This window comes from Balaenoptera musculus, chromosome 2 (genome assembly GCF_009873245.2).
Source record: "Balaenoptera musculus isolate JJ_BM4_2016_0621 chromosome 2, mBalMus1.pri.v3, whole genome shotgun sequence".
NCBI classification, from domain to species: Eukaryota; Metazoa; Chordata; class Mammalia; order Artiodactyla; family Balaenopteridae; genus Balaenoptera; species Balaenoptera musculus.
Window position 1 is genome coordinate 140,194,929 of NC_045786.1, and position 72,089 is coordinate 140,267,017.

The following is a 72,089-nucleotide window of genomic DNA, read 5'->3' on the forward strand; positions in this document are numbered from 1 at the left end:
TCTGCAGAATCCTGGTGGCTAGAGTGGGGAGTCCCAGCCCCGCTTCCACTCGCTGCCGGAGAGCAGCAGGGACCCATCCCATGAGGCAGCAGGGCCCTTCCTCCAGTGCTAATCAAACATGCCTTTGCTGCCAAATATACATCCAAGCCAGAAGCCCGGGGGAAGGAATATCTTTAAAACACATGAAGGACAATACGTGATTGAGATGCTGTCCCCATTCCAGGGGCAGCCTGGGCCTCTCTGGCAGGTTCACCAGCCTCCAAGAGGGGATTTACTCACAGCCTCCAGGCCAGCCCTGCTTGGAGGAAGCGGAGAAGTCAGCTGCACTCCTCCGTAATCAGCCCAAGGGACCCCCTCAGCTCCGCCCTCCTTTTCCCTTTTCTCACAAGAGTTTCCCCAAACTGGGATCTCAAGCCCCAAGAAAGCACTCTCCCGACCTCCCGCACTAAGGAGTCCTACTGTTTGCAGTAGCAGATAAAGGCCATTTGCTTCTGCCACATCCTCAAGGTCTGGGTTTTGACCTTGATGTATGAACTCAGGTTATCCAAACAAGGATTTCTAAAGACTGTAGGGGTGGAGTGGTTCTTCTGAGTGCGATGTTCCTGCTCCTGCCTCGGACTATTTATGAAGATGGCACATATATACAATGGAATATTACTCAGCCATAAAAAGAAACGAAATTGAGCTATTTGTAGTGAGGTGGATGGAGTTAGAGTCTGTCATACAGAGTGAAGTAAGTCAGAAAGAGAAAAACAAATACCATATGCTAACACATATATATGGAATCTAAGGAGAAAAAAAAAAAAAAAGGTCATGAAGAACCTAGTGGCAAGACGGGAATAAAGACACAGACCTACTAGAGAATGGACTTGAGGATATGGGGAGGGGGAAGGGTAAGCTGGGACAAAGTGAGAGAGTGGCATGGACATATATACACCACCAAACGTAAAATAGATAGCTAGTGGGAAGCAACCGCATAGCACAGGGAGATCAGCTCGGTGCTTTGTGACGACCTAGAGGGGTGGGATAGGGAGGGTGGGAGGGAGGGAGATGCAAGAGGAAAGAGATATGGGAACATATGTATATGTATAACTGATTCACTTTGTTATAAAGCAGAAACTAACACGCCATTGTAAAGCAATTATACTCCAATAAAGATGTTAAAAAAAAAAAAAAGTCCCAGCTCCGGTTTCTGATGGCTCCCAACCTGCCGGTGGGTGTGGCAGTTTATTCTGTACCTCCTATTTACCTGTCTTTGCAGCTGCAGGAGACTAACATTTTATCTTCCCACAGACAGGCTACTGAGGCTTGGGAGCACAAAAAGGGTTGTTTTAGCCAGAGCTGTTAAACTAGAGGAATCTTTGCCCAGAAAAGAGGAAATAAATCAATGTTTGCTTAAAGAATAAAGACCAAACTTCTCCAGAAAAACAAAATGTGATTTTGAAATTATCAAAGCTGGCTTTAGTAATCACAGAAGGAACAAAACTCTTTGAAGCTTTTAACTGGATGCCTTGCTAGGTTAAATCCCCGGCCCCGGTTAATTACTGATGTCTGCATTCCTCTCTTCCCCTTGGCTACATCCTCTTCCCATCTGACCCCAGCCACTTGCCTCCATCCTCATCTCCATCGTTTCCTGGCAGTTGCATCTGCCACTATATTATTATGATCTATATGCAGATAAGGCGGAGAGAATGGGAGGAAACAATGAAGCTTTGTTTTCAACACATATATTATTTCTTGCTTGAACCTAACCTACCTCCCTGGCTCCTAACCTACCTCTCTGGCTCTACTTCTGTCCCTCTTCACCTCCACACAGCTACTGGTCCAGATACCTGTCTAAGATGTAAATTTGACAGTGCCTGGTGCTGGCAGCTCTTATGCAGCATCCCATGCAAGGCCTCCGGGATTTAACCCTGCCTCTCGCTCCTATGATTCAATCTACCACCAAAGAGTGCAGGGTGACCCTGTCTTCCTCCATGGACCCAGGTTCCTAACACCATGCCAGTCTGGAAAATTGCCTCTCACCGGGTCTCCCTAAAGAGCTAAAATCTAAGTTGAAAAGTAAATAAAGGAGAAGGAGAAAGAGACAACCTACCAAGAAAGGCTGTGCAATGGGACATAACAGAGGGAGAGAACATTTTTCTGCACTACGTTGGATGACAGCAGCCGCAGAAGAAGCAGAATTAGGAATGCTGGTGAAGTGTGCTCCTTTTTTCCTTTAGTTTTTTCTCCTTTGGCTTAAACATGCTTTTATGGAAATATAAAAGATATTCAGAATCATGCATAAATCATAAGTGTACAGCTCACAGAATGTTCACAAACTGAACACGCTCATGTCAGTGGCACCCAGAAGGAGAAACAGAACCTGACCAGCGCCCCCGGAGCCCTCTTCACAGGTACTACCCTTGCCAGGCCGACCAGACTGGCCACGAACACTCTAGAGCACTTTTGCCCATTTTCGAAATTTATGTAAATGTAAGCCTCCAGAATGCACCCTTTGGTGGCCAGCTTTGTTTGCTAAACACTGTGTTGGTAAGATTCAACCATGTCCTTGCAGTCGGTTCTTTCTCCTTGCTGTATAATATTCAATTATGCAAATACACCGTTCTTCCTCTGGCCCACTGCTGATGGGTATTTGGGTAATTTCCAGCTTGGGGTTATTATAAAAATGCTGTTATGAGCATTCTGGGTCACGTCTTTTGGTGAACACACATGTATGACATTCTGCTGATTAGCATCTACCCTGGGCCATGGGAGCTGGATATGTTCAGCTCTAGTAGGTGCTGTAAAATGGTTTTCCAACGTGCATGAATTAAACCAGTTAATAGAGTGTGAGACTCCTGGTGACCCCACATGCTCTGGTGTGGTCAGTCCCCTTCATGTTAGCCACTCCAATAGGCCTGTGGTGGCAGCTCAGGGGGTTTTAATTAGCATTTCCCTGATACTACCATGTTGAGCGCCTATTCATAGACTTACTGGTCATTTAGATATTCGTTTTGTGAAGTGCCTGTTCAGTTATTTTGCCTGTTTTCCATGACTTGTCTGTCTGTTCCTTATGGGTTTGTAGGAGAAGCTGTGTCTTTCTGAGTAAGTGCATTCCCCGCTTTGTCCCTTTTAAATCCATTCAGAGGAATTCAATTTCGCTGTAATGTGTGCCGTCAGTATGACTATGTCAGGTGCAGGGGATACACAGAAGAGTGAGGTCCAAGCTCACTCTTTGCCCTCGAGAGTGAATCCTTGTCTTGGAGGATCTTGGAATCTAGACCTCAGGGCCCTGTGCCGGCCAGAATTCTTAGCCGGGCCTTGGTCTCTTCCTCTTTCTCCCATCCTGTCTACACCAAAGCTTGGCCCTGTGAGGCTTGAGTCAGGTTGACTTTCTGAAGCTCACTGGTTAACTCTTCTGCAGGTTTCCATAAAAGAAACAGGGAGGGGGCTTCCTTGGTGGAGCAGTGGTTAAGAATCCATCTGCCAATGCAGGGGACACGGGTTCGAGCCCTGGTCCAGGAAGATCCCACGCGCCGTGGAGCAACTAAGCCTGTGTGCCACAATACTGAAGCCCGCGAGCCACAACTACTGAAGCCCGCGCACCTAGAGCCCGTGCTCCACAACAAGAGAAGCCACCGCAATGAGAAGCCCGCGCACCGCAACGAAGAGTAGCCCCCGCTCGCCGCAACTAGAGAAAGCCCGCGCGCAGCAACGAAGACCCAACGCAGTCAAAAATAAATGAAATAAATAAATAAATTTATTTTAAAAAAGAAAAAGAAACAGGGAGACAGGAGCAAATGATTAGAAGCAAGTGAGGCATTATTGACTCCGTGCCACTTCACAAGCAACGAGGGAGCCGCACTGCGGAGCAGACTGGCGTCTCAGGAATGGACGGCAACAGTCAGGAGCAACAAATTGATATTGATGCTGCCTTACTTCATGCCTTCCAGGAATAGTCATCTGATGTGAACTTTCCATATGACACCTATTTTAGAATTCTATTGCCATGTCTTAACTGATGGCTTCTATTTCTGCAGACTCCTAACGTTGCAGGACACAGACGTGCGTCAGCCACAGGAGTCTGCTAACTGTTGGATGGAAAACTTTTTATGGATTCACTGAGGCTTTGTATAGATCTCATTTTGCAGCCTGATATTGTTCTGAAGGACACTGTCCTACAGTGATCAATGAACCATACTCAGGAGACCTGGGTCCTGACCACCACCTGGCCTGGTTACTGTGTGATCTTAGGCAAGTTGCTTAATTTCTCTGAGCCTTTCTCCCCCCTGTTCATCTGCCAGATGGGAATATTAGTCCCTGCCATGCCTACCTTGCCAGGTTTCTGGAAAATTCAAATAAGGTGATATATATGAAAAAACATTTTGAAAAATGTCAAGTGCTAAATAAAGGTAAAGTCCTACCACACACCGAATTTTGTTCCAATATAGCAATCGGAGCCCAGGTCTTCTTTTAATCATCCATTTCCATTTTACTTGTATTAGCTGGTGCTCAGCCCTGTTAGTGACCCTTGGCTTGGAATTCTTTGATGTAAAGGGTACTTCTTTGGTCTAGATAAACTCTTGTACGTTGGCATTTCACCACATGGCTACTTCCTCTGTGACATTTTCCTTCCTTTCTTTCTTTCCAGGGTCTAGCAGACCTTTTGTCACCTGGGCAGGATCCACGCAGGCAGCCTCCAAGCCACATCAAGGGATTTTAATTTCCTCATGACTTTGTTAGCATTTCACATTGTTACAGGTCAAAACATAAGGTTATTAACTAGGAATGAGAAATGTCACTAATATGAACTGTGGAAACCCCATGGTTTCCCTGCAGGGATTCTGAACAATGCACAGCGCCCCTCACCCTGGTGACTTAGCACAGACACTGACTTACCCAGTCTCCCGGGCCCAGTGTGTTTGACCAAGGTCTGATGGGTGGACAACCACCCCAGGCTGGGAAATGCCATCGCACGTTGGATTTGTTCAGAGAGCCTCTTCCTTCACTGGTTGCCATTGCGTTAAGGAAAATTCTGGCAGGTTCAAAATCTATTTCCTAATCATAAGGGAGGGGGATGACAATATTTCTTCACTCATTTAAAGTCACCCATTCATCTTTTTACTCACTCCTTCAATGGTGAGCACCTACTGTGCAAATACCAATGGGAGTGACTGTATATAGTTGTTTATGTATGTGTTTCATCTACTTCATCTTTCTATCATCATAAATGTAGCAAAAAGATGAAGTAAGAGAGGACATGATAAGGAGGGGGCCCCACAAGTGCTAAAGGAGAAACGATGCTTTTGGTAATTGTCAGAAAGAGAACTTTTTGTAACTTCCCTTCGTTTGGCTTCTATGGCCTCACCCTCTTTTTGTTTCTCTCCTTTGCTGTCTATCTTCCTCCAAACATTGAAGTGCCTCAGAGATCTGTCCCAGGCCCCTTTCTCTTTTTACCAAGAATGTCCCAGCTATTCTCTTGGCTATAAATTCCTTCCACGGGCCGCCGACCAACCCCTTCCATTTCTAGCCTGACCTCTCTTCTGAGCTGCAGACAAGTATATCTACCTTCTCACTTGATTTGTCCACCTGGAAGGATCAAAAGCATCCCTGACTTTGTATGCCAACGATAGTGATGTCCATCTTCTTCCCACTCCTGCATCTCCTCCACTTTTCCTCATCTCGGCAAAACCAGAAACCCAGGAGGAGACGGTCTTGACATTCCCCTCTCTCCTCCCTTCCCCATCCACCACCTTCTCAAAGCTGTGCAGTTCTCACCATCCTCTTTCCAGAACCACTGCAGCCCCAAGCTAAGCCTCCCCGATCTTCCTCTTTCCCTCATCCTCTCTGCAGGAAGAAACAGCAAGAGTGAGCTTAAAACGAAACAGCAAGAGTGAAAGCCTGTGGGGGCTTCCTGCTACACTGTAAGTAAATGCAAGCTGCTCGTAGGGCCCTGGCAGCAAAGCCTGCTCCCTCCGGCCCCACCCCTCCCACTCTCCTCACCTCACTCCTCTGGCCTCACTCAGGTACCAGCTCAGGGTTTCCACTCCGGCACCCCACTTCTCCCCCTTTATATCTCAGACCCAACGTCACTCCTCAGATGGGCCCTGCTTTGCCTCCCAATTTATTTATCTCCCTTGTTATCCTCATTTCCATAGCCCTTCCGATTTGTAATTATCCATTTATTTATATGTGAATTGGTATGATGTCTGCTTCCTGTATAAGCCCCATGAAGGCAGGGATTAGGCTTTCCCTCAGTGCCTAGCATAGAGCAGGAACTCAATAAATACTTGTTTAAAACTTAAATGTCCATATATACACTACCAAATGTAAAATAGATAGCTAGTGGGAAGCAGCCGCATAGCACAGGGAGATCAGCACGGTGCTTTGTGACCGCCTGGGGGGGTGGGATGGGGAGGGTGGGAGGGAGGGAGATGTGGGAGGGAGGAGATATGGGAACGTGTGTATATCTGTAGCTGATTCACTTTGTTATAAAGCAGAAACTAACACACCATTGTGAAGCAATTATACTTCAATAAAGATGTTTAAAAAAAAAAAAACTTAAATGTCCAAACTATACAAAATCAGCTATTTAAATTGCAAAATATACACATTCTATCTATTCTTTGAGAGCGTAAAAATTGTCACTTAAGAAACCAGTACTTCCCACCCAGGAAAGAGTGGCCTGAGACCTGTGCTTTAGAGGCTACAGTCTGGCCCCCCTCTAGCTGTGGCCCTCCCTGTGGGGTAAGGAGTCCCTGGGCCCAATGCGACAGTCCTGCCCAGAGCTCCTGTCCCAGCTAGGGTGGCCAGATTTAGCAAATAAAAATATATGATTCACAGTTAAATTTGAATTTCAGATAAACATCTATTCATTTTTTTAGTATAAATATGTCCCATGCAATATTTGGGACATGCACTAAAAAAAATTACTCGTTGTTTATCTGGAATTCATGTTTGACTGGATGTCCTGTGTTTTTTTGTTTTTTTTTTTAACATCTTTATTGGAGTATAATTGCTTTTCAATGGTGTGTTAGTTTCTGCTGTATCGTAAAGTGAATCAACTATACATATACATATATCCCCATATCCCCTCCCTCTTGCGTCTCCCTCCCACTCTCCCTATCCCACCCCTCTAGGTGGTCACAAAGCACTGAGCTGATCTCCCTGTGCTATGCGGCTGCTTCCCACTAGTTATCTATTTTACGTTTGGTAGTGTATATATGTCCATGCCACTCTCTCACTTTGTCCCAGCTTACCCTTCCCCCTCCCCGTGTCCTCAAGTCCATTCTCCACATCTGCGTCTTTATTTCTGTCCTGCCCCTAGGTTCTTCAGAACCTTTTTTTTTTTTTTTAGATTCCATATATATGTGTTAGCATACAATATTTGTTTTTCTCTTTCTGACTTACTTCACTCTGTATGACAGTCTCTAGGTCCGTCTACCTCATTACAAATAACTCAGTTTCGTTTCTTTTTATGGCTGAGTAATATTCCATTGTATGTATGTGCCACATCTTCTTTATCCATTCATCTGTCGATGGACACTTAGGTTGCTTCCATGTCCTGGCGATTGTAAACAGAGCTGCAATGAACATTGTGGTACATGATGTCCTGTGTTTTATTTGGCCACCCCAGCCCCAGCTTCTAGACCAGGGGTCTTTAACCTATGCCTTGTGGACAAATTCAACTTGCTACCTATTTTTGTCAATTAAGTTTTATTGGCACAGAACCGCACCCATTCATTTTTGCATTGTCTACACCTGCTTTTGTGATACAGTGGCAAAGTTGAACAGTTGTGACAGAGACTGTATGGCCCACAAAGCCTAAAATATTTACTAAGTGACCCTATACGGGCAAGTCAGCTGACCTCTGTTCCAGACAGGCTGTGAGTCCCCAGGGCCTCGTAAGTGTCTTCCCAACAATTCTGAGCTTCTTTCCAGAGCTGGCAGAGGCCTCTCCTCCGGTCTGGCCTCCGAGGGTGGGGGGCACAGGGGTGTGGATGAGTGTGCAGGGTCTTCAAGTGCAGGATGGAGCTGAGGGAGGGAGCCTGGATGCCCACCTTCCCTGAACCATATGCTGTTTCTCCCCAGAACGTGGAGGATCTCAGAATTCTAAATTTGCACTTGGCCTTCCATTTCATTGGGAAGATATGTTTTTAAAAACAGGAAACATTTTATTTACTTTGGGTATTACATTGATTTAACTTTTAAATAATTAAAACATGTGGCATGCAGGCCTCCTCTATGCTCTTGACCTGGGCCCCTCAAATGTCAGGTCTGTATTAATTAAGGCCAAGAACTGTCATCAATAGTGCCATCTTGTGGTGAGATCTACTATTACCACTTGCAAGCTGTCCTGAGCGTCTTCTGTGCTCAGGGGTTTAGGAATTCTGCCTATGACTATAACAAGCAAAATTCAAAATTATATCACTGAACCATCGAGAGGTTCTAAAATGTTTTATGAGACATTAAAGAGATATTAAATGATATTCAGTATAATTTTCTTCAAAATTGGTTATTTACAGGTGGCCCATTATAATAATTTCTCATATTTGTAGTGTTTTACAGTTTACAGATCGTGTTCACATATGACTTCATAGCTGAACCTCACAACCATGCTGTGGGTTCCACTGAAAGTGTGGACTCTTTTTTTTTTTTTTAAGTGAAAGAAGTTTTGTTCAGGGAGAAACACGCTCCACAGACAGAGTGTGGGTCATCTTGGAAGGCGAGAGGCACCAGGGTACGGGGTTGTACAGGGTTGTCAGTTTTTATAGGGGAAGGTTATTCCAACTAGAAAATCAGTGAGAGGCTAATGAGTGGGAGGATTATTCCAACTAGAAAATGAAGACTCAATGTCCATGACTTGCCCCAGCCTGTTCAGCAGGTCAAGAGCTCTTATCATCATATTAGAGGCATCTTGCTATTAATCGGAATGGGGTTTGAGCAGAAAATCAATTTCCTTAACCTTGAAGGGAATAGAGAGGTTACATTTCAGCACACTGTAACCTCGATAATGACTTTCTCTTAGGGTTCCCAGGCCAAGATAAGAGAGAGAAGTTTTCTGAAAGACTATTATCATCCTTCAATACCAGAGCTTTGAGACGGTTTCTTATTATCCACAACAAAGAGCATTTAGCAAGAGTTGATGCTGCTCTGCCATTTCCATTATTCCTCAAACAACAGGCAGCAGCCCACAGGAGATGCCCCAAGCCTTGGCCTTGAGTCAGGGCTTGGGGTGAACCTTCATCATGCCTCTACTCCAGCCAACCCAGGGAGGTCTGAGCTGCTTGGACAACCTTTAATTCCAATCTGTCAGAGATTAACATCTTGTCCAGAGAGAACTGTGAAGACAGCTTTCTCCAGCCAACCCAGTGGTGAGCTAGGGAGTTACAATCACTGGGGCTGAGCACACAGTTGAGTTTCACATCACAGCTGGAAATACGTGGAGGGAATTCAGGGAACGAGACAAGGAGCTGGAAGCAGCATTTTTCTTAAAGTTATACTTTTCTTAAAGATCAATAGATGCTTCAAAGCAGTCCACCAAGCGGGTGCTTGTGTGGCTCTGATGAAAACAGTTGTGCTTCTTGCCTCTGGGAGAACCCCTATGAACCACCCGAGAGATGCTTTTCCAACTTTTTGATTGTGCATGATGCGATTTGTGGGAAAATATGTTTATTTTGCTTTTCATTGTGGACTTCTGGGTTCTGCAATGAGCTGGAGAACCAACTTTATCAGATCCAGGCTTGCCAGCCGAACTCCAGATTCATTCGTTTATTCAAGCATGTACTCAATAAAGTGTATTGAGTCCCATCTGTGCCTCAGACACTCTGCTCAGTATCAAATTAATGAGACTTGACTATGCCCATATGACATTCACAGGCTCGTGCTGCTGGGGACTCACGTTGCAGGGGCCAGGAAAGGCTTTCCAGGGCAGACACTTGAGTCGGGTATTGAAGGATCAGTGCCAGTTGGCCAGACAGATGGGGACAAAGGAAGGGAATGCAGGTTGGCTGACGCCAAAGCCCACACTCCAAGCTGCAGGCTATATGGCCTCCAGAGACCTGTATTGACAGGGAACACCTCAAGAGGGGACTCACCAAGAGAAGCTCTGTTCCTAGAGCCCCCATCCTCTTGAACAGTACTAAGACTGCTCTTACGCAAATGGCCAGGGGAGGGGGTGGCAGGGAAAACAGACACAGCTACTAGTGGAGAAACCAAAGCAACCCCAGGAAAGCCTGGCATGCCCTGCTGATGCTGGCCACCAGGGGGCAGTGCGGGGCTCTTTGAGGCATTGTTAGACTGTACCCTTCCTGTGGGAAGGTCCCTAAAGGTAAAGTGAGCCAAGCCCCCTTCCTAGGAAGGTTACACCCCTTTTTTTTTATTGTCTTCACAGTGCTTATTACTTTCTGAAATGTCATTGTTCATTTGTTTACATTCTCATTTATTATCTTTCTCTCCCTCTCTAGGACATAAGCTCCATGAGCAAAAGCCTTGCTTGTCTTCTCTGCTGTATTCCTAGTGTCTGCATTAGTGCCTGACATGTGCTGATTTCTCATTAATATTTTAAAAAATAAGTTAATGAGTGTGTGAATCTATGTGACATTGAGAGATGGGCACAGTAGGAAAACTCGGACCTATGTGTTGCCTTTTGCTCCTGAAAGTGTATCTTGACATATGGTCTCATTCCACATTTGTAAGATGGGCAGCCGGGAGCGTGGGAGCCACAGGAGAGCCTCTCTGTTGGCAAAGCAGTCACCCTGTGTGTGCTCTGGGCTGAGTGTTGCTGGGCCAAGGGAAGCTGTCAGCGCCTGGCCAGAAGGCCAACATCAAGGACCAGTGGGTAGGAGGGATGGCAACGTCTGAGCCGAGTCCTGCAGCAGCAGAGGGTGGAAGGAGCTGTGGTAATGTGAGATGCCTGGTCCAAGCAGGCCATGCCGAGACCAGCTGCAGGGCAGTCTGAGGTCTGCAACACAGCAGAGCAAGGAACGAGAAGATGTGGAAGCCAGACCTGGGCTGTGGGAAGTGTGGGCCAACTTCCTGGGGATGTGGCTGTCTGTTCCTGAGGAACCTTTGAAGGCCAGACCCTCCCTTTGCAGGCATGTGGGTCTGACTCGAGGGGAAGCATTCTGATTCCAACTCCTACCATTATTTTGGGACTTGCTTTTAGCTTTAGCCTTATAGCCTCTCTCACTTAGGGGTACCCCTTTGTCAACTAGATTTTTTATGAAAATCTAAGTAAAGAATGAAAAAGCCGGGTAGATATGCCATAAAAAATACTGGTCCAACCAGTCGGCAATATATATTGGCCACCCAATATGTACTTGGAGTGTGCTGGGAGCTTGATGTGTTGAGAACAAAATGGTTTTTGCTTTTTGTTTTTTTTTTTAATTAAAAAAATTTTTTTGGCCATGCCACATAGCATATGGGATCTTAATTCCCCAACCAGGGATCAAACCCACGCCTCCTGCACTGGAAAGGTGGAGCCTTAACCATTGGACCACCAGGGAAGTCCTGAGAATAAAATGTCGATGGCCTTTTAATGGGACTTCAGAGAAGTAGGAAGAGTGACATTCACCACAGATGCTGCCCTTCAAGATTGAGAAGTCTGGTCACACCCATGGCATGCTGTGGGATCTGCCTCCTGGGACTGCAGCTGCAGAGTCAAAGTGGCAGTTTTCACATTTTAAATCTACTTGGCCCCAAAGTGATACCAGAGTTCATTTCAGGCTCTTCCCCCACCTGCTCTACATAATTAAAGTCCATGTTATATCTGCTGAGGGTGACCAACCATCCTGGTTTTCCCAGGAATGAGGTTGTTCCCAGGATATGAGACTTTTAGTTTTAAAACTGGGAAAGTGCCAGGCAAACCAGGATGAGTTAGTCACCCAGTTACCTACACTGCCAGTGGCAGTTTGTCTTTCCTTCACTCCCTTGGTGATATTAATGATCTTTATTTATTCCCTGATCCTTCAGTCTCCTTTTCTCCTTCCCTTGCTTTCAGACCTCTGTTCATGGGACTGCCCGGTCTCTCCAGGTATTTCAGGCACCATAGTTTGACACCCTCTGTTGGCTGCTTTGCTATTGCTGAGGATCTTGCCCCTAAATTAGTTTGGGGACTGTCAACACCATTGTCAGCTCAGATGTGGCAAGAAAAGGCTATTTCATAACCCTCTTCCCTACTGTGTGAGGTGAGGCAGGGGCAGGGAATGGAGACTTTAAGTGTTTGTGTGGTGCTTAAGTCCAAACCATCATTCACATGTCAGGGTTCTGGAAAAGCAGGTTGTTAACTGCTGCATAAGCAGGGCCAGGCAAATGGAGGCTCCACAGAGACGCTCAAATTCTGCCAGATGTAACCGATGGGTTTGTGCTACCCATGTGCTGACTAAGCAAATTAATGAAGTGACAGCTGTCACGTCTGTCTGGGTAAATCTTTCTCATTGAGATAAGCAAGCATTTAGAAAAGTCATTCAAGGTGCAAGTTGCCAGAAAACATTGCTAGCCTTGTGCCGCAAATTTTATACCCTAGAGGGGATGAAATCTATTTTACTCTCCCCACCCTGGATGACAGACTCTCTTCTAGTAAAGCCTTTGACCTTGCCCTTCAGGTCAAGGGGAGTAATGGGTGATCTTCTACTTACATGTCACAGATAAGAGGGAGGGAAGTGTATGGAGAAGAAGTTGGGCAGATCCAGCTGTGACTGTGAGTTTGTTCTGGCAAGTTCAGGTTGAAGGTGGTACTTCCGTCAATGAATCTGCTATGACCTCTTAATGACAATAGAAAAGCTACAAAATGGAATTCAGCCAGGTGTGAGTGGAGGGAGGGATTTTGAAATCCACTTTAGGTCTTTATTTAACAAATGACTCATGCTCAGAATACCCCATAGTTCTAAAAGTATCTGAATGCCACAAGCCACATTTTTGGGCCATTTAAGGGTCCCTTCCTCCAAATTTCTGACTCAATTTCATGAATGAAAAGGAGTTGAGGATTTTCATAAATTATAGTCTTGCTATAAATCTTGGTTGAATATATGTGTCTCCATTCCTAGCTTTCAAGAAACTCCTAATTTAATGGCTTCTAAATCAAAGCCATCATGTTCAGTTGATCAAGTTCTGCAGATGGAAATAGTAGTTTAAAATGATATAGGTTCTTTTCTTTAGTAATAGAAACTTAATTGTTTATAGAAAATTGTATAAGAAGAGAAATAATGTAGGGGACATCTGCTCTTTGTGTCTGTCCTGTGTCTCCATAAGATTCTGGAAAGACTATGTGTCAGTCACATGGCCCTGCCTGCCCGCCTCAGGAGTGGTCTGAATCTCCCATTGTCTTAACGTGATTGGTCCAGGGTTGAGCACCTGATCCAAGAGGAGCCAATCAAATGCTGGGGGTGGGTGGAGACGTCTCCCTTTTTCTGGGGTTATTGGGGTTTCCTCCAGTTATATTGCTACTGCTTGGGAGCCTGAATGCAAATGAAGAAAACAATCAAATGGAGCTAAGAGATAGTGCTGGTTGAATAGTAAAATTCATGTCCACCTGGAACAGTCTTATTTGGAAATAGAGTCACTGTAGACGTAATTAGTTAAGACAGGGTCACGCTTGATCAGAGTGGGTCCCAGTGACTGGTGTTCCTTTTTCTTTTTCAAAGATAAGAAGATGCCATGTGACAATAGAAAAAGAGATAGAAGTGATGCATCTACAAGGCAAGGAAGGCCAGGGACTGCTGGCACCCACCACAAGCTGGAAGAGGCAAGGTAGGATCCTCCCCTAAATCCTTCAGACAGAGCATGGCTCTGCTGGCAACTCGATTTTTGTTGTTGTTGTTGTTTGTTTGTTTGTTTGTTTTTAACCATCTGCTTCCCGCTGGGACCCTGAGTGATACTGAGGCCCCAGTCACGCTGTCAAGTTTTGCAGACTTCCCCTTTCCTATCACTTAGGGAGCTCTCCTTGTGTCCTGGTCATTTCAATTCATCATGACTTAGTCCAGTCTGGTTAGAGATTTAATCTCATCTCTCTCTGACTTAATTCTCATCTCTTCTCTTCCCCTCAAAGGTAGCGACCTGAGGAGGAAGGCATGGTATACTCATTCCCTTCCTGCTCCCTCTATCAAGCACCTCCTGTGTGCTGGTGGTACCTTGATTTTGAACTTCTAGCCTCTAGAACTGTGACAGCATAAATCTCTGAGTTTTAAAATTTTGTTTGTTTTTAACTGTGGTAAAGTATGCATAACACAAAATTTGTTATTCTAACCATTTAGAAATAACATTAAGTACATTCACATTGTTGTGCAAAGATTTCTGTTGTTTTAAGCCACCAAGTTTGTGGTACTTTATTAGAGCAGCCCTCAGAAACTAATACAGAGATATACATAGAGAGAGAAAGAGTCCTGATGATATTGTTTAAATACCTGGATCCAGCCATGCCTGAATTCCCTTGGACTCACTGATATGAGGCAATAAATGTTATTTATCTGCTTCAATTATTTTTTGAGTGAGTTTCTGTCACTTCAGTTAAAGAACTCCTGACTAATACAGATGGGACAGGTTGCTGGCAAGTGTTTTTATCATTCTAACAATGAAGGTGCAAGAAGAACAGCCTCGTTCAGAGTCATTCCACTCCTTTACTCCTCCACTTCTCTCATGATTCCAATTCTCTCACTATGTTAGTACCTGTGCCCGGTTGGGTATCAGCAAATAATGAAATATTTTGGAATAAGAGCCAACTCCAAAGACAGAAATTAAGGAACAGCTTGCAAAACTACAGCTCGATTAGAAGAAACCTCATTAAAATGCTAGGTAGGGGGATGTAGAAGTGAGATGAGAATTAGGGAGTAAGGGGAGAGAACGTGGTGTGTCTCAGAGAACTACCCAGAAAACTTCTCCACCCACGCACACAGCTGTTCCAAGGCAGCTCTAGGTCTTACTCCTAGGGGATGAAATTGATGATGCATAGCAAACAGTGAATTTCTGTTAAATACCAGCTAGTTAATAAAAAATATTTTCAAGTCCAGGACAATCCCAGGAAGAATGTACTTATAAATGGAACTGCTATTTAGCTAACCAACCATGTCCATTGCAACATTTGAATTTAATGGGACTGGTTGCTTTATATTAATTAATTGAAGATTGCTTGCTACCTATATTTGTTGAGATTCATACAGGTGATTATTGAATAATAGGAGAGTTATTAAAACTCGTGCCATGATTTCTTGAAGAGCTACATGATTTTACACAGAAAATGAACAGCTATTCTAAAGAACAGTCGAATAGAGTAAAGAAAATGAGGTTTGGATATGTGGAGAGGCACGATGAGGTTACCACCTGCAGTTGTCACAGCCTTGGTGGATGGTGAGTGGCCAAAATGGGTTATATTGTGTCTTCATGGACGCTGTGGGCTCTCAGATCTGGATGGGACAGAAATAGGGTAATGGCTAATTAATGGGCCACCACTCAATAAGGCTGTCACTCAGCCTGGGAACCAAGAGGAATAAGTAGTTCCAGCTTTCCACACAGATTGAAAGGAACATGGTGAGGATTCAGCCAAAGTCATAGACTCAAGATGGGATATGAAGGAAGGGGTAGGTCCAAGACCAGGCTCCATAGCTGAAAGTCTGGGTGACCTTGGGCAAGCCTCTCACCTTCATTATCCCCCAGCTGTAAAGTAGGGGCTAATAATGGGTTTTCATAAGGCTGGGATACTACAGTATATATGAAATGCTTTGTGAATTCTAAAGCCCTAAGCCCTCGAAGACTGTTCAGTCCTAAGGGCTGTGTGGGATTGCTCTGAGCCCGTGCCTCCTGCAGGGCTGAGAGCTGCTCACTGCCTTTAAGACACCATTAGAGGGAAAGTTCCTGCAGCTGGTCAACAGCAATTTGTGAGATTTGTCAAAGCTCTTCTAGCCTGAAGTCCCCTGTGTGATCAGGCCCCTGCTCATTACCAACTTGGCTTCGTTCATACAGTTTGGTTCTGTCCTTCTCTGGCTCCAAGCCAGGCCCTTCTGGTATCTGATCTACTCTGCCCCAGACTTCGGGTTTCTGGCTCTCTCCTCAGAATGGCTGACACACAGCCCAGCTCAACTCTGTCCCTTGGATGAGGACCAAGTCCAGTGTCCAATGTCCCCCTGATAACCCAGAATGGCCCTGGACTCTTGTTTCTGCCAAGTCCCATCCCATAGATGGATAGACCAGAGCATGTGGAAAGCTTGGCCTGAATTCCTCCCTGCTGCTGGAGAAGTAGCTCCACGTTCATCTCCTGCTGATAATCAGCAGCTCCATCTTCTGACGTATTTGCCAAAGCATCCCACACATTTAATAATGATCCCAAAAGACACCAAAGGGGAGGCGATGGGAACCAGTGGTGGTAGGAAAGGGGGCTGCAACATGGCAGGGGGTGGGGGCACAAGTGGGAGACCCCCAAATCCTGGAGAGCCACACGACCACTTTGCACCTCCAGATCTGAGTTACCAGCAGGACTGCAAATGTGGGAGGATAATCCACATTTCTTGACCCGGATTCTGTAACCAAGAGTGTCTGTTCACTTCGCCAATTACAGCCTCAGAAAATGACATCCATCTTCCTGCAGTGGCAGGTGCATCTCTGAGCCCCTCGTCCAACTCCTCACCTTCCCGATTCTGGTCCCGTTGCCTGTGTCCTCGTCTCCTCCTCCAACCCCGGGGAAATGTGAATTTTCATCAGACAGGAAGGCTTGAATCGTCAACTGTGAAATTGCTCCCTAAACACCTCCAATGCCTAGTCATACGTAGTATTTCATTTACTTTTATTTTTTATTTTTATTTTTTAACATCTTTATTGGAGTATAATTGCTTTACAATGGTATGTTAGTTTTTGCTTTATAACCAATTTACTTTTAATATTACGGATTTTTTAAGTGCCACAAAGCTAAAGCTCGGCTAAAGATGAGTTTATGTCAACACTTGTTTAGAATGGATTTTTGAAAAATTACCTTGAGCAGTTCCTCTCTAGACAGCTGCAGGCTCCCTTGTTTGATGCTGAGCAGTTTGCTATAAATTAATGCAGCATTCTACTCTGCTGTTAGGTGGTTCTCTAGTTATTTGATGTTTGTATTTGCATGTGGATTTTAAGATCCCTGCAAGGAAGAGGAAGCGAACTCACCTTCTGAACACCCGTGAGCTGGGTGAGGCCCTTCATTAATCCTAATCACAACCCACAGGGGGTGTTCTACTGTCCCCATTTTACGGAGAAGTAACTGAGGCTCAAAAAGATTAAGCAACTTACCCCTGGTTACAAAGGGGGACCTAGAATCAATCCAGGGTTGTTTGACTCTTTATTTATTCGTTCATTCATTCATTCATTAGCCACGCGGAATGCGGGATCTCAGTTCCCCAACCAGGATGGAACCTGTGCCCCCTTCAGTGGAAGCGTGGAGTCTTAACCACTGAACCTCCGGGGAAGTCCCCATTATTTCTTTGATTTGCACCTTCGTGCCTAAAACGCATTGTTGGTCAATAAATGTTGGTTAAATGAATAACTGCAAGATTTACCAGTTTACTGCAGATGTACTGGTTCATTCCAACACCCAGTACACACCCGCATCACCCAGTACACACCCCCATCACAGAGGTTTCAGTTGCAGGATTCTCTAGGGGGGGCAGCTATGCCACACCCTCCCACAAAACAATGAAAACTGGATTCTTAATGGGGGCCCTGGGGTGGGCAGGATCCCAAAGTGCTTCCTAAATCCTCAAAGAGTCAATGATTTTCAGTTCGACTTGCCATCTTTGAAATCTCTGGCGATTATGAATCCCGTGTAGTATATTAGGGAATTCTCTTCTCACTGAATTTAAAAACGGAAAAACACTGTGGTCATTAGCCATGTGTGATCAGTGAACTTGACAGTTGCCTTTTTGTTACTCTGAAGGTTCACGGAGCTGTTACTCGGGTAGAGGGGAGCCAGAAGCCTACTCTGAATCTTAAAGAAATTAACTAAGCCCACTCTGGGCAGCAGGATTGTATCAGGGCCAAGGTGAGGCTCAGGCCCCAGTCTAGGCTGTACTCTGTGTCCTGTTTTCATGCCATGTCATCTGTTAGACTAGAATTGTTAATACTGTGTAGTTTTAATTAATGTTTGTGTTTATACAACATGTCAGCAGTGAGCTTGACACTGATCCTCCCCACAAAAGTGTATATTCTAGGCAAAATATATGGATTAATCAACGCATCTGAATTCATGAATCCTCATTGGTTTGGACACATGCAGAGCACTGTGCTAGGGTGGGAGAGTGGTACAGAGACGCATAAGATGCAGCATTTACCCTCAAGTGGCTAAGAGTGTTAGCAGGAGATAAGACACACTGGAAGGGTCTCCACTAATAAACGGCAGACTTGCAAATGTCTGTGTCTACACCCCAATATGGACACCCTCACATCACTGGACCCCATGGTCCACTGTCCCTTCTTTTGGAAAATATGGAAGCACAGAAGTGGAGGAAAAGGCAATTGAAGTAAACAGAAAAACTCAGAGAAGCTGGGGCTGTCTCGTGTCCAATCTTCTCTGTTCCTCACCTGGGCTATGCAACGGCCTTCTGCCTGGCCCTCGCCTCTGTGAAGCCTTCATGCCTACCACCAGAGTAAGTACGGCCGTATTTGCCACACTGTGCTATCATCATTAATTTGTTGTCTTGGACCATAAGCTTCTTGAAGACAAAGCCTACTCTCTGTTTTTTCAGTGCCTATCCCAGAGCCCTGCCCAGAGCAAGTGTTCAATAAATGTTTGCTGAGTTGAATTTGATGGTTCAAAAATAGGATTTGTGGACTAGCTTATGCAGTGACATTTATAATATTTTTTCTGTGAACAGAGAATATTCCAATGAATTTTTAGAACTCATTTAAAAGTTGTAAAAATGAAAAAATACATAAATAGGACAGATCATGCCCTGAGACTTCAGAGAAAAGACAAACTGCCATGACCTAAGGTTCTCAGAAATGGCTTTGTAAGACAATGGGACAGAATTCACTTATCATTTTATTGAGTGCCTATTGTGTACCATATTTTACGCCAGGTGTTTTGTATAAAAGATGATTCCTAAAGAAGACTCCACAGTCTTGTGCAGGAAGGTGGCAAGGAAACAGGTAATTAAAATGCAATGTGATAAGTGCTCTAATAGTCAATATTTATGTTTGGAGAGCTGACATAAAATGTGGAAAAACCATTGGAATTGAGGAGTTGTAATGTACTTCTTGCTTAGGACAAATTCAACCTACTTGGGTTAAAATTTCTTTCCTTTGGTTCTTTAGGATCAGTGGTCATTTCAATCCCTGGATGACATTCATTAACTGGGGTCACATGATTGCTTGTAACTGATATGTAGGCTCCGTGTCATTTTGATATTCATCTGATCTGTGAGTGCTGACATGAAAGAGAATCTGGCCAGCCTCAGCACTGGGACATCTAGTACAGCTCAGGTCCCTGCAGGCTCTCAGGGGCAGGTGCATAAGCTCAGAGGATGCCAAGAGCTCACCAGGAGAGGACAGAACAAGAAAGAAGGTCACTGAGCCCATCTGTCTCATTTGGTGTTGTTTCTTCCCCAACCACTCCCTGCAACAAACCTGTGCAATGAAGCCACTCCCCCACCCCCGCCTTCCTTATCTACTCGCGAATTTGTACTTAAGTTTCAAGATCCAGGGTTAAAGAATTCAAACTTTACCTTGTCAGTGTGGAAAGTTCCAGAAAGTTTTTGAGTAGGGATGCGACTTGATAAAAGTGGTTTTCTGGAAAGGGGAATCTGCTATTTGTGCAGAGTTGGGAGACCCTTATAAGAGTCTAGGCACAAAGTGGTGAGAAACTAGACTACAGCAATGGCAGCAGGGGTAGAAATGGTACCCATTTTTGGTCCTTATTAAATCCCTGATTAGTAACCCATGGACTGCCTTTTGAACATTATTAATTAGGCTGAGCTCTCTTTAAGTTATATCGTCTCTCCTCCTATTACAATTGCTCATTTATTTGTCTCTACCATTAGAATGTAAGTCTAGGTGCTCAGTACATATTTCTTGATGGACCACTGACTACACAGCGATGTTAAGAGACTCCTGGAAAATGTCTCATTTGGAAATCATATCTAAACTGAAAGAGAGACCTCATTTTAGAGATGCTCTAAGCCCATCATGCCCCCATCCTCATCAGCGAACTTCAAGCCAGGCTTTCATTAAACCAAAGTAAAGGCTGAGTTGGAAAAATTTGGCTTTTGCTGTTTTAATTTTCTCTTCAGTGATTTTAGCCTCTTGGTCATTTGTAGATCACAAAGTTTGATAATTTGTATCCCTGCCTATTTTGGATGTTAATTATATCTTTGTTTCTAATGACTTTACAATTCCCATGGGAGCATTGGCAGGGTCTGGCAAAGGGTCCAAGGAGCAGGCTGGCAATCAGTGTGATCACCATAATTTATTTCCTGCTCAGACTCTCAGAAAGTTCACCAGTTTCCCGAATATACAAAGTCTCCTTACTAGAAAAAATGAAAGGGGGAAGAAAAAAAAAGAAACCATTTGACCCACATTGATGTCATAGCCAAGTCCTTTCAGAAATCTAAGAAACCAGCAATTTCTAATGCTAGCTTCATCAATTAATATTTATTAAGACTCCACACAAGACTTGTTATTCTGAGGCTCAGGAAGCAAATGTCAGAGGAATCATGTACTGCATGATAATCACAGCCAACATTTACGGGTTCCTTATTATGTGCCTGCTGATTTGCAAACATCAACCCATTTCATCATCAAAACAACACTAGGAGTTAGGTACTACTATTACCCCCATTTCACAGTTGAGGAAACTGAGGCTTGAAAAGGTGAAGTAATTTGCCTACAGTGTCGCAGCTTGTAAGAGGTGACTCTAGGATTTGAATTTAGGTAGATGACGCCACAAAACCCCTCCCTCTCTTATATTTGGGAGTCTCACCAGGACCACATATTAACTGGACAAAATGTGCAGACTTCCCTGGCTGAGGTTCACTCCCACCTAATTAACTGCTGGAAACCTCCACGCTAAGAAAAACTCTCATGTGTTATAAACATAGGCAGTAAGGGCTCTCTCACATATCTCCTGACTAGGGCTGCTTGCATCCTCTAAAATGACCCTGGTGGGAGGTTGAAGCCTCTACTCTACAACAGTAAGTGCCCCAAAGGGTAGGCTCATGGGTGTGGGCCTCAATTATACCACCACGTACTTAGAAACTAAGATTTTAGCTGTTAAGGCCCAGCTTCAATCTGCTAGGCACTCTGCTTTATCCCGTGTATTTGACCGGTCACTTGCCCTTCACAAAGCCCTACTGCCTATGAAAATGCCCATATTCTTTTTTTCTAATGCCATAGAACACACACACTAGAAATTCATGAGACACTTGCTCAGGTTATAAAATAATTACAAAGCAACCATCTGTGTCAATCACCATCACTATCACCCACATGGGGCCGTTGTGTCTAGGTGACGATTGTTAGCATCTGCTGACATCACAGAAAGAGCTCATCAGGCTTTATGACCCTCCTGATGGAAGTGCCCAACCTCATTTAAAAAGAATTCTTGCCAAAAACATTGAACCCAAGTCAGGTGAAGCTCTAGATTGAACTGCCAATTTATACAACGTACAGGGGGCAGAAGAACATTAAATGTTCTAGAAATGCAATCAGCAAAATCCAGACTTTGGGAAATTCTGTAGGACAAATGATCTAGCTTCTTCCACAACAACACCCAATTGCAAGAAAAAAAGAGAGAACACTTAAGAGACCTATCAAACTAGCATGTATCCTGATTTGAACAAACCAACTGTAAAAATCTTTATGAGACAATTGGGTACTGATTGAATATTTGATGATATTAAGGAAATTGTTTTGAATATAATAACTGTATTGGGCTTGTGTTAAAATAAAGAGTCTTTATTGATGTACATTCCTATGAAATAACACGCTTTCTGGGATCTGAATGGAAATGATCCAGTGGGAGTTGTCCTGGGAAGTGGGTGGGGTCTTCCGTGAAAGCATGTTCGCGGTTTGAGGCAGGGTGATGTGCCCATGGGAATCCATTATACTTTTCTCTCTGCTTTCGTGTATGTTTGAAAACATCTATAATAAAAAAAGAAGTTCTGCTTTAAGGTGCAATTTAAATGCCACCTCAGTCGAATCAAAGCCAACCTTCTCCTGTTACCGCGCAGCTTTCTTTGTTCTGGACTCACAACAGAGTCCTTCTTCTTTGTGTTTCTCTGTGCTCTTACCTTCCACTCCCTCCTTCCCCACAATCTGTCAGTGCCTTGGGGTGAAACTTTGTCTTTGGGTTCCCCCTGGTGCCTTGCAAAGTGCCTGGCTGGTGGTCAGTAAACATTTACTGAATTAAAGGGAAAGAGACGCCAGAAGACGTCAAAAATATCTTTCACAAAAGCCACCAGCGGCCCACACGCCCAACCACCCACGGAGGAGAAACTTGTGGGGCAGGGACAGTCTTCTCCTTTTCACACGTGGGGAGACTAAGGCCTGGAGAGGGGCCCGGGCGGGCTGAGTCTTGGGTGTGGGCTTCCTTGACTGCCACAGTTAACGCACTCAGGTCCACCCCGCATAAAGCCAGCCACGAGCCCTGGAAGCCCTTTCAGGGGCAGCTCCCGCTGCAGAGGTCTCCTTCTCGTGGACAGCAGAGCCCTCAGTGAGGTTTCCACCCACTCTCATCCTCTCTGGCTTTTCTCTCTGCATCTGAGACCAGCAAGAAAGTCCTAAGTGTTTGAATAAGATCAGAATGTGTTAAGGCTTAACAATAAGCATTAACGCCCCAGGAGATTAGAGATAATTGTGACCAAACAAATTGTCACAGGACGATGCTGAGTGCTGGAAATTGCCTAAAACCATCTAAAGCTTCGTGGGACTAGAGCATTCAGGCTGAGGGGCTGCTCTGCAGGCATTCGGGCATCCCAGGAATCCCACTCACTGCCACCAACGCTAGGTCATCTTCATTCCTTTTTCATTTTCATTATGATCACCCCGATCATTGTTGTCTGCTCTTTCTCAGCATCATTAGATATGATGATGTGTGCTGTATTGTATGGTACTCAGCCCATATGTAAATGAGCTGAGCACCATACAGTAAAAACAGGCATTTCTGGGGAGAATCGCAATGAGCAGCAACTGAATTAAGTTAGAAATTGTTGTTACTTAAAAGCAAACATGCAGTTTGGGGGCAGGGTAACAGAAAACACACCTATGTCTATGGGAGGGGCCACTACCTTGAATCTTGGATCACTGCATTTTGAAAAGAAGGTGCAGCAATTGAAAATGGTGCAGAAGAGACATGAAAAATAGGAGAACAGCTTCTCTAACCCTAAAGTTATAAGGGTGTTTTCTCCTGGAGAAAGAGGAGACCCCATTAGGAAGGCTGGTTTCTAACCATGGGCAGGACTTTGCCGTCAACTCTGAAGATTAAAGAAGAAGAAATGGGCCTCGTTGAGTAAGATTTCAATTAGAAGAAAACTGTGCCCATGATCAAAAGCCAGAACAGGCTCTCAAAAGAGGTCACTGAGCCTCTACTGGCTCATATCTTTGAAAACAGGATGATTCCCAGTCTCCCCTACGTGATCTAAGAACAGGTGAGCTTAGGGACATTGGGCTAAAATGGGCGACTTCCGGCTCTAACTCCCACCACTCTTAAATGCTGTCCCTTGTCCAGAGCTTACAGGTCGTGCACTGGGGCACCCTCAGCCCCCTCCCCCTCCCCACAGAAATGCCCATTGGGTTATTTGTACCCAAGCAGGTGTGATATAGCAGCAACTTGCTCGGGTTGCAGACATCAGCCCAAACCTGAGGTTTATGGCTGCGGCTCTGGCCATGGGGCAGAGGAATTGACTCACAGGGTCCGGGGCTTGTGGCATTATTCTTTCACCATCTAATCCATCATGAACAACTTCACTTTTCACAGTGAGTGCCACTAAACCCAGGGTTCCTTGAGGCAGGTCCACTGCCTCTCTCCTCTCCCATTTTTCATAAAGAACTTTGGGTTGAAAATGGCCTGACAAATCTTTGAGTCTGACCCTTTCATTGTGGAGATAAACAAACGGGCTTGGGGAACCGACCTGCCCAAGGCCAAGATGCTGGCAGTTTCCTGCTGCTGCCTAAGCTACTCCCTGCCTCCTATTTCAATAGCTAAGGCAAGTCTTAGGCAGAATGGAAATCAGCTTGACTCCAACCACAGGCAAAAGATGAAAGAGTTTTGCAGATGGGCAGGGTTATTCTTTTTTTCCATATTTCTCCCTGGCTTGAAAGAGTAAAAGGGATAGAATGCCTCTATTGGAGCAAAGGACAGAGGTCTGAACTTCTGGAAAAACCCAAGGCAAATTTCTCCTTCCTCGCCATGGAGATGGACTAAATTGGCAAAGGAGTTGGTGCAAATCTACATCCCTGCCTTATTAATTCTTTCATTTAACATTCACATAGAAGGATCCCCCTACATGCTGGGCACTCTGCTCAGTGCTGCAATAGATAAAGATAAATAAGTCTCTGACCTTAAGTAGCTTTCGGACAGGAGGGACAAAGAGCTGCACCGTGCAAGCATGGACACACCTAGGGAACTAAGTAAGACATCAAGCAGCCCCAGCTCTGTGCCTGGGACCCTGGCAAGTCCTAGCTAGAACCAATAACCTGGGCACAGCTCACTCTAGGATTAGAGCAGTCAAGTGCAACCGTTCTGGATCATGAATACTACATCTGTTCCTACCACTTTCTTTAGTTCTTTTTCTCTTTCTCACAATCTCAGGTCTGGAATGAGCCTTAGAGATCTTTGAGCCCATCTATCTTCATTACGTGGGTGAGTAAACCGAAAGAGGGTGCTGAGCGAGTGCCCCGGGTCGGGGGTGCGGCCTGGGCTGAAACACTCCCCACAGTGAGCAGCCGAGCTCCCCTGGGCTCGGAGCAAGAGCTGAGCTGCTTCCCTCCCACTCCTTCCGGTGTCAATGTCAAGAGCCAAGACCCAGGGCAAAGCTGGTTTTTAAGCAGAAACCTGCTAAATGTGGACACACTGAATTATTCATATTTGGGGTCATAAATAATGTATTGGGTGTTAATATCAGATTTATAAATGCATTCATAACCATAGGGGTAATTAGTCACTGCTATATGCTGCCAAGGGGTAACAGATTACCTGGCCCTAGTGTCCTTGACTAGATCCTGTCCTTGGGGGTAGTTCCCTTGCAGAGAACTATGACCTTCCTATCTCTGTTAGTCTGATGCTAAATAGCAGCTGTTTGGGCTAGGAAACAGTACTACAGAGCCACTGCTTTCAGTCACCAGCTCTTGACCCCAGATGCTTTACTAAGCCCTCAGGAGAGCTGTGTGAGGCCTCCAGTGTACACCCCATGGTTTTGACACTAAGATTAAATGTCACGTAATAGGGCCCCCTGGGTCCACAGGCCCCTTACTTCTCTCCTCCTTGCAATTTTAGAGAATCTACCTAGATGGCCTCATTCTGAGTTGACAATATATAGCAAAAGCATTCTCTCCAGCCATGTTTTGGTACTCATTTTACTGCTGTGTAAAGATAATCAGGGAAAGTGTAGGGCATTATTTGAAGGTCAGGCACTGAATTGCATTAGGAGGCGATTTGGGGGGATGGTAACAGATGGTCCCGGGACTAGCTTCCTTCTAGAAGGGGAAGGGCTAGAATGAAAGGTACTGGTCCAAGAGATGGCAAAAGTAATCTAGTTTTCGACTTGTTCTAAGCCAGGCGAGGGGAAGTGGGCCAAGAAGCGGCTACTCACTGTTTCTAAGGTGTAAAGATACCGAGAAAGAGAGGACGAGGCATGCCTGCCCTTGAGGTCCCTAAGATAGGACCTCTGGGTCTATGCACGGAGGATAAGGCCACCGAGGTCACCCCAAAGAACACTTGTGCAGTACACAAAGCTTCTGCAGGTCCCTGGAGCCCAGACCAAACACAGGACAAGGGTCCTTCTTTTACCTCTACGCTCCAAGTCCAATCTTGATCCTCAGTCTTATCGCTAGGGGCTAGAAGCAGCCTTGCCCTCTCCACTGGAAAGGGAGTGAGGGAGCCGTTGAGCACCCCCTGGGGGCCGGAATGAGCCTTAACAGTGTGGAGGAGACCCCGGGCTTGTTAACTAGTGTCCTGCCCACCACTGGAGTTTTGTCCCTGACTCAGAGAAGGGCAAGGGATGAGGTCTAACCTCATCCTGGTCATGCCTGGTCATCGGGACAGGAGCACCCACACTGGGTACTGCTCCTGACCCCTGGAGAGGGCCCTTGGGGGGCAGAACAGCCTCTCCAGCCAGGTATCCCGCTAAATGAGGCCCTTGAGCCCTCCAGGGGGTTCAGCCAGCGAACTGGTGTGCGTGCGTGGCAGCTTCTGCAGCACGCCCTCCTCACAGTGGTGTGAGAACAATAACATTATGCCCTTATGACAAGGGGGCACTGACATGTTGATGCAAATACTCATTTCCGACAAGACTGAGAAAATGAAATGGCTCAGAAGGGAATGGGGAGGCGTCCAGGGAGTAATAACAGTTATGCTGTCAAAGAGCTTTGACAATGAATGACTCTGCTGTGATTTCAACAGCCAAAAACCAATGAACTCCCGCGGAGCTCTCTGCTGCACGGAGCTGGGTAGTGGGAAGTGCCTCCAGCGATCTCCAACACTCTCCTTCCACCAGCTCGTACTGGAGCTGGGATGATTCCAAGGGAGAAATGTCCACGAATGTGCATTTCATGGGGCCACACACTCTTATAGGTGATAACCTTGCAGTCATCCAGTACCCACCAGCAGGTGCCCTCACAAGGACCGAGGCTGGTCAGGAGTCAGCCAGACTGTCTGGTATCACCCGGTTTGGGTAATAGAAGAAGAAGCAAGAGTGTTTTGGACAGACAGAACCCAGGATACCTCCTAGGGAAACTGCTCCTTCCACAGCCCCTGCTGCTTAGAGGGTCTGCTTTTGACCAAGTGACTCTGTTCTCCTCCCTCTTAGGAGGAAACCAACAGGCCTGAAAGAGGGCATTGACCTAAGCACAACCACTCCATGAGGCTGCTCAGACTGGCCTGGCAGGAAAAGGTGACCGGAGCCCATCAGATTCCCTCTCATGTTACCTCAAACTAGAGGATGACTGAGCCCGGGCTGTAGGCAGGTACAGTGAGTCATGAGGTTGGAAAAGGCCATGATGGGCCAGTGCAGGGCAGAGTGGAGAAGGAGAAGAAGCCGTGAGCACCCAGATGGGGTAGCAGCAGTTGGGGGGGGGGTGTGGGGAGAGAGAGAGAGGACAGAGCGGAGAGACACCGGGAGGAATCAGGTGACCTCGGAGGAAGGCTGAGAGAGCAGCCTGGATCTCATCTCCCTCGGATCCTACCAATCCTTGCAGATACAATCCAGCCTCTCTCTGTGTGTGAGAAGCTTTGCAGTGACCACTCCACCCTGTATTTTCTCCAGGTGATGCGAATGAGCCTCTGTTTCTTGCAACCCAAAAGGCCTCCATGGAAGAATGTGGCATGTTCTCCATGAAAGAACCACGTTTCAAAGAAAGTCAGAAAAACTACATTCAAGCATGAAGGCAAAGCCCCTGGTCTCAAGCGTGGAGAAGTTGGATCTGATGGGAACAGGGTCCAGAATAGGCAAGAAGGGTCGAAGACAGAACTTCCCAAGTCATGAGTGGTGATGGCCCACTTTTTTCCCCTCCAACCCACTGCAAACTGATTTTCCAATCTGTAAAATGCAATAAAAATGTTGTGGTAATGTCAGATTGCTATAAAAACTTCTAGTCTCTTAACTCAGGGACTTCACTGCAGACTGGTAACGTGTGCACAGATTGGGGTAACACTGGTCTAAGAGATTGTTATAGAGGAGCTGGGAGGGTCAAAGGCTTATGGTTTCCGGCTGCCAGCTGATCGCTGGTGGCTGAATAGAGTTGGCTCAAGTGGTGGGTCTCAACTGGGGGTGATATTGCACCCCCAGCCCTGCCAGAGAGGCACAGTAAGGAACTGTCCTGCCACAAAGCCAGAAGCACCCCTGTTGAGAAACAGTGGTTTGGAGCTTTAAGATCTGGGAGACCCCGTCCTCTGCAAGAGGCTCTTCAACAACCCCGCTGACAGATGGACTCTTTAGCCAGCGTCTCTGCCTGAGAACAAAGAGGATGCCAGGGCCCAAGACAGGGCAGACGAAAGGGTATTGGAGAGGAAGTGCCAGGCGCAGAGCCAAGCAGAGCCTGAAGCGCCCAGGGACAGGGAGATAATGTAACCTTTGACAAACTGCAGTGGCTTAAGGGTTGTCAGCTCAGACAGAATTGCCTATATCCATTTAATTAGATTTTAATTTCTCTTTACACATTTGGTTTTCAAAGATTCTAAGAAGTAATTATTTTCAGTATCAATTGACTAGGAGGAAGAATCCCCAACTTAGAATAAGTAGCTTAAGGAGGTCTGTCTCATCCCTGTTCAAACACAGGTGCCTTCCAGATGCTGCTGGGCTGCACCACAGTCCCGCTGAGGCCTGGGAGCTGTCAGAGAGGTGGGTGCCCGGGTGGGGAGGCGGCAGGAGGAGGTGTGAGGGAGGAAGAGGAGAGCTCTCCTGCCTCTGTCACCTGAGTTTATGGACATTGAAAGAGAGAAAAGAAACTTGAAACCATTCAAGGAGCGACATTGCTGGACCCAATGGGTGTAGAAATACAAGTAACAGTGCCTGACTTGTCATTTGGTGTTCAATAGAAACTGTCTGTGCTTGGAGAAGAAGTGAGATGCCCCCTCCCTCTGAAGTACCTTTTGGAAGAGAGTCAGTCACCTTGTAACGGAACCCTTACAGAATGTTTCACATCAGACCACACAGTCATCGGTTACCTTATTTTGAAACTAAAACACTGAGAAATTGCCCAACTAACATCGTAGAGGTCACCTCTGATCAGTTAGGAAAAAGAAACAAGAAGCAGAAAATATAATGGCGCTTAAGCTTTAAATTGCTGAGCATGTAATCTCACAATTTTAGCTCCATTATTATTGAGCTAATATTTATAAGTCTAAGTTCCATTTATTATTGCTGAGTGTATAACCTCACAGTTGCAAGTGTGGTTGTCCTTTTAAATAAGTCTTTCTAAGACTCACTTTCAGGGATAATATGGCAAGGGGTTGGTAGGTTGTAAAAATCAAGGAGGAGTAATATTTGAAATATCTAATAATTGTTCAGCGTGAGGTACAGATCAGTCAGAATGGAGTGAGGGGTAAGCCTTGTCTACCAGCTGACTACCAGCCTTACCCACAACACATATGCTCAACCTCATGTCCTGATGTTGTGGTAAAGCATTTTTTGGTGGCATGAGATAAAGTTTCCAGCGACCATGTGATACCCGTATTGAAAAATTGGTATATTACAATCAGCACACAGCCATGCAGGTGATGTGTACCAGAAACCTGTACAAATGCCACCAAATGTGACTTCCAAGATGTGAAGACAAAAATGCTGTAGATGCATGTAAGAAGTTCAAATAAAGTTGTTTGGTGGGATATGAGAATGGAAAAAGCAAGGTTTCTAAATTAATTTCCTACTCTGTGAAATGCATCATCTTAAATGTACATATATATGTGACTAAATTCATAAGTTAAATATAAATGGATGTTTTGATTATATTATCTATATGTCTAAAAGCTCATGTGTCCAAGCTGGTCAAAATTTGGCAGGATTCCTTTCAGCTGTATGCTTGGAGGTTTTCTAATATGTTGGCATATATGACATTTGATGACTGGATGGTGGAAATAAAGAATGAATGCATTTTACATGGATGCTGAAGCCTCCCCAAATCAAAAGCATTAGAATCCAGTGGGGGAGCTGTAAAAAAATATTGGTTTTCAGATACAACACTGGAACAAGGAGATCAGAATTTCTGCGGGATGGTGCTCAGTCCCTGGTGTTTTGGAAAGCTCCTTAACTGACTCTAAGGGGCCGTCCCCAACCACATCCCCCCCCTTTTTTTTTTCTGTTTTGGTTGCGGGGTATGAGGCATTCAGTGAAGGTTAGTGGTTAAGGAAAAGGGCTCTGGAAGTACTGAAAACCTGGGTCTTCCAGTAACTAGCTGTGTGACCTCGCAAAAATGACCATACCTTCCTGTGCCCTAGGCTTCTCATATGTAAAATGAGGGAAAAAAATGAACAGTAGTTATGAAGAGTAATAAGTTAATACATAAAAGGTCTGTAGAATAGTGCCTGGCACAAAATGGGAGCTCAACCCACACTAGCCTGCGTGATTCCAGCAGGGAGTAGAGCAGGCCTGCTTCCTACTGCCAAACTGCCTGCCTAGCCTTGGCATCTGTACACTCTGCCGTCCCATCAGTCATCTTCTAGCATGGACCTTCTAAGGAGAGGAGACAACAGGTGCAGAACCAGAGTCGGTGCCGGGCCAGAGATCTAGGTGTATGGCTTCAGCACAATGTCACATCCCAGCACTCATTGTGCCCCCAGAGTAGGGGCTGGGAAGGGGAGGGCCAGGTGGTATTGGGGGAGATAGAGCCAGCTAAGGCAGCCACCTTAACTTCAAGACATGGTGGAGCATATTTCTTCAGAGCATAAGCCCCACGCCCTTCACATACTACCTGAATGGCCATTCCTACTGTCATCCATTCTCTGGTCAGAGACTGTGGCACAATTTCCAGGTTTAGAGAGGCCCATGCAGCATCCCCACGCATGGGGAGTGACACTCCAGGGTTGCTGGGTGTGATGTATGGCTCCCAGGAGACTCCAGGGACACTGGTTTACATGTGGGGTTGTATCGATATAGCCCATCAAGCATACACTGGGAAGCCAGTCTGCTTGGGTTCAACTCTATCACTAATTAGCTGTGAGCTTGGGCAAGATGCTTAACCTTTTTGTGCTTAGTTTCCTCATCAATAAAATAGTTTTAAACTCTGGTCTGAAGTGCAGGGGGTGAGGTCTATGAACGTGGCCCCCTATGAGCAAGTGGAACTAGACTGAGAACAGAGGAAAAGAAAAAAAGGTGTGGTAAGGAAGGCTCATCTCTTCTTCACTTGGGGCACGCTGACTGAGATTAGATGGCTCAATCACACAGCTGTTTGGAGAATCTTGAAGTCGTAAACCTGGGGCCCAGATGTAAACCTGGGGCCCAGATGTAAACCTGGGTGGAAGCTGCAACCTAGGCCTCAGACGCCAGCCAAACCCCCTGACGCTGCGCTCTGGAGCAGAGAAGGCGAGCGCCGAGCGCCCTGCATGACTCAGACCCAACGCCCGGCCCTCAGGCGACTGCACCTGACCAGGAAGCCCCTGAAAGGAGGCTGCCCCTCAGGGGTCTCTGGGACCCAAGGAGGGGAGCCCCCGACAGGATGCCCAACCCTCAGGTGACTTCATACAGGACGGCTGCCTGAGCCGTGTGGCTGACAGGCTCCTGGTGCTCCAGCCTGCTATCAGGCCTGACCCTCCAAGGTGGGAGAGCAGAGTTCAGGACATTGGACCACCAGAGACCTCCTGGTCCCATGAAATATCAATCGGCGAGAGCTCTCCCAGAGATCTCTGTCCCAATGCTAAGACCCAGCTCCACCCAATGGCCAGCAAGCTCCAGTGCTGGACGCCCCATGCCAAACAACTAGTAAGGCAGGAACACAACTGCACCCATTAGCAGAGAGGCTACCTAAAATCATACTAAAAGTTCACAGATACCCCAAAACACACCACCAGACACAGCCCTGCCCATGAGAAAGACAAGATCCAGCCCCACCCACCATAACACAGGCACCAGTCCCCTCCACCAGGAAGCCTATACAACCCACTGAACCTACCTTAGCCACGGGGGGCAGACACCAAAAACAACGGGAGCTACAAACCGGCAGCCTGTGAAATGGAGACCCCAAACACAGTAAGTTAAGCAAAATAAAAAGACAGAGAAATATGCAGCAGATGAAGGAGCAAGGTAAAAACCCACCAGACCAAACAAACGAAGAGGAAATAGGCAGTCTACCTGAAAAAGAATTCAGAATAATGATACTAAAGATGATCCAAAATATTGGAAATAGAATGGAGAAAATACAAGAAACGTTTAACAAGGAAGAACTAAACTAGAAGAACTAAAGAGCAAACAAACAGTGATGAACACAGTATACGAAATTAAAAATTCTCTAGAAGGAATCAATAGCAGAATAACTGAGGCAGAAGAACGGATAAGTGACCTGGAAGATAAAATAGTGGAAATAACTACCGCAGAGCAGAATAAAGAAAAAAGAATGAAAAGAATTGAGGACAGTCTCAGAGACCTCTGGGACAACATTAAACGCACCAACATTCGAATTATAGGGGTCCCAGAAGAAGAAGAGAAAAAGAAAGGGACTGGGAAAATATTTGAAGATATTATAGTTGAAAACTCCCCTAAAATGGGAAAGGAAATAGTCAAGTCCAGGAAGTGCAGAGAGTCCCATACAGGATAAATCCAAGGAGAAACACGCCAAGACACATATTAATCAAGCTATCAAAAATTAAATACAAAGAAAAAAATATTAAAAGCAACAAGGGAAAAACAACAAATAACATACAAGGGAACCCCCATAAGGTTAACAGCTGATCTTTCAGCAGAAACTCTGCAAGCCAGAAGGGAGTGGCAGGATATACCTAAAGTGATGAAAGGGAAGAACCTACAACCAAGATTACTCTACCCAGCAAGGATCTCATTCAGATTCAACGGAGAAACTAAAATCTTTACAGACAAGCAAAAGTTAAGAGAATTCAGCACCACCAAACCAGCTCTACAACAAATGCTAAAGGAACTTCTCTAGGCAGGAAACACAAGTGAAGGAAAAGACCTACAAAAACTAACCCAAAACAATTAATAAAATGGTAATAGGAACATACATATTGATAATTACCTTAAAGGTAAATGGATTAAATGCTCCTACCAAAAGACATAGACTGGCTGAATGGATACCAAAACAAGACCCATATATATGCTGTCTACAAGAGACCCACTTCAGACCTAGGGACACATACAGACTGAAAGTGAGGGGATGGAAAAAGATATTCCATGCAAATGGAAATCAAAAGAAAGCTGGAGCAGCAATTCTCATTTCAGACAAAATAGACTTTAAAATAAAGACGATTACAAGAGACAAAGAAGGACACTACATAATGATCAAGGGATCAATCTAAGAAGAAAATATAGCAATTGTAAACATTTATGCACCCAACATAGGAGCACCTCAATACATAAGGCAAATGCTAACAGCCATAAAACAGGAAATCGACAGTAACACAATCATAGTAGGGAACTTTAACACCCCACTTTCACCAATGGACAGATCATCCAAAATGAAAATAAATAAGGAAACACAAGCTTTAAATGACACATTAAACAAGATGGACTTAATTGATATTTATAGGACATTCCATCCAAAAACAACAGAATACACTTTCTTCTCAAGTGCTCATGGAACATTCTGCAGGATAGATCAACCCTTGGTAAATTTAATAAAGTTGAAATCACATCAAGTATCTTTTCCAACCACAATGCTATGAGACTAGATATCAATTACAGGAAAAAATCTGTAAAAAAATACAAGCACATGGAGGCTAAACAATACGCTACTAAATAACCAAGAGATCACTGAAGAAATCAAGGAGGAAATCAAAAAATGCCTAGAAACAAATGACAATGAAAACACGATGACCCAAAAACCTATGGGATGCAGCAAAAGCAGTTCTAAGAAGGAAGTTTATAGCAATACAATCCTACATCAAGAAACAAGAAAAACCTCAAATAAACAACCTAACCTTACACCTAAAGCAATTAGAGAAAGAAGAACAAAAAACCCCAAAGTTAGCAGAAAGAACAAAATCGTAAAGATCAGATCAGAAATAAATGAAAAGGAAATGAAGGAAATGATAGCAAAGATCAATAAAACTAAAAGCTGGTTCTTTGAGAAGATAAACAAAATTGATAAACCACTAGCCAGACTCATCAAGAAAAAAAGGAAGAAGACTCAATTCAATAGAATTATAAATGAAAAAGGAAAAGTAATAACTGACTCTGCAGAAATACAAAGAATCATAAGGGATTACTACAAGCAACTCTATGCCAATAAAATGGACAACCACAAAGAAATGGACAAATTCTTAGAAAAGCACAACCTTCCAAGACTGAACCAGGAAGAAATAGAAAATATAAACAGACCAATCACAAGCACTGAAATAGAAACTGTGATTAAAAATCTTCCAACAAACAAAAGCCCAGGACCAAATGGCTTCACAGGCGAATTCTATCAAACATTTAGAGAAAAGCTAATACCTACCCTTCTCAAACTCTTCCAAAATATAGCAGAGGGAGGAACACTCCCAAACTCATTCTACAAGGCCACCATCACTCTGATACCAAAACCAGACAAACATGTCACAAAAAAAGAAAACTACAGACCAATATCACTGATGAACACAGATGCAAAAATCCTTAACAAAATACTAGCAAACAGAATCCAACAGCACATTAAAAGGATCATACACCATGATCAAGTGGGGTTTACCCCAGGAATGCAAGGATTCTTCAATACATGCAAATCAATCAATGTGATACACCATATTAATAAATTGAAGAAGAAAAACCATATGATCATCTCAATAGATGCAGAAAAAGCTTTTGACAAAATTCAACACCCATTTATGATAAAAACTCTCCAGAAGGTGGGCATAGAGGGAGCTTACCTCAACATAATAAATGCCATATATGAAAAACCCACAGCAGACATCGTTCTCAATGGTGAAGAACTGAAAGCATTTCCTCTAAGATCAGGAACAAGACAAGGATGTCCACTCTCAACACTATTATTCAACATAGATTTGGAAGTCCTAGCCATGGCAATCAGAGAAGAAAAAGAAATAAAAGGAATCCAAATTGGAAAAGAAGAAGTAAAACTGTCACTGTTTGCAGATGACATGATACTATACATAGAGAATCCTAAAGATGCCACCAGAAAACTACTAGAGCTAATCAATGAATTTGGTAAAGTTGCAGGATACAAAGTTAATGCACAGAAATCTCCTGCATACCTATACATTAATGATGAAAAATCTGAAAGAGAAATTAAGGAAACACTCCCATTTACCATTGCAACAAAAAGATGATACAAACAGATGGAGAGATATACCTTGTTCTTGGATTGGAAGAATCAACATTGTGAAAATGACTATACTAGCCAAAGCAATCTACAGACTCAATGCAATCCCTATCAAACTACCAATGGCATTTTTCACAGAATTAGAACAAAAAATTTCACAATTTGTATGGAAACACAAAAGACCCTGAATAGCCAAAGCAATCTTGAGAAAGAAAAACGGAACTGGAGGAATCAGGCTCCCTGACATCAGACTGTACTACAAAGCTACAGTAATCAAGACAGTATGGTACTGGCACAAAAACAGAAAGATAGATCAATGGAACAGGACAGAAAGCCCAGAGATAAACCCATGCACATATGGTCACCTTATCTTTGAAAAAGGAGGCAAGAATATACAATGGAGAAAAGAGAGCCTCTTCAATAAGTGGTGCTGGGAAAACTGGACAGCTACATGTAAAGGAATGAAATTAGAACACTTCCTCACACCATACACAAAAGTAAACTCAAAATGGATTAAAGACCTAAAAATAAGGCGAGACACTATGAAACTCTTAGAGGAAAACGTAGGAAGAACACTCTTTGACATAAGTCACAGCAAGATCCTTTTTGACCCACCTCCTAGAGAAATGGAAATAAAAGCAAAAATAAACAAATGGGACCTAATGAAACTTAAAAGCTTTTGCACAGCAAAGGAAACCATAAACAAGATGAAAAGACAACCCTCAATGGAAGAAAGTATTTGCAAATGAAGCAACTGACAAAGAATTAATCTCCAAAATACACAAGCAGCTCATGCAGCTCAATATCAAAAAGTGGGCAGAAGATCTAAATAGATATTTCTCCAGAGAAGATATACAGATTGCCAACAAACGCATGAAAGGATGCTCAACATGACTAATCATTAGAGAAATGCAAATCAAAACTACAATGAGATATCACCTCACACCAGTCAGAATGGCCATCATCAAAAAATCTACAAACAGTAATTGCTGGAGAGGGTGTGGAGAAAAGGGAACCCTCTTGCACTGTTGGTGGGAATGTAAATTGATACAACCACTATGAAGAACAGTATGGAGGTTCCTTAAAAAACTAAAAATAGGACTACCATATGACCCAGCAATCCCACTACTGGGCATATACCCTGAGAAAACCATAATTCAAAAAGAGTCATGTACCGCAATGTTCATTGTAGCTCTATTTACAATTGCCAAGACATGGAAGCAACCTAAGTGTCCATCGACAGATGAATGGATAAAGAAGATGTGGCACATATACAATGGAATGTCACTCAGTCATAAAAAGAAATGAAATTGAGTTATTTGTAGTGAGGTGGATGGACCTAGAGTCTGTCATACAGAGTGAAGTAAGTCAGAAAGAGAAAAACAAATACCATATGTTAACACATATATATGGAATCTAAAAATAAAAAAGGTTTGAAGAACCTAGGGGCAGGGCAGGAATAAAGATGCAGACATAGAGAATGGACTTGAGGACACGGGGAGGGGGAAGGGTAAGCTGGGACAAAGTGAGAGAGTGGCATGGACATATATACACTACCAAATGTAAAATAGATAGCTAGTGGGAAGCAGCCGCATAGCACAGGGAGATCAGCTCGGTGCTTTGTGACCACCTAGAGGGGTGGGATAGGGAGGGTGGGAGGGAGACACAAGAGGGAGGAGATATGGGGATATATGTATATTTATAGCTGATTCACTTTGTTATATAGCAGAAACTAACACAACAATGTAAAGCAAGTATACTCCAATAAAGATGTTTAAAAAAATAAAATAAAATAAAGTAGGTTTTGTGATGATTAAATGAATACACATATGCAGAATGTGTAGAACAGTGTCTGGCTCATAGTAAGCAATATGTAAATATTGGCTATTATTTTTAGGATTTTATGCTGTGAAGATGTCAGTCTCCTATGGGACACACATTTTTTTTTTTAATTTCATTTCCCTTTCCTTTCATATTCCGCTAAATCTCAAAGGACAGGTCACTATGGCATCTCAGATCCATGTCAAGTCCTTTTCCATGTTTTAATGAAAATATTTTAGGGATATCATTGTGTCCCAGGGTGTTATCACTCCTAGAGTGTCACCAATTCAATAAACTCATACTGTCCATTCCTGGTACATTCTCCATATATCTGAGGACTGTACCTATCATGGTGGGTAGGACAGAGTCCAGCTGTGGGGACAAGGCAAAGATGCAAATGATTCAACCATCAAACTCAAGAGAGGTACAAACCATGGGTAACAGGAAGTCAGAGAGGGTAGGGAACCCACCTGGTGGAAGGGCCATGTGAAGGTAGTGATGTTCAAGGTAGCCCTTTGAAGGATGATGGATAAGATTTCATCAGGTAGAGCTAGAGACATGGGGGGAAAAGCTTTCTAGAACTTTTAGGTAAAGGGAATAACGTGAGCAGAAAAATGAAAATGGAAATGTACCAGGAGTGATCTAATTTGATTGATGTGTAAGGTACAGTAGGGAAGAGTTGGGGGTTAAGGTAGATCAGGGCTTTGCCATAAAAGACCTTAGAAGCAAGGGTGAGCAATTTGTACTTAGTCTGTAAGTGGGGAGCCATTGAGGGTTTGGTAAAATGATGTCTAATCACGGCTGTGCTTGAGGAAGAGTAATTATTCTCATAAAATGACTCAGAAGTGAGAGAGATGGGTAGGGAGCCTGGAGAGGAAGTTGCCAGACTATTCTAGATGAGGATTAATGTGGGTTTAAACAAGGGTGGATATAGGGGGACAAGGTAATGGCAGAATCTAGGGGACATGATAATTGATTGATTGTTATGGGAAAAGGAGCAAAGATGAAGCCAAGGTCACCAGCCTGGGGAACTAGAAGATTGATGGAGCAATTAACCAAAATAGTAAACCAAGTGCAGGAACAGTTTGGGGAGACTGAATCAGGGTTGAGGTGCTAGATAGAGATGTAGGTAATATGGAGCTAGAGGACAGGAAATTAAGACTATTTCACTAGTCCTATAGCGGTGTTATTTTCTTCTATATCTGTAATACCTAACTCTATGCTTAACACACAGTAGGCGCTCAATAAATGAATGATCTCAATTGGAGAGTGATCTCCATGAGTGTGATAGCTGAAACCTAAGGAGAGGCTTCTCACAAGAAGAACAGAGTTTGCGGGCAGAACTACAAGGAACCTGCATGCACATTTAGGGATGAGACATCTAGGGACATGAGCCAGTGAGGAGAAAAGAGCAGAGCAATAGAGAAGGAAGGCAATGCTGGGTGAACAAGGTCAAGACAAAGGAGAGTTTTGAGATAGAGGAGTGGTCAATAGAACAGGTTGAAGATGCAAGAGGGGGATTGTAGCAGCTGCCATAGCAAAGTACCATGAGCTGGGTGGCTTAAAAAAGAAATTTACTCTCTCACAGTTCTGAAATTAGAAGTCCAAAATCAAAATGTGGGCAGAGCCATGCTCCCTCTGAAGCCTCTAGGAGAGGATCCTTCCTTGTCTCTTCCAGCTCCTGGTGGCCCAGGTATTCCTTGGACATCTCTGTCTCTGCCCCATCATCATATGAGAGATGGGAGTCTTCTCCCTGTGTGTCTCTGTGTCTTCATGTTGTTCTCTTATAAGGACACCAGTCATATTGGATTAAGGGCCACCCTACTCCAGTATGACCTCATCTTAACTAATTTTATCTGCAGATAAGGCCACATACTGAGGTATTAGAGATTAGGGCTTCAACGTATATTTGGGGTGGACATAATTCAACCCCAAACAAGGACCAAACACAGACTGTTGGGTTTAGCAGTTAGGAGGTGGCTGGTAAGGTTTGTGAGAAGGCTATTTGGCTCAAAAAGTGAGGATGGAGTCCTCCAGATGTCAGGAGGATAATGAGTGAAGGGTAGAGGGAAAACAAAATGTGTGGCAATGAGTAGAAAGTGAGGCGGAGTTGTGAGGGGCATCTGTTCAGATGTCTCTTCTATGTGTGATTTTTCCTTTTCTGCAGGTACAGGGGATGGCCGTGTGTTCTGAGGAAGGTTTTGGTTTCATGCCACCAACTTTCATTCCATGACTCAGTGGTCCTTCCCCAGCAACGTGTGCTGCCTGGCAGGGCTGCGAGTCTTGACAGCAGAGCCTCTTTACTCAGGATCTTAGTGGCCAAAAATTGGTTCCCATTTTGCTTCAAACAACTTTTCTCGTCAAACCAGATCACCTGGATGTTTACACAGGTATTTGTAGTTGGGATTTCTTTATCTCTGGAGCCAGCCCCTGAAATGGGGACAAGACCACCTGTCTGACTTGGTCCCACTTTCAGGTGGAAAAAGAACTGGGTGATAAGAAGGCATTGGAGAAGAACATACTGATAACCAGAATGCACTACTGCATGAGTTAAACCAAATGATTAACAAATATGAGACTGCAGATTTCTTAATTAATTCAAGATCAGCAATTGAAAATTATGACCCACTCAAGACAACAATGAGGCCATATTGATAACTCAGACTTCCCGCAAATTTCAGGAACCGAGCTCCCTGCTTATCCACAGGCACAGTCTGAGCTTTGCCCATGTTCCTGAGTACATGTGGCAGCAGCCAGACTCCTGGTGGTCTCCTGGACTAAAGAACTCAGGAAACTCCATAAATTGCTCATTTTAGTTCAAAAATATCCACCTTTGACTTTTTGACAATTTTTAATTGCATTCTTGGTATGTTATTAAGAATGAGCTCATATTCATATACAAAAATGCACCTGGTATAGTGACCGACACATAACTTGGTCATCAAATGGTTCCTAATCATATTATCAGACTGACATAAGTTCAAGAGGGCTGGTTGGGAAATAAAATCATGCAGTCAGCTCTAAGATGAAGCCAGAGCCTCAGCCACTAAGGTTTTCCTACAGGATTAAGCTAGTTGTTCCTGTCTCTTGTGTTCCCTAGAATGGATGCTCTCCTAGGACACTTCTTAATAGACTTAATAAGCCCACTCCATGAGTTAGACATGACTTAACCTCAGGCTTTGGACCCAGCTGAGTCTTCCCACCGCAGCTATGCTTTTAATGGATTGGGGAACCTTCTGAACAATGGAGATAGGGATAGGGCAGGGGGATGTGGGGAAAGGAGAGCACAGGAGTCTCCTGCCTCAGTGAACGCCATTCAGTGGCCCAGCATCTGAGAATTTCTCCCCTGCTTTATTAAAGTGACTTCCCCAAGAGCAGCTACACATGGAGTCATCTAGATTAGTTGAGTGTTGCCTAGTGAGACAGCTATTTTTCTAGATAGCCATTCAGTAAAGCAAAGGGAAGGCTACCCTTTGAAAATATTCCCCAGTGGATCTTTTGGAAGTTGCAAAGATGGCTGAACTCTCAGCCTAAAGAAAACCAGAACTGCTACCTGCAAGACCACTCCATTTTTCTTCCTTTCCTCTCCATATCTCCTGGGTCCTTTAATGCCTTGTGGAGCCAAATTTGTTCAGATTATGAAGGCAGCAAACAGCAAGATTTATTCTAGGACTTGGAGGGAGGACTCCTTTGTAATCTATGACCCAGCTGTGGTAGCCCCAGGCTGCAGGTGAATCTGCTCCAACCCTCTTTTTCTTCTCCTGCAAACTGGACTCATTCTGCAAGGAGGGGGTGCAAAGAAATTCACCAGGGTTGCACAGTGTACCCAGGATCTGTGGAAGGTATCTGAGAAGCTTGGATTCTGAAGGTATCTCAATAGCTCTCTGTTCTCACTAGCCAGCTATCCAGTCCTGATATGTGTTTGTGAGTGTGTATGTGTGTGTTTGTAGAGATACTGTTTACCTAAAATCCTAATGTGTGGTAGCAAAAGTCAAATTCTCGATGAAATCTTAGGGGGAATACCAGCTCAACTCACACTACCATATCCAAAACAAGTAATCAAATCATGAGCACATAAAATAAAAATTGGAGGCAGAGAGAGAACCAGATGGAGACTGAAAACACAGAGAGAACAAAGAGGGTCAGAACACATGAGATAAATGCAGGTTTGGAGTTGTCCTAGAACCATAGCAATGCAACCAGCTCATGTTTTATGTGCTTGTAGGATGTGATTTTGTAGACAGCTCAGATTTGTGGAAGTGGCCCAGCTGACAGACTCTGTTCAACAAGCTGAAATTAAAAATACTCAAACCCACTGCATCTCTATCCCCTGTAAGCTATATCAACCTCTGGCCTTGCCTTTCTCCTTGTCAACTTGGCCCAGCTTTTCTGAAGTTGGTTTTTTGGGGGGTTTTTTTGGTAATAATTTTACCTGACTATATCAGTACCGGATATCACCATGGATGATGAGAGTACATTATTTCCTAGATCTACTCTTCTCTGGCTACCTGCAGAAGCAGATGTACGACCACCCAAAATTTGGTCAGATGTGGAGACTGACAGTGGCCTCGCATACCAAGAGGAATGAGAAGGTTTGGATTACACAGTTGAGGTCTCTGAGGGGAGCAGGGCAGGCCACCCAGGAAGGTCTGAAATAGCTGAGAGCAAGGAAAGGAGATAGCTCAGGGTTTTTGTTGTGGTCGGGAGGTAGGGCCAAGATGAGTGTTCCCCGGCAGGCACAGCTGGCTGGGCTTGAATCTCCACCCTCGCCAAAGGAGGGAGTACCCAGGTTTGCTTATCAGCTGCTGTGGGCATGAGGGGAAGAGGGAGGGGTAAGGCTTAAAAGCTATCAGCAGCCAAACATCAAAAATTGGGGTCAGAGTCCTCATTACATATTCCTTTGCCATGACAATGGCCTCTCCACTGGTATGAGATGGCGGCCCAGCTTTCTGCCTTTAAAGTGTTGACTCATGTTTCTTGACTTCCCACCCTAGTGCCCCACTGCTCCCCAGCAAGTCATTCCTCCTTGTGTGGTCTTCTCCCCAACTTCAGCTCCGCCCTTATGCTTCCCTTCCTCCCAGCCTGGGTCCTGCCCCATCCCTCCTCCTAATGCACGACCAGCATGGTGCCCATACTGACTCCACTTTACAGACAGTAGTTAACTGGGGGAGAGCCCTTCCCACTGATCACAAAGGGTCCATGATTAGGAGGAAGTAAAAGGATTTTATTTTTTGATGATTAAAAAAAAGGGAAACAGAAAAGTAGAAAAGGAGTGAGGAGTGCCCAGGGGAAAGTAGATGTCTCTATGAATGGAGACAGAATTAGACTGTGTCCTCTGTTCTCACTGCCCTGAATGATCAAAGGTCTCTGTTGCCCCAGGAGAGTTCTGCTTCCCATGGACCATTCTATCTGACGCACCCATGATGAAGCCTGGAGGAACAGGGTGGAGGAAAAGCCAGGGCTGTTAAATTCCAACCGCTGGCTCTTCAGGTCTCTTATGCCTAGCACTCTGATTTGGTTCTTTGTCTAAAGGAAGCTGGTCGATGGCCAGGTTTTTTTTTTTTCCTCCCTGACAGAAACAAGCTTAGAAAACTCTCCCCTACTGAGGGCTTTAATTGGCATTCTGTTTTGTGTACATGCGTGAAGACATTCTTCTGCCTTCTTTGTAAATACTTTCCTTTTCTCTAGAGTAGAGAGATGGCCTCAAGCTTTAGAATAGATTTTACATGCAGAGAAGGGAATGCAAATGATCTTGGGAGACTCTTCTCTGTTGGCTTGCGACACAAAGACATGGTCTCCTCACCCTGAGCATCTCACCAGCTAATATTGGCTGCTTCGTCAAATGAGGTGAAAGAAGTAGGGGGAGACGCTGAAGTCATCAAGTCCCTAGCTGATTTTCTCATTTTAAGACTTTCTCTTTTCTTTGTACTTGTCCTTTTCCTGTCACCATTTATACTTCTGTGGGGTTTAACTTTTTCCTTCATGTCTTTTTCGGTTTCCCTATTTTTATGTCCAGAATAGCTGAGCTGAGTTCACCTGTTTTCAGATTTTATGTTCCCCAATGGATTCTGATAAACTGGTGAGGAAGGTTTAGGAAATAAGCCCTCTGTTGGCATAATTACAACATGTCATGGTGCTCTTAAAAGACACACCACACACACACAAAATTATCTAAAACTTGACTCTGGCTAAAAATATCTCTCTGGCATCAGGTGATAGTCACAGGACAGCAGGCATGAGTGAGATAGGTAGTCTTAGAGGTCAGAGAGGCGTTTGTTATTAAAGTGGTGCTAAAGATGGAGTTTTGGCCAGAGCACCCAGGAATACTTGAAGCCTGCCCACGTTAATTACTCCTCCCCGCAGGCGAGGTCTGCAAGGGAAATATACGAACAGGACAATGGCTGGCCAAGCAGATACTTCATGACAGCTGGGGCTGTTAATCTAGGACCCCAGACTGAACTTAAGGGAGCTGGATTAGGTCCTGGGGTACCTCCTTTGTCCCAGGCTAGAGAATTAAATGACTTCATTATCCTCCAAACCATACCCAACAGCAACAGAGAACATGAAACCAGAGAAAGAGCAAGAAACAGCCAAATCAATGCCCTGGACTCTGGCCAACCAGGCCCATGTGCTTCTCGGCAGGGAGTAAAGAGGAGGAGTTGAAAGTGGTCCTATATACCTTCCAGCTGAAGACCATAAAGAAGCATCTTGAAGGCTTAGTGTCCCTTTTTTTTTTTAATTTTTAAAATTTATTTTTGGCTGTGTTGGGTCTTCATTGCCACATGTGGGCTTTTCTCTAGTTGCGGTGAGCGGGGGCTACTCTTCGTTGCGGTGCGCGGGCTTCTCATTGCGGTGGCTTCTCTTGTTGCAGAGCATGCGCTCTAGGCACACGGGCTTCAGTAGTTGTGGCACGTGGGCTCAGTAGTTGTGGCTCTCGGGCTCTAGAGCGCAGGCTCAGTAGTTATGGCGCACGGGCTTCATTGCTCCATGGCATGTGCGATCTTCCCAGACCAGGGCTCGAACCCATGTCCCCTGCATTGGCAGGCAAATTCTTAACCACTGCGCCACAAGGGAAGTCCCAAGGCTTGGTGCCCCTTAAGAGAAAAAACTTGTCACTCTTTTCCTCGAAGCCCTCAGCCACTTCTTGTCCCCCTCTGTCCCATCCCTCAATCTAACTCTAAATTTGGGCTTCAAATCTAACATTTAACCCAAGCCCTCTCACTATAATAATTGCTTCTGGACCTACCGCTATGCTCCCTTGTCCTGCTATGTCTTCCCTTCATTCCAGAGAGAGTGTTTTCTCTAAGAAACCTCCCCACATCTACCAGGAGGTATCTGTCCTCTCCTTGTCCTGACAATTATATATCCCTTCAGGATCTACATATGTTGAGCCACATTCACTCCTGGGCACACTCACATTCTATTTTGTACTATAACCCCCCACCCCCCATGTGGGCAAGAGTGACATCATTTCTGTGTTCTGCAGCCCTCTCTCCATTGCTCACATATTAGTCAGTTATCACCAGGTTATGCTGTGGTAACAAATATCCCTAATATCTCAATGTCATATAACAACCAATGCTTATTTTTCACTCCTGTACATGCCAGCTGCAAGCTTATGTTTTTCTTCATTCTGGGAGCCAGGATGAAGGAGCATCCCCTAATAGAGTCTTATGGCAGACGGAAAGGAACTATGTGATGGCTCTTGAAACTTCTGCTTGTAAGTGGCGTGTGGCACATTGCAAATGCTCACACTCCATTGGCCAAAAAGTCATTTGGCCAATCACTATGTCAATGGAGTGAGAAACTATATCCTTGTATAGGGAGAGGAGAGTGAATAATTGGGAACAATCATAGTCTATCTCAGTTCACAACTAGGGTTGAGCAGTCAGGTGCCTTTTGAGTGACAACCTACTGGTAAGCCCAGTAATTGGCATCAATAAGACATTCATTATTTCTCATTGGAAGATTTGTCTAAAGTTCACCTGTGACAATTGAAGACATATTTTTCTTCCCAGATTCTCCAAAATTCGTGAATCATTTCCTGGTCCTCCTAAACAAATGCTCCTACACACAATGTAACTTTTTCTCAGAGATTTGGGGTCATAGTTATGACCATCAACTTGGGCTTTGTTACAATTTAATAATACTCCTAGGAACTACTAGCAAGTATAAGTATAGGGACTACTAATAAGTAATATAATAATACTCATAGGGACTACTACTAAGTTGTGTGCCTCTGTTTTAAGCAGTCCCAGGCCACTCTGCATTTGGAGCCCAAGACTCTATCTTGTCTTTTCCCATCAAATTCGGCTCTCAGCTTGATGATGAGAGCAAATCTTCCTCTAGCCCTTGTTACTCAGTAGCATCAGAATCACCTGGGAACTACTAGTGATTCAGAATCAGGCCCCACCCCAGGTCTTCTCCATTGGGTTCTGCATTTTAGTAAGTTCCCCAGGTGCTAAACCTGCACATTAACATTGGAGAAGCAGCCCAACGATTCTTAACTTTAGCTTGCACGTTGGTGTTATCTGGGAAACATTAAAATATTGATGCTGATTTTTGACGTGATTGGTCTGGGGTGTGGTGAGGCCACTGGGGGTTTAAGAAAAAATGATTAGGAGGAAGTAAAAGGATTTTATTTTTTGATGATTAAAAAAAGGGAAACAGAAAAGTAGAAAAGGAGTGAGGAGTGCCCAGGGGAAAGTAGATGTCTCTATGAATGGAGACAGAATTAGACTGTGTCCTCTGTTCTCACAAAAATCATGATTTTTGATGTGATCTTTGATGTGATGGGTCTGGGGTGTGGTGAGGCCACTGGGGGTTTAAGAACTCCCCAGGTGATTCTCATATGCAGCCAGGGCTGAGAACACTGCCATCTGGCTACTTTCTCCTAGTTGCTTGAACCTGCTGGTTGGGTCGTCAGAGATGCAAACTTATTCACAGTTGTGCAGCTGTGTTACTGACCATTAGAATGAACAAGGGCTGGAGGAGGCCGACCTTACTGAAATAGTAATAGTCCTGGTTATAAGGAGCTTCAATGGGCTGGGAACATTATCTCTAATCCTTACCACATCCTTTTACCAAGATTTAAATTTAAGAAATTGAGCCTCAAAGAAGGTGAGCAACTTTTCCAAGATCACACAGCTACCTGGTAGAAATCGGATTTAAATTCACCTCTGCCTTCAAAGCAGGGACTTTTTCTTCCAAACCCTGGGAACTTTTGCTCCCAACCTGTGAGCTGTGATGATTGGACCTTGGAACACTACTATAGCTGCTAATAGGCCCTTGTCACTGTCTTCTAGAGCAGCTGGGGTTGGGGTCTTGTTGGGAAAGGTTATCAGGTAAGAAATCACACCCCCAGATAAGTGATTGTGTATGATGCCTGACAGCTCCTCAAAGTGTGCCATTTCACAGAGGGGTCAATTGGATCAGCAGGAGGACAGTTACATGGTTCAAACAAATAACATGGTTGAAACCGATCAGTCCAGAGAAACTGCATGACTCCCCAGGAGAGGAGAGGACCATGCCTGGACTGAAGAATGCTTCCCCCGTGTCAACTTCTTAATTGTGAGGACATTACAGGACCACGCACACTGGGAGCATTCTCTCATGTGATCTTCACCACATCCTATTGAATTTGATATTAATTTTGCCCATTTTATACATGTAGAAATGGAGGCTGGGAAATAAATTTGCCTAATACTAGACTGTTAATTAAAAGTAGAGCTAGCATGGAAATCTCTGGTCAAAACCTGTGCAATATCATCCACATTTTATGACTTCTTAATTTCTTAAGTGCACCATCCTGCCAATTGGGTGCCATCTGGTTCACTACCTGCTGTGCAACAAGTTTGGGACAAATTACTCAGCATCTTGACATGTGGTAAGGGATAGCTTTTTGTAGAAAAGGAAAGAGCTCCAGGCAAACAGAAGAAGAGAAAAAAAACAAGCTTCCATCAACCATTAATCCACCTGAGATCTGCTGGTACCAGGGGACCCTGCTCTTCTGCTGTTTCTGCCTTTTCATAGATCATAGATGAGAAATGACCTTGTTAATTGGAGAACAAACAGGCAGTGCAGCACCAGGCAGTCTGGGTTTGGATTTGTTTACAGAAGTTGTCTAGGAATCCAACTGCCCAAAACCTGAAAACCTGGGGCTCTTGGGATGTCACAGACCCCCTTCTGGTGCAAGGAAGCCCTTCCTTGGTGTCCTGGGAAGCTGCACTTAGGGTCAGGTGCTCCACTGGGGAGAAGCAACACCCATCCCAGCATGGTTAGTTCATTTTCTGGGTCAGTTTTGGAGAGGACACCCATGGGAATAATGAAATTTGAGTCATAAATAGCAATGTGGGCAGGCAGCACTGGATATGCCCTGCAATCCGCAGAGATAACTGACCGTGAGGAAAGAAGGGGAGGGAAAGGACACAGCTCTGAGGTGCAGAGAGCTCTGTCTCCTTCTTACTTTGGGCCTCCTGCTTCGATCATCTATTTTGCCTGGGTGGTGGGGTTGGCAAGAGGAAAGTCAGGCAAAAAATAAGCTGATCTCAGACCAGAGAGGTCAAGGGGGTGGGGTCCATTTGCTGAGAATGGAAGGGAAGCTTGAAGCTGGTAGAAATCTTCAAGCATCTCTATCTCATATTTTTGCTTTCTCTAAAGTTCAGTGTTCTGGGAAAAGCCCTCATTTCTCTGAACAACCAGATTTCAACTAAGTTTTCTCCCTCTTCCCCCTTTCTTAGGAACCCACCAATGAATATGCTCCCATAATTCACAACCTCCTTAACCTTTCTTATCCTTACCCATCCCTCCATCCTCACCAGCCCAGGAATTATTTAACTGGCTAATATATTCTCCCCAATTTTTCACCTATGACATGAATCCCATCTTGTTTCCTGGGGCTCAGGCTTTTACATTTCAAAAGTCTGAAAGAGTCCTTGCTTGTTCCCCTTTCTGCTTTCTGCTATTACATCTCTTTCCCAAGAAAATGCAGAACGGCCTGGCTGTCTCAGTGTAGGATGGGTTAGGATCCATTGGATGAGAGGAGATGGGGGAAAGATCATCAGTTCATGTTTCAAAAGTATTATATTTATTAAATTTATAAAACTAAATCCATTCTTTCCTTGATCCCAGGCACTATCATACGCCCTTGTTAGGTGTTGGTGTGAGTGAGGAGAGGAGTGGAAGTAGGGAGACCCTGCTGTTAGCACAAGTCAGCGTGAACCATACTGAGGCCTCAGTCTGGAGGAAAAGACTTCTCCATGTCTGGATTCTTACCTCCTGGGCCCTGGCTTAGGCCCTAAGGGAGCCTGTTCAGGTCAAAAGACCCCATAGGAGTGAGGAGGAATGACTCCAAGAGAGAAAGTGACTTCTCCCCAACATCAGGGTACAGATGGGGAGACTATTTCTTTGGAGCACAGTCCCTAAGGCTCTAGAAAGGAGAATTCCTTCCTGAGATGCATACCTTGAGTTTAATGAATGCTTGCTTCATCCCTGCTGACTGCTCCAAGAGAAACAAGACTCCAGACAGAGACCCTGCTCCCTATTTTGCAGACACAGTTCCTGACCACTCTCACGTGAGGGCTGAGCAATATATTCCTCCTTTCCTTTCCTTTTGTAATCCCTGATTTCAGTGGGGCGGGGATGTGGCAGATTGGAGGAGAGGAAAAAGAAAAGGACGGTATTCTTGTGGCAAAGGGGCCACTGATGACTTGAAAGGCTTGTGAGACTTTGAATATGTATTTCCCCTCAGCTGCTAAGTGAATGAATTCTTTAGATAAAAAGAACATTCACATTTGCCTGTTCTTCAGTTTGCTCTTGGGGTGGGGCTAATAGAAAAGTGGGACAGAAATGGGGGTGGGATATGGCATGTTCCTCCATCAAAAATGGGGTGCTTTATAACTCTGGAATTCCTGAACTATTTTCTCATGGGAAAGGTGAATTTGTAATGTCCCCAACCACTTCCTCTTCCTGTATTTCTGATGTTAATCGGTGGCACAAGGGTCTACAGGAGTACCCAAGGGTGGAACCTTGGAAATTATCCTTTCTTCTCCCTCACCTACAACTCACATGCCCGGTTGGACAAGTCATGTTGATTCGCGCTCCAAACTGAACCTCAAGAATCTATTCCCTCCAGTCCCAGCTCACTGCCCCGTCTTAGTCTAAAACAGGTGCTTTCCTCTGTGTCATGCTGGAGTATCTTAAATAGTTCCCTGCCTTGAACTTCTCTTGTCCTCCAAGCCATACTGTCAAAGACTCATCTTTCTAATGCACATCTGTTCATGTCACTCCTTTGCTTACAAACTTTTACTTCATGCCTTTTTCCCTATGAGGTAAAGTCTAACCCCCTTGATACGGCACACAGTGCTTTTCATACGCTGACCCCTGGACCCAGCTCTAGCGTCAGTTTCTGGGGTACCTTCCCTTTTCCCCCTTCAGGCTGGCTCTGAGCTTCCAGAGAAGTTTACTCAACTACTATTCTTTCCTGTTTCATAATTTTTTATTTAAATGTGTTTTCCTTACTGGACGTATTTTCTCTATTGGCAAGGACTATGCTAGATACATAGTGGATATTTGGTTAAGTTAAAATGATTGATTGATTGAATCTGTATGACAACCCAAGTTCCAAAGACACAAGAAATTTTTTCCTTTTTTCTTAGATCAGCAGCTGTGCTCAGGCAGTCCCTAATGCTTCTCCTACTTTCCCTTTTTCTAGGCTCTCTACCCTTTCCTTTAGCTACCAATCACTCCCCTGACCTCTCACCGTGATTCTCTTGCTTCCTGGCCCCTAAGATGACACTTTCCTCTGGGAGAGCACCCACCCGCCTCCTACCTAGAGGGAATGTCAGGAAGATAAAGCAGGGCCCACCCCCCAGGGGAGAGGTGGTTCTGCACATCTGTCTGCCCATTTGCAGCCAAACCTAAATATAAACCACACTGCCAAGGAGGAGGCTGGAAACCGTTCAAGTGGAATCAGATCCAGAGACAACAGAATAGAGACAGAAGAAAGAGATGTCAGTTTCAGACCCAGAGTCCCCAAGGCCAGCCCTTGCGTGGAACCTATTCCTAACGTTTTCCACACAGGTGGAGAAGAGAAGGCCGTTATAGGGAGGAGTTGTGAGGTCACTGCAGGATACCACCAGAGATAATTCAGGGGGCATCGTCGGGGGCAGGGGCAGAGGGAACACACAGTGGACAGATTCCACCCCAAGCACAGAAGATGTAGCCCAGGGCACAGGCAAGAGAGGTTTCGGGTTGGGTTGAATTGAATGGCTGGGGAGCAGGTTGTAATTATTAATGATGTCAGGACTCTGCTTTTCAGCAGTTGTGACTCTAGGTTGCTGAGGTAACTTCAAATGAACCCAAGTTTTAGGAGGAAACTTGTGGAATGTTAGGTGGGATCTGTGAAGGGAATGGTGCCTGTCATACCAAAGGAGGGAGGATATGGGAGTTTCCCATCTCACTCCAGAAAGGACATTCTGTGAACGAGGTTTATGGAAGAAGAGGCAAAGTTCCTCCAGTTCAGCTGCCTCCAGATACATCCCCCATGTGGTGTGGCAGGGAAGGGGGACCTTACCAGGAAAGATGGGATGAGTCAGCCTGCTGTCGAGACCCTCATTCTGTTCTCAGAGATGTCTGCTAACAAGGTTCCCTGGTCAGTTCATGGCCATCTTCAAACAAACGTGGAAGAATCTGGGCTGTTCCAGATAACATGGTTTGTGGGTTCTTCTCCAACATCCAGTACTGTTGGTTCAGCTTATTAGTACCTTGGTTTCTGAAGACTCTGAATATCACCTAGGGTAAAGATAAATGTTCTACCACAAGCAATGTGCAGCTTATCACTGGTAATTCAGAGATACGCTAATTCAAGAGATGAGGTAATTCAAGGTGTCAAGGGTCACATTGTTTAATTCCCCCGAATGCTTAAGTGGAGAGTCCAGAATCCCCTCCTCTCAGCATAATGCCTTTGAGATCATCCATGTTGTTGATGAATCAGTAGTTTCTCTCTTTTTATTACAGAATATATTATTGTATGAATAATCTATAGTTTGTTTATCCATTCTCCTGTTGATGGACATTTGGGTTGCCAATTTGGAGCTGTTGTGAATAAAGTTGTATGGACATTCTTATACAAATCTTTTTGTAGACATATGTTTTAATTTCTCTTGGGTAAATACATAGTAGAATTTCTGTGTCATAGGATAGGTGTATAATTGGAAACTATGAAACAGTTTTCCAAGTGATTGAACCATTTTGAACTCCCACCAATGATGTTTGAGAGTTCAGTTGCTCCAAATCTTCACCATCATTTTGAGTGGTCAGTCTTCTTAATTTTAGCCATTCTGGTGGAAATCTCATTGGGTTTTTCATTTGTATTGCCTTGATGACTAAGAATGTTGAACACTTTTTCATGTTGCTGTTGGATACTTTTCTTTGTGAAGTGTCCATTTATGTCTTTTTTTTTTAAACTGGGCAGTTCTTCTGTTAGAATTGCCTGGCAACTCCATAAGTCTCAATCCCCCCTTATTCACACATCTGGGTTATTGGCCAAACCTTGTTCTCCCTATGGTCATTTACCACTTAATAATCTAGTCTGGGTTTTGTACGTGGTGGCAGAAGTGTTCCAAGAAGATGAAAGTGGAAGCCATTAGACCTCTTGAGGCTGAGCCTTTAGAAATATTGGTTTGGCCAAAATGTTCGTTCGGTTTTCTCCATATGGTGGCTCACGTAGTGCTTAGTTGTCTTTAACTTCATTCAAAACAATTTTGTTAGACTGTATTGTGACAGCTGTCATATCAGCATGCATTTAAAAAAAACCATCAAAATGGGCGAATTTTTGTGTAGCCATTTTAATATTGATGATGGAAGAAAAAAAGCAACATTTTTGGCATATTATGCTTTCTTATTTCAAGAAAGGTAAAAATGCAACTGAAATGCAAAAAAAAGATTTGTGCAGTGTATGGAGAAGGTGCTGTGACTGATTGAACATGTCAAAAGTGGTTTGCAAAGTTTCGTGCTGGAGATTTCTCACTGGACGATGCTCCATGGTCAGGTAGACCAGTTGAAGTTAATAGCGATCAGATCAAGACATTAATTGAGAACAATCAACGTTATACCACGCGGGAGATAGCCGACATACTCAAAATATCCAAATCAAGCACTGAAAATCATTTGCACCAGTTTGGTTATGTGAATCGCTTTGATGTTTGTGTTCCACATAAGTTAAGCAAAAAAAAACCTTCTTGACGGTATTTCTGCATGTGATTCTCTACTGAAACGTAATGAAAACATTCCGTTTTTAAAACAAATTGTCACGGGTGATGAAAAGTGGATACTGTCATGGGGCAAGTGAAATGAACCATCACCAACCACATCAAAGGCCAGTCTTCATCCAAAGAAGGTGATGTTGTGTACATGGTGGGATTGGAAGGGAGTCCTCTATTATGAGCTCCTTCCGAAAGCCAAATGATTGATTCCAACAAGTACTGCTCTCAGTTAGACCAACTGAAAGCATCACTTGATGAAAAGTGTCCGGAATTAGTCAACAGAAAACACATGATCTTCCATCAGGATAATGCAAGACCGCATGTTTCTTTGATGACCAGGCAAAAACTGTTACAGCTTGGCTGGGAAGTTCTGATTCATCAGTTGTATTCACCAGACATTGCACCTTCAGATTTCCATTGATTTTGGTCTTTACAAAATTCTCTTAATGGAAAAAATTTCAATTCCCTGGAGGACTGTAAAAGGCACCTGGAACAGTTCTTTTCTCAAAATGATAAAAAGTTTTGGGAAGATGGAATTATGAAATTGCCTGAAAAATGGCAGAAGGTAGTGGAACAAAACAGTGAATACGTTGTTCAATAAAGTTCTTGGTGAAAATGAAAAATGTGTCTTTTATTTTTACTTAAAAATTGAAGGGGGCTTCCCTGGTGGCGCAGTGGTTGAGAATCTGCCTGCCAATGCAGGGGACACGGGTTCGAGCCCTGGTCTGGGAAGATCCCACATGCCACGGAGCAGCTGGGCCTGTGAGCCACAATTACTGAGCCTGCGCGTCTGGAGCCTGTGCTCCGCAACAAGAGAGGCCGCGATGGTGAGAGGCCGGTGCACCGCGATGAAGAGTGGTCCCCACTTGCCGCAACTAGAGAAAGCCCTCGCACAGAAACGAAGACTCAACACAGTCATAAATAAATAAATAAATAAAAGAACGTGAATTTCTTTAAAAAAAGAGCAAAAAGCTAAACGTAGCAAAATGACTAATCAAAAAAAAAAAAAATTGAAGGAACTTTTTGGCCAACCCAATACCACATCACTTCTGCTACACTCTGGGGTCAAAGTGAGTCACAAGGCCAGTCCAGGTTTCAAAGAGGGGAAGAGATACTCCAACTTTTGAAGAGAAGATCAGCAAAACTTGTCCTCTTATTTTTCAGTTTCTCACAACTTCCTATTGCACTTTGTATAACATTCAAATTACCTGTTTATGGCCTTGCATAATCTAGGTCCTGCCTCTCTCTCTGAAATAACCTATTGCCAATTTCTCTTTGGCTCACTACAAAGAGTTGCTCTCACTTTAGGGCTTATTTGCTGTTCCCTGTGTCTGGAACACTCTTGGGTCAGATCTTTGCAAGGCTGAATTCCATTTTGTCTTTATGTTCAAATGTCAGCTCTTCAAAGATGCATTCCCTGAGCACTTCTCCCAGTCACTCCTGACCACATTCCTCTGTTTTATTTTCATACGGTACTTAGCAATGTCAAAAATTATCTTATTCATTCACTTACTATCTATCTTCTCACCAGAATTTAAAGACCATGAGAGCATAGCCATTAGTTCTCTATTTGACCTCTGTATCCCCAGTGCCTAGAATGGTGCTAATACCAAGTAGATGTTCAATAATGATTTGTTGAAGCAATTAACCTTTATAGCTTTGAAAATGCGTATCACCTTAGAAGACAGGACAAATGTGGGTGGAAAAGTGAATCTCAAAGTTAAAATTAAAAAAAGAAATCTGTAGGCTCTTTTCCTGTAATTAGGGTACATTCTCACCAAGTGGCAGTAAGTGCTTTAATCATTTTGTCAATCTACTGGGCAAGTTCTTTTCCTTAGATTCAAATTGTGTTTGACCAAGTCCAAAGTAACAGATTTATAGTCACTTATTTTCTGCTTTATGTTATTCATTATTTAGAATACTTTTTAAAAATTGCTGACTTGAAACAATAACAAACAGTAAAGCTGTTTATTCTTAGAGAAACACTTTTTTCTCGTGAATATATTGTCATTAAATCTATTCTTTTCCCACAGCTATATTCTGATTTAAATGTTTTGTTTTTTTTTAACTTTGACATGAATTCCACCATAGAGTCATTGTGCCTCAAGGCTGACCTGTGGAGCTGGGCCTTCAGGCTAGATTTACATTGCAAAGCTTTGTGGCTTCTCTCAGCTGCTAGCTCTACCCTCATTTAAAGCCTGCTGTTGACTTAGTTCCCTATGTCTTTCAACTCCCCTTTTCTCAACACTAGCTCTTTTATTTCTCTTCCCTGTATCAGAATTAGGAAGAGAGAGAAAAGAACACCTATTCCTTTATCTTGGACACATGATTCTGCCCCAGATTCTTTCCAATACAAAGAAAGTAATTGTCCTTAAACAAGAGTCAAATATCTCCCTTCATTCAGTTTTCTCATTGGGAGTTCTTTAAACTAGTGATTATGTGCAATAGAACGTATCTTAGTGAAGCCAGAGCAATGATCTTGCAAGAGGCAGTTTATATAAACTGTTTTTGTGATAAGAGTTCTTTAGAAACTCTTTTCCTAAAGAGATAGAGCTCTTAAGCAGAAAAATGAAGCAACATTTTGACAAAGTTCCTGATTGGGCATTTAAGCTTTTCTGCACAGATCCTCTGAAGGGTGCCAGACCCAAAGGCTGGACCTCGTGAGTCAGTTGCAGGGATCCCACTGTGAGTCATATTAAGATCTCTAGGACCACATCCTCTCCTTGGTTCACATTTCTTCACCAGGCATGCTAGGGATGTAATAAATGCTTACTGAATATTCTTCAGGGATGATCCAGACTCAGGGCATCCACATTACAGATGCTTAATCCAACGTAAAGGATAACATTTTTCTTCTTTCTGTGGAAATGACCCATTCATATTTTTGCATATTGTGAACAAAATCTGATCACTCTGAGGTTAAATGTCTTTTAGTATATAAAATCAGAACTCATTAAGACAACGTTTATGTGTAATGAATGTTCATTGAATGAATGAAGGAAAATGAACATTCTGAGTTCATAGTCTATAAATATGTTAATTTACATCAGTGTTCTTTGATACTTTTGGATTTCATATCCCATTAGTTAAAAAAAAATAAACAACTCTCAAAATGTATATTATTTAAAGCTATTCAAATGTACTACTGTACCAATGCTTTATGTACATGAAAATATACACAGAATTATAAACTCTTAAAAGGGTAAGATAAAAAAGAAACAAAGCTTTTAAGTAATTATTTTATTTATTATTGGTAAAAATTTTATTCTCACCAAACTATTTTACACATTACTCATATTCTTGGTGAGAACAATGCAACTGAATATGTTTTATGTTTTAAAATTTTGGTTTAGGACTTTGTGATGTAATCATTCAATGGTCGAGTTCTAAGTTTGATTTGTTTTCTTACTTGGTTTTAATTGCTGTCAGAGGATAAAAAAGCTACTTCATTGATCCAAATAGAAGGTTTGTAACATTGGCCTCTCTTACTGAATCACAGTATTCATTATTCAATCATATTCACCAAATATGCAAAGGTTTTTGTGGAAATTCAGCTAATACCTTTTTGTATTCTCTGATATCAACCTCATTTTCTTACAAATGAATCAGAAGAGGCATTGGTGGAATATGGCTATGTTCTTATATTTTTATAAAATATGTTCAAAACTGACTATGTGAATGATTTTTAAATGCTAGAAAATTCAGTTTCTTAGTGTGAAAAGATGGAAGTTTTTATAGGTGGTACAATGCCATTTTCAACAGCAAAATCACATAATGATGAAACCAGTGCTCTCTCCATAGCACAAGTTTCTTTTGAGGAGCAGTTACTCTCTCACTCATTGGTAAGTTGACACTTTCACCCTAAGGGGCAGATTAGGTGTATGCGTGTTTGTAGGTGTGTATGTATGTATGTATGTATTTAATACCTGTTAGGTAGAATTCTGTTAATAGCTATTTTCATTGTTTGTTTATTTATTTATTTACTTATTTAATTGAAGTATAGTTGCTTTACAATGTTGTGTTAGTTTCCGGTGTACAGCAAAGCGATTCAGTTATACGTATGTACATATATTCTTTTCATATTCTTTTCCATTATAGTTTATTAGAAGATACTGAATATAGTTCCCTGTGCTATAGAGTAGGACCTTGTTGTTTATTTTATATATAGTAGTTTGTATCTGCTAACCCTAAACTCCTAATTTATCCCTCCTCACCTGCCTTTCCTCTTTGGTAACCACGATTTTGTTTCCTATGTCTGTGAGGCTGTTTCTGTCTTGTAAATAAGTTCATTTGTATCATTTTTTAGATTCCACATATAAGTGATATCATATATTTGTCTTTGTCTGACTTACTTCACTCAGTATGATATCCTCTAGGTCCATTCATGTTGCTGCAAATGGCATTATTTTATTCTTTTTTATGGCTGGGTAATATTCCATTGCATATATACTACCACATCTTCTTTATCCATTCATCTGTCAATGGACATTTAGGTTGCTTCCATGTCTTGGTTATTGTAAACAGTGCTGCAATGAACATTGGGGTGCATGTACCTTTCTGAATTAGAGTTTTTTCTGGATATATACCCAGGAGTGGGACTGTTGGATCACATGGTAACTCCATTTTTAGTTTTTTTAAGGAACCTCCATACCGTTTTCCATAATGGCTGCACTAATTTACATTCCCACCAACAGGGTAGGAGGGTTCCCTTTTCTCCAGACCCTCTCCGGCATTTATCATTTGTAGACTTTTTGATGATGGCCATTCTGACTGGTTGAGGTGATACCTCATTGTAGTTTTGATTTGCATTTCTCTAATAATTAGCGATGTTGAGTATCTTTACATGTACCTATTGGCCATTTGTATGTATTATTTGGAGAAATGTCCATTGAGGTCTTCTGCCCATTTTTTGATTGGGTTGTTTGTTTTCTTGTTATTGAGTTGTATGAGCTCTTTGTATATTTTGGAAATTAAGCCCTTGTTGGTCACATCATTTGCAAATACTTTCTCCCAGTCTGTAGGCTGCCTTTTGTCTTGTTTATGGTTTCCTTTGTTGTGCAAAAGCTTATAAATTTGATTAGGTCCCATTTGTTTATTTTTGCTTTTATTTCTATTGCCTTGGGAGACTAACATAAGAAAAAAATTGCTACGATTTATGTCAGAGAATGTTTTGCCTATGTTCTCTTCTAGGAGTTTTATGGTGTCATGTCTTACATTTACATCTTTAAGCCATTTTGAGTTTATTTTCATGTATGCTATGAGGGAGTGTTCTAACTTCATTGATTTACATGTGGCTGTCCAATTTTCCCTAACGCTACTTGCTGAAGAGATTGTCTTTTCTCCATTGTATATTCTTGCCTCCTTTGTCAAAGGTTAATTGACTGTAAGCGTGTGAGTATTTGGCATTATTTAAAAGGTCAGAAATTTGCAGTTTTGCAAACGCACAATCAGCAGCACATCCTCACGTATGACAACTCTTAAGGACTTTGCCACAAGATAACCAGCAAACCTCGCTGCGGCACAAATGATTTGCATGATCACTCCACATGTCATCACAAAGTAATCTAAAGCTTTCCCTATATTGTAAATGATCCTATTTTTATAAACGAATACCACCTCTAACATTTTCTATTTCTTTATGGTCTCACAACTCAAAGAGTGGTTCACTGACCAGCAGCACCAGCATCGCCTGGGAGCTTTTAGAAATGAAGACTCTCCGGACAGGACAGACCTACTGAATCAGAATCTGCATTTTAACAAGACCCCAGGTGACTCTCGTGCGCACTTTCAGCCTTGAGAGCACTACCCTGTGAAATTCTGGCTTCTAATTTTTTGCTTCAGTAGCTTGTTTAGGAAAAATGAAGCGAATGAATTTCACACATGGGGCAAGTCTGTGGCCTGACTTCCAAATTCTTTTTTTTCCCCCAATCAAACCACCTGCTCCTTTGGTGGTGACATTCACTCAATTTTCAAGAAGTCATTTTCTGTGGGGAATGCATTTTCTTTAGTGTCTCTTCCCCTTAGTGACTCACAAAAAAAATACTGTAGTTCTCTACACAATTATTAAAAAAGGACCTTAGTTGTACCATTAACTTAGACAACATCTGTATTTTCACCCCGAAGCATAACAGACCTTCTGATCGGTGTGATTTGTTCCATACTCATTTCTTATAACTTTCAACAATGTCTTCTATGCATCTTTTATTTGCTGATAAAGGAATCCATTTCAGTTTGCTCCATGCTCTTTTCCACATCTGTTTCAACCATTTTTACCACAGAAGGAAGAACATAGAAAGAAGATGTGTGGTCTTTTGCTTCTTCTAAGAAACCCTTAAAGATGCTTCTTTATTGCATGTAACATTTTAAAAAATATTGGATTGTGTATCACCTGACCTAAAATATTGATAAGGCTATTGGAGAGGTTGTATTATGTTCTGAATGCTTAACTTTTGGATACTCTACTACTCACGATGCCTTCCTACTCACATTCCATATAACATCAGGTAAAAAACACACCTGGGGCAAATTAATGATAGTTAATGATAGTGGATGTAAATATGTATTATAAATAATCTTCATCATTTCCATTTTTAAAATTTGACTGGCTTTTCACCAGAAGAAATCAGATCACCTCTTTTCACCTCGCAGTGTGACTGACTCAGAGCTCATCCTTGTGATGGGCTAATGGTCAGCTCGGCCATTTCTGCATTCTCTGTCTGTGCAAATCTTTCTACTGCTATTTCTTTGCAGGAAACTTTTAAAGCCCTGTGTCTGTTTTCTGAGAATTAGTTTAGTTAAAATTAGATACTCTATTTCCTCAATGCACCTACCAGGGAACACTTCACACTACACTGAAATGAAAGAAGAGGGGGTGCCACGTGTAGACCCCTGATTTATGGAAGTGCAAGCTCCATGGGTGATAACCGTGTATGCCTCGGCCAGCTGTTTATAAGACTCACAGCAGCGTGCTTCAGTCCTACTTCTGAAGCAGAGGGAGGTGTTTGTAGAATGGTTCTGACTGCAAGTAGAGAGGAGGAGAAGGACAGGTGATGATTACCTTGGGGACATTTGAAGCAGATGGCAAGAGCGCCCCCTATCGCAGACTCACTTTCTTGCTCCCTGGAATCCCCGTCAGTGTGGCCCTGGGAAGCCAGACTTCGTCCATCCAGGAGCTCCTGTCTTGCCTGTCTAGGTATAATATGGACGTATCCCACAGCTGTCTTGCCCTCCCTTTCGCAAACATTCCTGTCTCCCCATACACACTCTGAAATTAAACTCCTTCACAGCCCAATACGCTTCTCTCATAAACAAGATTTGGAGAGGATATTTTTTCTTTCACCCAGGAGCAGACTCTACCTCCTCTGTTGAGGTGGTGGAGGGCGTTTCCCTCTACAAAAGCAACAAAGCTGACTTTGCTGTCACTAAGTTTTATAAGGTAATGCTGACCCTGTCATGAAGTGTTCTCCTCCGGACTGCTTTACTCATTAACCATAGTCGAGTGTTAACCTTTCCAGACATAAATAATACAGCAGCACCTTGGCCTGAATGGAAGACAGGAAATGGCCAGGGCTTTACTATGTTTTTCTCCCTTCGATACATGCAAACTTCTTTTTCTTCTTGTGTTTGACAAAATGTCAAAACCGTATTTCTCTTTATCTGTGCTGAGAAATTCTTCATTCTGACCTGAACCCATGCCCTCTACCATTCAATTTTGCCACATGGGTGGGGTGACTTGACCCTGGGCTCAGACACGGGGCACACTTTGGCCAGAGGAGTATTAGAAGACCTGACAGACAGAGGCTGCAAAGGGGTGTGGGCATCAGAGCTTGCTCCCTTGCTTCTCTGCTTTCTGCGTGAGAAAGGCAAGCTGAGGCTAGCCCACAGGTCCCAGGAGGAGGCCAAGGGTCATGTGGAGCAGAGCTCAGTCACCCCGGTCACCACAGACTCATCCAGATGATCTGACAGCCCTGGAGTCTCAGGTGAGTTGGACAGGTGAGTCCAACCAAGGTCGGGGGAGCCACTTAGCTGACCCCCAGTTGATTCCCAAAGTGGGAGCATAAACAGTGGTATATGTGCCTGGGTTTTCATGGTTATTTGTCAACCAGCACTAGGTCCGTCCTCTCTAAGGCCTGTCCCTCCCTCTGTGCTCTGGACCCGGGCATGCCCCCTTGTCAGGGACCCTCTCTAATGATCACCTCCTCTGACACCTATTTCTTGAACGTTTTCTTCCTCATTGGCTGTTTCTCATCAGCATTTGAATCTTCTCAAGTCCCTCCTATCACTGCGTTCCTAAATAATTGCGTTTCGTCCTATTACTCTCTCATCCACTCATCATCTCATTTCCCCTTTTCCTTCACAGGTAGCATCTTGAAAGAGAAGGGTTATGCCTATTCCTGGTTTCCACTTTTCCACCCCCCATTTCACTCTCAACCCACTCTCCCTCTCCCATCACAACACTGAAACTGCGCTTACCCAGGCCACCAATGACCTGCTTGTTATTGAATCTAATGTATACTTTCCCTCCTCCTCGTCACCTACATCCTATCCACATCCTCATCCTTCTGCTTTCACAGTCCCTCTAGCACCGTGCTCTCCTCGGTCTCCTACTTCACTGCTCACCCTTACGCTGCTTCTGGGCTTTTCATGCTCATTCCACCCCTTTGACATTGGTTGGTTCCCTTGGGCTCTATTCTAGGATATCTTCACCCTTTACCTGGGATCATTTCATCCATATCTCATTGTCTCTATTGCCAACAATAGTCTGATAACTCGCAGATTTCTAAGTCTTCCCAGCTCCTTGTACTGAGCTCCAGATACATACATCTAAGAGTCTATTGGATAGCCCGTAGGCAAACATGAAATGTCTAAAATTTAACTCAGTGCTGTCCTCTTTAAACTCCCTCTTTCCCCGGTATTCACTGTCTCGGTGAATAGTACCATCTCTCCCACCCAGTAACAAATGCCAGAATCCTCAGCACTGTCCTTAGTTTCTCTCTACCACTCAGCCCGTCCCCTTGCACACTGAGGCCTCTTTCCTAGGCTACCATACATATGTAAGGGCCTTGAGGCAGGGATTGTGTCTTGTGCAGCACACCATCCCCAGAACCCACCACATTTGGGAACCTAGGAGGTGCTCAATTAATGTTGGTTGACTGAGCAACTGAGAAAATAAACTAATGTGCACATGAATCATAGACGTCTTACCTGAAAGCTTCTCCACCTTGTGGAGTGAAGCTTTTAGTTCCTCAAAGATTTCCTCCTCTTGCCTACCATCTACAAATGCCTTTTGTCCTTATTTTATTGGCACTATTTTTTAAAATAAATTTATTTAATTAATTAATTTATATTTGGCTGTGTTGGGTCTTCGTTGCTGCGCGTGGGCTTTCTCTAGTTGCGGCGAGTGGGGGCTACTCTTCCTTGCAGTGCGCGGGCTTCTCGTTGCGGTGGTTTCTCTTGTTGCGGAGCACGGGCTCTAGCCGCGCAGGCTCCAGTAGTTGTGGCTCACAGGCTCCAGAGTGCAGGCTCAGTAGTTGTGGCACATGGGTTCAGTAGTTGTGGCTCACGGGCTTAGTTGCTCTGTGGCCTGTGGGATCTTCCTGGACCAGGGCTCGAGCCTGTGTCCCCTGCATTGGCAGGCGGATTCTTAACCACTGCACCACCAGGGAAGCCCTATTGACACTATCTTTAGGTCCCATAAAGATGTCTGCAATTTCTTTTACTAGCTGTCTCAGAGCAATAATCTTCTCCAGTTTCCCCTGCCTCTAATGACTGCCTTATGGGGACATGATACGCTAATGCTTGCTTCAATAAGCTGGAGTTATTGTTAAAACAAACTGAACTTCCTCCAGCTCACCTCTCATTTTAAAGGGCCCACTAAAATTGATTCTGTGAAATAGGCTTTTAAAAAATATCTTCCTCAAGGAGAAAATATAAACCAGGGAGGGCTGTTAGTTTGGAAAACACAGGCTTATTTGGAGACCCAGTTTGTTTCACTTGACCGCACAGGAGGTAATAATGCCCGATGGCACAGTGCAGTCTAAACCTATTTCCATCCACACTAATGGACCCAGAGTTCTCAAAGATTCTGAGAAACAATGGCACCAGTTTCAGCTTTGCATGACTTGGGGAGTGACCCAGCTATGACATGTGCACAATTTGTGTGTCTGTGTGATGGCGGCGATGGTGTGTTACACAGCATTATAACACAAAATTTCTTGTTCGTTTGCGCCATGGTTCCTCCAAATTAGTAAACCAGAGTATCACAATTCTGTGTCTAAAAGCTTCCCTATGACTGTATGAAATCCGTGGATTATACCAATCTACACACACACACACGTTTTATAATATTTATCGTCTAAGCCTTCTACATCTTCTATGACTGTAAATAGTAAATAGCCCCAGACTGAGCACTTTCCTGCGACAGGACTCATTTGGGGTCATGTTGTGAATTGAGGGTCCTGGAATCATCATCAGAAAAGTACTTCAAGGCTGGAACCCAGTTTCAAAATGGGGAAGAAAGGTCTGACTCTCTAACTCCTGTTTGTAGACTACAAATGACCTTGTTTGTGTCCTTGTGAAACAGAATTTTTTCCTCCTCTCTCCTTTTACTGAGGGGGTTGCATGTAGGGGGTCATTCAGCCAGGTGGTTTCCTTGAACCCTGATCACTTGTGTCCACTGCCAGGATGAAATGTATTCTCAGAGGCCTGAGAACATAACACAGACAAGGAAAGCAGACAGACAGGCAGAGGAACATGCAGCGTGGGGAGCTGGAAGGGCAGTGGGAGCTCAGTGCAAACACAGCCCCCGGCAAGGTACTTGGAGGAGAGCTCGCAGTGGTGATTGGGGGCTATGAAGTGTCAATTGCTTTTGTAGGTGGTGAGATATATATATATATTTTTATGTCAATTCTATTTTTTTTCTTTAAACAGAGAAACTAAACTTTTGTGGTGTCCATAAGGTGATTCAAAAACTATGGAAAATCATATTATGCAGTAGAGAGAAATGCTGAAATGAGAAAATATGGACTATAGCAGAAGAACAGAAATGAGACTTAGTAATGGGTCCATTCGACAGTCAGCCACAGTCTTCCAGCCGTGGGCCTAGCAAGCACATTACCTCCCCCAGTGCCCTGGGATATCCGGTCTGTTTTCATAACCTATGCCAGACCATTTGTTTTTGGTCTGAAGAAGTAGAGTTCAAATGTGTGCAAAGTTCTGGATGTTTTCTCTCCGGCTATAAAAGTCCTAAGAATGCAGACAATGGCTTCCCATGGCTTTAAAAAGGTAGTGGAGTCTCCAAACTCTCATGATTACACACCCCTCTCAGTTAAAAAACGTGTATATATTTATTAATACATTGTAAGCATGTGCTCATCTACTAATATAATGTGCACATGGTAAAGCATATACAAAACATAGAAGCTAAGCAATGTATGAGATAAATATACAAGCAGAGGTTCTAACAGTATTTTCTTCCCACACTATAGGAGATTGCCTCTCTGCCTCCTGTTGTGGTGAGCGTGTGTCCCAACCAAGAGGAAAGATCACTTCAACTACTCACACGCAGGCCTACAGAGAACAGGAGGATCAAGAGACGGAGAAGCTGGTAAATTCTTCAGAGAGGGGATTTATGAATACGGAGATGTGGACTTCCATTTCTGGAGATACACTAGACAAGAAATCCTGAAATCCTTTCCACTCCCAAATAAACAAACACATAGCAACAAAGTAAAAGGCTGAATAAAATGTTTCAAAAATTCAGAACCCTTAGGGCAGTGGTGAAAGACTCACAATGTAAAAATAAAGTGGCCATGGAAGACAGCAACTGCCCTCAAGGGTTTTGACCCCATCATCCATTCTAGCACCTTGAGTTTCCTGGCCATGTTGGGGAGGTGGAGAGTTGGAAGGGCAGGGACCCCCTACATGCTACACCCTCAGCAAAAGGATACAGGAGGAAGAAATTCTGCTTCACAAGGTCGCAAACTTGTCTGTCTCTGCCTTGGCCCTTGGAAAAAGAAAAATCTCTCCTAAATATGTGTATCCACTGGCCTGTTCTCATGCAGGTTTGCGGCTGGAATTCACACTATCCGTAAATACCGAAAAGTGCTGAGATTGATTAATGAGAAATTAGTTCAAAGCGGTCCAATGTTGAAAGCACCCCCGGCAGACGGCAGAAGCAAGTACAAGTTTTCTCTAGAGGAACATACTTCAACCCCAGTCTCCTAGGATGTTCATAGATAAGGGCCTGAGAACAGGAGGGTGTGGAGGAGAGAGAAGGCCAAATATAGATTTAAGAGGCGCTCCTGAGAGAGATAACACAGAAAATGGAAAGAGGCAATATTTGAAGAATAAAGGCTGAGAATTTTCCAGATTTGGAATTGCAACAAACCCCAAGCAGGATAATAAAAAGAAATCCACATATTGACACACCGCTGTAGTGAAATTGCTTTCATACCAAAGGCAAACAGCAGGTCTTAAAAACAGCCAGAGAGGAAACTCAGATCCTAGGAACCACAGCTGATGGACATTTTAGCCCCTCAGCAGCAACAACAGGAGCCAGAAAGAGGAGAGATGCTAGGTCCAAAAGGCTGAGAATCGAGAACAGTCTACCCTGTGAAAACATCTTTTGAGAATACAGGAAAAGAAAAAACACTTTCAGACAAATGTCAGGAGAGATCACCACCAACAGAACCTTCTTAAAGAATCTTCTCTTGTCCCTGAGAGATCCCTCCTCATTCTCAGAGAACAGTTCTGCGTCACAACACTGGTCCTGAGATGCATCAGGAGTGATTTCTACAGAAGATGGTCTCCTCCCACCTCCTCCCCTCACACGACCCATCTCCTGCTGGTTCCCATGTGCTCAGAGCTACCTGGACCGGTTGGGTGCCTTTCTTCTCTCCCTTCTCTTCTCACATTGCTGAACTCACAGTGGAGCTCCTGACAAGTTGTTCTTTGCCTTTCCCGAATGGGCTCTCTGCACCAGATGTTAGAAATTAGATTTCGTCCAGACATCAGCAAATCTCAGATCCGAGGCACTGCCTGGGCTCCCAACAAGGCGAGGGCAGAAAGTCCTGCTCAGCTGACACAAGAAAGAGAAGACTAATGGCCTTTGTTTTCCAATCAGCCCGATATTCATCCCCATTCACAGTAGTTCAATTTGCTCGTCACCATTTGGTATTTGGGCGACCCTAATAGCACTGACAGGTAAAGAGAAAGGGAAGCAGTAGGGGAAACGCTAGGAGGCATAATTAAAATGGAGTGCTAATACCTCTGCCCATCAAAGCCCGTTCTCTGTGGCTCTGAGTGCAGCTCATGAAGCAGAGCTGCGGGCTGGAAAGGAGCAGGCAGAGCATGTGCCAGGGCGGGCTTGTCCTCGTCCTCGAGGCCGTGAGCACAGATGCCACTCCCGGCCCTCCTCACGGCCCAGCTGCCTGGGCAGCCCATGGACCAGCCGTGCCAGTGTGTTAAGTGCCTCATGAAGCCAGAACTCTGGCTGGTCCTCAGCACCCGCCCCGGGAGGAGTGGTGGTGCCGAAGGGACCTCACTCCTGGATGGAATCCCTCGGGCTGTGGAGAGAGGACTGGCTTTTCTCAGGGGCTTTGACTGTCCATGAAGGCAACACTGACCTCAGGAGATGGAACAAGGGCGCTGACGGAGGCTCATGCAGAAGCCAATAAGGCAAGCAAACCTGAAGTGTCTGAGTGATTTTATGATTTCCTCATAATACCACCATTCCATTGTCCTAAGCAGAGAATAAAAGCTCAGGCGTGATGCCCAGCTCATTTGATTCTTAGAACTAACTTGGTGAGGCAGAGATTACCAGCATCCTTACTTTATAAATGGAGGACGCTGAGGGGAGAAGTCAAGGGACCAAGGCCCTGTGGCTGGTAAGCTCAGGGCCCTAGTCTTTTGTATGCAAAGTCAGAGCTTTATCCGACAAAGGTGGTGCTCCTAGCCTGAGATGTTATGCCAGTACACATACAACAGCATTAGTCAGTGTTAACTGAGCTCTTCCTGTGTGCTAGGAACAGCTCTAAGGGTTTACACGTGTTAACCCATCTAATCCTCACAGTCGCCCCAGGGAGTAGGTACTATTTTTATTCCTGTTCTACAAAATTAGAACACTAAAGGCCCAGAGAGGATTTTTCTTGCCCAAGGTCATTGGGCTGGTAGAGTGGCTGGGATCAAACCCTCCAGAGCCTTTGTTCTTAATCCTTTTTATACACACCGTATTTTTTCACTCCCCCTTCCTTTCTCCTCCATCCCTCTGCTCTCTCTTTCCTTCTGTCTCTAAATAAGGGCCCAGTAAGTACTGAAATGATAAATCAATACAAAAAAAAACGTTAATGGCTTTTTCTTTAATACCTACTGCTGGTTCTTCATCTAGAATGGGTCTTTGGCTGGTTTTTCTGAGGAGGGAAAGATCAGCATTAAGGCATCTGCATCTTGAAGCCAACAGCACGAGGCATTGCAGGCTGGTCGGGACTTAACCCAGGGCTTGGCAGTGTCAGCCAGGGACGGAACTAATGAACCACAGCTCCATCTGTGTGACCCAACCCGGGGCACAGTGTCCTGGGCTGGCATCCACAAATATGCCCAGGTGCAGAGCCCCTGCTGGCTTCCCTGCAGCCTGGACCAGGTTATGTCCTGGAAAGGCTAGCAGAGCAGGCCTGCCCGTGCTCTCCTCACCACACCTCCCCAGGAAGCAGGTGCGCGAGTTGGCCAGCCAGCAGAAGAGGTGACTGCCCTGCCGCTGTCACACATGAGGTTTATTAAACTGCAGAGCACCAGGGCTTTGCCTGTGACTGGTCGGTCCCCAGCAGCCTGCCTTTGTCATCCGTGTCACTGTGTCGCTGCCACAGCTTTATTAGGATGCAGTGACACCTTGTAATTGCTCCTTTGTTTAGGCCCATTGACTGGCCCATATTGTCTTAGGAGTCTCTGTCAGTAGATCTATCGTATATTAATTACCTCTGCTTTGGATTCTGCAAACACTGCCAGGCCAGTCATGGGTAGAAAAGGTATCTTCAGTGACAAAGATACAGAGGAAGGGACAGGTCCAGGCTTGTGGGTCTTAAAGTTTATACAATTATGAGGGCCCTCTTTAAGAAAAAGAATACAACATTATGAATATGAAATGTCTAGGCCCTCATGGGGGACCTATGTGTGTTGGAAGGTGGGTACGGATGATTAACTTTTATTAGTTTCATGTTAAGAGTGATCTTATATCAGGTGACTGACAGATGTATGGAAGCAAGGGTTGCCTTTTGAGTAGTCTTCTGCCATGGCTTGTTTGGGGGCCTATTCATGGAAATTGGTCTTCCTCTTTACCACTCAGCAAAGGAGAAGAATGTAGGAGAAAGAAGGAGAGGCAACTCTCAATTCCACTTCACTAAAGAGAAAAGTCAAGTCATCCATAGATTGCTCCAGCCAACAGGGCACAAGGCAAAGGTGCAGAGAGAGTGAAGAAAACAGAAATGTCCTGAGAGTGACACATAGGGTCTTGCTCCTAAAACTCATCAAGAAAGGAATCAACACTATTTTGGAGGCGGCAGTGGGAGGGCTAAAGTAATGAACTAAAATACCTTTCACTCACCCCACTAACCAGTCTCACTGCTGTCAATAGGTAGGGTCATTCCTATGTTGGCTATTTTCTATTTGTTCCCACCCAGCCCCCCAACATTGCTTCCATCCACTCTCTGCCCATCTCTACCCTGCCGTTTGCCCAAAGGCTACCCCTCAGGTTGCATCACCCAGGCTCCCTTGCCCTCTGGCCTACAGTTGGTCTTGGTCAATGGGGAGCACCAGCAGGAGATCAGAAGGTGAGAGGAGAGAGAGAGACTGGAGTATTTCTTCCCTGTTCTCTCCCTGCATCAGTACCACAGTTCCGGCAGGGGCCAAGCTGTCATGCCTCCATGACCACAGCTCTCACTGGACTCTGGTCACAGGCCTAGAGCTGGCAATGGCTTCCCACTGTTAGTGGTTTCTGGGAGCCTCAACACGCAAGGACTGTCCCACAAGGCCTCTTATGAAAGGAAGGCATGAAGAAAGGAGGAAAGAGAAAGGGACACAGAAACAAGGAAACAGGTAGAGAGCAAGACAGAGAAAGAGAGAAACATACTTGAAATGATTAAATGAGAAACTCTTTTCCTTTGCTAAACCCAGGCTGCCCTTTCCAGTCAGGATTTCTGAAAGATCTTTGAAACAGAACCTAATGTAAAAGGTTGATGATTTGTAAAAGCAGCAGGGATTTCCATGGGGAGATAAAGGGGAAGGAGATCACCACGTGGTCTTGAAAGGAAGCCTGTTATTTTGAAGTTGGAAGTGATGCTAAGGATGGCCCTTGGGCAGGAACATTTCTCTCAAGTCTTTAGAAACTGATGAAGAGTGAATAATAAACCAAAGGATCCACTTCCCTTTGGCTGCTGGCGGGTCAGAACAATCTGGGCCAGAAGAGAGTGCTGGAGGCCTGAGATCTTGACCACCCTAACCCCAGTTAGTCATGGACCTTGAAGAAATTCCTGAACTCCCAGTGACTCCATTTCCTTTCCTGTGAGATGGGATAGATGATGTCTACACCACCCAGGGATGCAGCATGCATGAAAGATTCAACAAATGTCACATCAAGTAAGTGCAAAGCACCATACCAGAGCTAGGTTTGTTCGTTTGTTTGTTTAAATAAGTTGATGGTATATGGTCCAAGAATAGCTGTTAAGTATTGTAATTTTACCAGCATGTTGGAGAGTATAGCAACGAGAGTCTCAGCAAGAAACAGAATTCAATGAGGACATGCTGATAAAGAGCCTTCTTAAAGGTACGGACAGGGTCAAGGGAAACAGCAGGCACGCTGAGGCACCCAGAAGCCGTTCCTACCTCTAGGCTTGCCATGGACAAAGGGTCACTTGGGGTCACTCTGAACAAGGAACTCAGCTCTACTTCAAAAAAACCCAAGGGGGTAGGAGGTGGAAAATGCCACTGCACATACCTTTTTGTTGTTTTCCCTTAAACCCTCTTTTGGAAGTAGGTGAAGGTACCTCTTATAAATCAACTAACCTAACAGATAAAGATATTTACCAACAAAACAAAATCTGGTAAACTTTATCCCAGAATAATTTGTACAGGCTTCTGTAAACAACAAACATTTTGGCTTATTAAAGAATATAAACTCAATTAAAGAAGGTTGTGTCTTTTTTTTGTTGTTTTTGAAACTTAAATCAATGGTTAGATAAATATATCTTAAGAGAAGCCCTGGCCCGCAGCTCTCCCACTGACCAATAGCTCTTGCCTTTAGTGATGGGTCCATTTGCCCACTGACCACTACCCCATTATCTGTTCCCCATCTTAGCTCTTATTCGGCCTTTAAGAAAGGAGGCCCAGTGATCCAACTGGAGTTTCAGGTTGCTGATTGAGTTAAAGGTTGGATAGAAGCTTTGACTCACTTGTTTATAAACTTTCTTTTATCCACTTCATAATCTTTCTCTCACTACACATGCCCTTGCCACTGCCTAGAGAAAGACTCAACAACTGTATCTCGCCTAGGAATTTTATGCAGAACAAAGCCCTTCTCGTTGGCCATGGGGACACTGGGGCCCGTTTGTGCATCAAGCTTTTTCCATAATAAGAAATTGATTCCCAAGAACTGTGCCTAAAACATAACTTGCTATTGATTATCTTCCTGCATTAGAGAAGAGCCAAAAGACATCAAAATCTTATGACCAAGAGAAGTAAAATGAGCAGATGCTCTTTGCTCTGGGTGATTACTTTCTTCACCCTGCTTAGGGATTCTGTAAACCACCAAAGATAAGCAGTGTAAAAACAAAGTAAGGGTGGGGCAGCAAAGCTAACCATAAAAGGGCCACTCAACGCTGCATACCCCAATCTGTCAGTCTCTTCACAGTTCCATGCCTTGAGCAGAACACCTGACCAAAAATCTTTCTCCAGGCTAAAATTCTATACCTGCTGGGAAGTCAGATGATGAAAACAAAAGGGAAGATAATTGGGTGAGAGCTCTGAGTTACAAAATATCGGAGATGGGCTTTCTCAGCTTAACTCAGTATAAAGAATACAACTTTATTATGCAGCATCTTTCGCTCTATATCCAAAAATGCCTTTCAGAGCAAAATTATTTGTGATTTGGACAGCTGAAGAATTTCATCCAGAGAAGACACTAAAGTCTTTGGTTGAGACTTGAAAGAACTAGAGGTTCAATGAGGCACAGATATAATCCTCTTGAAGGGGATCTAAACAAATCCTGCTGCCCCAGCCTCAGGACATCTTGCATGGGAACCCACCTTGACTATCCAGTTGGTTTCCCATCTTCTGCTATGGCTCGGCCTATCTTCCTTCTAGCTCTTGCTATACTCATCTGAACTGCCCTCTGGTCTCACAGTTCAGGTCATTCAGACTCCAGGAAACTTTAGGATAGTTTAGGAACTGCCCTACTGATGTTCTTCTCAGGAAACAGAAAGCCAAGACATCTGCTACAAATGAGGGGATGGAAACTAGGAATAGTGATGGGGTAGAGCGATTGAGGAGAGTGGTAATATTTAAATGAGTCATTATGGAACCAGACCAAAAAGTTTCAGGCACTAAGGGGTTGGTGTCTTTAACTCATAAGGATGACACCACGTTGGGCTTTCATTGGCACCACTAAGTAGCAGGACTTGAAGAAGTGGGTGGTTGGATTTACCCAGAGTTGGGATTGTCAGGGTGCTGATTATCAGTGGAGGGGTGACAGCTCAGGAGGCAACGGAGGGTATTGGGAAGAGCCTTAGTGAAGTGACTACCAATGAAAAACATAATGGTAGCAAAGGAGGGAAAGCCTGAAAGCACTGATGGCCTGGGATGCCCAGAAGAGTCAGGAACTGGAGATCTTGAAGGATGGAAGGGCATGTCTGGTGGGACTGGTGATATGCGGGAGAAGTAGAGAAATGGCCAAGAGTGGAAATTCCAAATTTAAGGCAGGATGGAGGGAGAGGGAGGGGGTGGCCTGGTTCAGGGTGTGGCCATGGCAGTTATTGGACAAGGTAGAGGGGAAGAGAGGAGTGAGGGGTCTGGACTGAGCTGTTAGATGACCTGTCCTTGTGGACTTTGAGGTCAATTAGCCTAATGTCAGGAAACAGATTTTGCCAGAGAACATGGAGCTGCTAAAGCAGTGCTATAATCAGAGCCCAGGCCTCTGGACTACCATTTTTTTGTGTATTCTCCATTAATAAGCACTGCCTACCCCTCCTGGTAACCACCATGCTGGAAACATCTCACAACGAAGAAAGCTTCATGAAGCCTCACTTAGATCTCTAATTCCAGGTGTCAGGATGACAGCCCCTTCCCTGCTAAGGAAAACCCTGGGATTGAGAATCCTGGCTCCCAATCAACCTCTTCAGACTGGCATAAGTCCTTAAAAGTACCTACCTAGAGGTTAGCATGGAAAAAAAGATGAAATGGACAAAAATACCAAAAAAAGGTGAGGTTCTCGGTTATTTTCTCCTGATTTAGGTCTTGGCTCCTCTAAAACTCTGTGTCTGAGCTGGAGATGTCGTAAGTGCCAGCGCTCAGGTAGATCAACTCTTCTCTCTTTTCACCTCCTGGTCTTCTCTGTCTAGGGAGGGTTCTGGGAAGGGAAGAGCTATTACTTGATGAATCAAAACTAATATTCTTATGTAACTGTTTCTCTCGTCCTTGTCTGGCCTCTGAACGATTCTATGTGAAAATGTGCTTTTTGCATCCTTGCCATACTATCCCCAAGCAACATGGGATCAGAAACTAAGCATCCAATTTAGCTCCAAGTTAGAACTTTTGGTGTCCAATTTTGGTACATATTCAAAAGTCAATTACCACCATCACACACACACACACACACACACACACACACACACACTGGAAAGAATTGGAACAGTGTTTCTTTTATTTATTTTTATTTTTTAAAAAATAAATTTATTT